Source organism: Vipera berus, assembly GCF_964194415.1.
Source record: "Vipera berus genome assembly, chromosome: 2".
NCBI classification, from domain to species: Eukaryota; Metazoa; Chordata; class Lepidosauria; order Squamata; family Viperidae; genus Vipera; species Vipera berus.
The window spans coordinates 229,098,594-229,170,682 of NC_138203.1; the positions used below are offsets into that span (position 1 = coordinate 229,098,594).

The following is a 72,089-nucleotide window of genomic DNA, read 5'->3' on the forward strand; positions in this document are numbered from 1 at the left end:
GTCCGCAGTATTGTCTGCAACACAACACATCCTCTTCACAACCTGTTTTCCTTGTTACCTTCTAAGAGGCTCCATGGTATCCAAAGTAGAACATCCAGATTCAATTACAGTTTTGTTCCATATAGCATCAACTTGTGAACTCTCAAGTTTCCTCACTGATTAATATACATACATACATACATACATACATACACATACATATGTGTGTAGCATGTGTATGTGTGTTATTTATGGGTATAGGTAGATATATATACTGCTCAAAAAAATAAAGGGAACGCTTAAACAACACAATGTACTGTATTTAATAGTAGGATGTCTTATCTTGTGTTCCCTTTATTTTTTTGAGCAGTATACTTTCTTCTGAGAGCAGGTAACCAAATTTCATTTTTAATGTGGGCCAGTGTGCTCATAGTAAAAAAATTTGACAGTAAAGTTTATCTTGATCCAGAGTTTTATTATTCAAATCACAATTCTGTTAAATACTTCATTAATAATTTTCAGTATGTTTCTTGTAACTCTTTATCAAGGAAGGTATATTAAACTTCTTATGTAATTAAGGCTCTAAGTAAGGTGTTGATTCCCATTTTAGAAATGAATGAACTGAAAGAGAAAAATAATGACTCTAAATTCCATTTTTTGTTTTTCACGAAGTTGACATAGGACTTAAGAAACTTGCATTCCTTGTATCACAAACAAATTGGATTTGTCATTGAATGAAGAGCTTTGACTCTACTAAGCATGGAGCTCAGCAAAGTTGATAATTTTACACATTGTAAATGGAAAGAAACGTATCCTGACACCAAGGAATGAATTCAGAACATGAATCCATTATCAGTCCTAGAGTCTTTATAAAACAATTTAAAATCTTTAATCTTCTAAAAATAAAAATTTGAAGCAGTATGTTTCCATACGGTCTGGGTTTAATTATTAGGCTAGCAGACATGTCAAACGTATTGGGAGAGTTTTGCCATTGCCAGCAGTGGAGTGGCTGCGGCTTCCGCATGATGCATCTGGCCTGCAGGCCGGCAGTTTGACACCTCTGGCCTAAGGATTGAATTAGTTCTATACCTGTACTACACAGATAAGATACCAAACATTTTTTTTTGTTTAGCTAGTTTCCATCCCTTTTTTTCCTGTTAATTTCTTTTAATTTCCACTAATATAGATTTTTTTTTACTCACTGTATAACCACTAGTGTTTTCTTTTCTGTCATTGTGGTAATTTGAATTACACTATTAAAAATAATTAAATAAAATATCATTTTTAAAAATAAATCCTAATTTACACATCCTAATGCTTATTATTGCATGCTGCTTGTCAAGTTGAAATGATAAAATCTAAGGCAGTAATCATTGACCATTTGTAGCATTTCTTTCAGTTCCATTGACTGACATATCAATATCATTCCCGTACAAATCTCTAATATTCCTAGTATTTCTTTCCCTTCTTTTTCATCCTGAATCACTTCATCACTTTTAATACTATTCATTTTTGACTTTGTAATAATGCCGCTTGGGGGTGTGTGTGAAAGCCCTAATAAGCAGGCATATACATAGAACGAAGGCTACTGCTAAGCTTGTAAGCCGCCCTGAGTCTTTGGAGAAGGGCGGGATATAAATGGAATTAAAATAAATAAAATAAATAAATTTTGCCAGAGACTTTGCTCAGCCCTCTTCACCAATTTACTTCCATCAAAATAGTTTTCAATTTTCTCTGCCTCTGTTAATCCTTCCTCTTTTTAATGACAAGCTTTGCAAACAACTTTTTGTCTCTACAGACATTATTCCTAATCTTTTCCCCAGGATTTATTAGAGGAATCAACACTGGCACGTTTGTCCTCTATGCCATGTGTTCATACTGTTCTAGACTCCATAATCTAGACTCTTCCTTGTACACCTCCATCCTGTGAACTAGGTAGTATGTAAGTTGTACTGACATGACAGGGTATTGGCAACTGTGCTATGAAATATAAGAGTGCAGAGCCATTTTGCAATGGTTATTTCATGTTTAGAAACAGTTCTATGGTTTCAGCGCTATAAATTGTGGCAAGGTCACTGCATGACAGTGGTGTTCATATCTACCTTTATATCTTGCAAATAATTAGCCTCCTTTTATCAGCCTCTTAATCTGCTTCACTGAAACATGTTTTAATTTAAGCAATACGGATTGTCCCAAATTGTTAAGAACTAGAATGCTAATGTTGACTAGAGATAAGCAAAGTTTTGATCATATTGAACAAAACTGGGTTTATTTGGAATTATTTTCAACTGATCCACAATTACTGCTAAAGATGCTACATGACATAGGGAGGTTTTAATTGTTCTGTAATGACAATGAAATATTGAGCATAAAGTACACAATCATTGAAACAGACTCTCATTTTCTACCTAGCCCTGAAGAAATTCAGGGGTAGACCAAACAGAACTTCAACTTCTTTCAACATTGTGTAGAATTGCAAAGTAATTCTTAGTTTGCTTAAAGTGATCTATGAGGTATCTAGGGTAGCAGATTTGTCACCCATATTATATAAAGCATTGTAATCCAGACTTGCAGAGAACTAAGATTTTGGGAAATTCAGTCACATATTTATTAAAGAACTCAAATAACAGAATCTGCAAAAAGCCAATAGTTCCATAACCCTTTTTTTAAACAACTGAGAATCCTCTTTATTTTTCGCCATCATCAGATTTTGCATTTCTTTTTTTCGCCCAGCCTTTCAAATGAAAACGATAATTAACACCGCCTGGTATGTGGTATATCAAATAGCATACTTTATTGTTGCATTTATAAATATTTTACTTCAGAATACTGAACAGCCAGTATATTGACATTTTGCCATTAGTTTTTAACTAATTTGTATGTGGAATATAAATATAGTATTCTTTTCTAAAGCATGTTACATCATAACTTTCCTTGATGCTCATTCTGCTTCTAGTGAGAGGTTGAATTTACATGGTGTATTATTTCCTTCACTGTGGGAGTGTTGATTAGGCTCTTGCTTCATTTCACTTGATTTCTGGAAAAAATCAAGTACCTCTTGGCAGAAATATTCATCAGGAAATGCACCAGAGAAAGAAAATGCAGGACATTCCAGCTTGAATGCTTCAGGGAGCTCACTGGAATTTGCAAGAGTTTCATCAGAATTAGAGGAGATATAATTATTAATGCTAATGCCTTTGATCAAATCTTTGAAATATTGCCCAATAGAAATATGGCAGCCATTTGTATCTTGTTGTATAGGCTTTCCTTCTGTGAGTTTCTCTAACTTGCTTCTAAATATTTTATCTTCTTGAAGAAAGCGTACTGAATTGCTATGCTGTTCCAAAAAGGTTTTCATTTGATGATAAAGGTGTGTGGGGACTTGAAGGTCATTTGCTAGGAGCTGCAGCTTTTCTAGTTTTGTAGAATAATCCTTGCATAACTCGCCTTTCAGCTCAGCCATTCTGCATCTGATACCTTTGATTAGGCTATTCCCTACAGCTTCAATCATAACCTTGACACCAGTATTGGTATACGCAAGTTCATTGATCTTTATTTCAATTTCCTGCCAAAGTATAACACATAAGAGCTTAGAAACAGTCAGAAAACTATTTGGGGCAATTTAAATATTTGAAAGGGAGTTCTGAATACTTGTTCAACTCTGATAATCAAAACAAAGATTGATAAATACCTTTGATGATAAAATTACAAAGATATTGTAGCTCTGATATTGTAGATAGTTTTCTGTACAAAATCACACCTCATGAAATGCAGCACCTCAGAGGAATACCTACTTTCAACTAGGGCTTCATATATTTTGATTATGTGGAAGTCACCTCTTCTCTGCGAGCTGCATTGGCTTCCAGTTGCCCTCCGGGTGAGATTCAAGGTGCTGGTGACGACCTATAAAGCCCTAAATGGCATGGGTCCGGATTATCTTAGGGAGCACCTGCTGCCAGCATCAACTTCCCATCGTCCTGTGCACTCCCACAGGGAGGGCCTCCTCAGGGTCCTGCTGGTCAGGGAGTGCCGGCAGGCGATCCCCAGGGGGAGAGCGTTCTCGGTGGGCGCGCCTGCCCTATGGAATCAACTGCCTGTGGAACTACGGATCGCCCCCGACCTTCACACATTTTGCTGGGACCTAAAAACCTGGCTATTTGAGTTAGCCGGCCTGGACTTAGGGATTTTAAGGTTTTAAATTTTAAACTCTTGTGGGGCTATTAATTTTATTTTATTTTAATTTGTACATTGCACTGTTTTAATTTGCCCTGTAAACCGCCCTGAGTCCCTTGGGAAAAGGGCGGTATATAAATCTAAACAAACAAATAAATAAATAAATGTGACATAATTGAATGGCAATGTGACCGCCTATTCTAACATACAAAGTTGACTAATATTGGCAAAATTTTATGATACTGTTATAGTATCCTATATCAAAGACCATAATAATAAGAAAATGGTAAATTTAAGAAATATTGTTTACTATATGAACCAAGATAAAAACATATGTAGTTGAACTACTATGACTCCATTGGCAGAAGTAGAGGTGGATATACACTCATAATTTTCCCATAATCCCAAACTACAGGTAGTCCTCAACTTAAAATAGATCAGGGGTGTCAAACAGCTGGCCCACGGGCCAGACGCATCATGAGGAAACTGCGTCCACCCCATTGCCGGCAATGGGGGGAAAGTTCTGATACGTCACGTGACATCGCAAGTTTGACATGTCTGCAATAGATCATTTAGTGACCATTCGATGTTATAATGGCACTGAAAAAAAATGACTTACAACCATTTTTCACACTACAGCCATATTATAGCCTCCCCATGATCATCTGATCAAAATTCAGATGCTTGGCAACTGACTCATATTTATGACAGTTGCAGTGTCCCGGGGTCATGTGATCCCCTTTTGCAATCTTCTGACAAGCAAAGTCAATGGGGAAGCCGGATTCACTTAACATCTGTGTTACTAACTTAACAACTGCAATGGTTCACTTAACAATTGTTGCAAGAAAGCTAATAAAATGGAGTAAAATTTACTTTCAAATGTATCGCCTGGCAACAAATTTTGGGTTCAATTGCAATTGTAAGTTGAGGATTATCTGTATAAGTAAAAAGAGACTTGGCTCATCTGGGCTTTGCTCCAAAAAAAAACCCTAGAAAATTTTACACTTCTCTGCACTTAAAATATTGTCCCTTTCTTTTATAGCAGACACTGAACTGCGTTCTAATTACTTTAATATTATCCATTGCTGATAGATTGACCTTTTCATTTAATTTACACAGTTGCTAACTCAGTGTGCTTGGAGGCTCTCTACTACTTAAAAACAACAAAACTCACCAGAACAAAATTAAAAGCACATTATACCCAAGGCTATTTATGCTTCTACACTAATAAACTCCCTGAAAATGAACTCACCTAAGGTCCTGGCTCATTGCCCAAGAGGGGAAGGGAGAATCAAGTGTTTTAACACCTACAAAACAGCACTCTTGTAGGATGGTTGGGTTGGAAAAGATCTTGGAGGCCTTCTAGTCCAATCTCTTACCAGAGCAGAATCCTCAACCATTCCCAAGCCGAATGGTTGTCATTGTCACGGCTTTGGCTTTGGCTTTGGCTTTTTAGCTTTAGAAGCTTTTTTCTAGGCTCTCTGAATGCTCATCAGTTCTAGTTTCACATGGGATATTTTGAAGTCTATTCTATTGTAATGTGATGCAACTAATTTTCTCAAAGGTTGTTTCAATGCCCACAGTGCATTGACATGGCTTTAATACAGTAATACAAACAAACATATTTAAGAACTAATATAATGGAATCATACTGGTGATGGCTTCAATCTTTCATTTCTTTTCATTCCTTCCCACTTGCTGGAAGTTTAAATCCAACAACACTGACTCTGGCACCTTATGACTACCGGCCATAAGAAATCAGCAGATTTAGATGGAGAATTAAGGATTTACACCATGCCACCCCTTGCCTGTCACGGTGGCTTGTCTTTTGATTGCTACTCTCAAGTTACTTCCCTCTGCCTTTCTTCCCAAGAGCACCCACAAACACACACACACACACACACACACACAGAGCTCATAGTGTTTGATTCTCCTGCTGGCAGGATGTAATTAGCTAATTAGGTTTTACCTAACCATATAATTTTCTTCCTGTAAATGCATTTTGATCTGGTTACTATATGTAGTCCTTGACTTAATGATGGTTCGGAGTTATAACAGTGCTGAAAAAAATGACTTATAACCTGTCCTTGAAGTTACACTGTCGCACCAACCCCGTGGTCATGTAATCATGATAGGGGCACTTGGCAACTGGCTCACATTCAGGATGCTTGCAGTGTTCTGCAGTCATGTGATCAAGATTGGCAACCTTCAAAACTGGCTTCTGCAAGCAAAGTGTGTGTGGGAAACAAAATTTGTTTAACAATCATATGATTCGCTTAACAACCAAGGTAGACATGGTCATAAAATCAAGTCAGGTGATGTGATCTGAATTTTTAAATCATGAAATAAAAGCACTGAAATAAAAATTTCCATGTTACGAAATGAGGGAATCAAGTTTTTTGGACTGTACCTTCCTTGCTTGTTCAGCATATTCAGACTGTTGGAATACCCAATCTAATCCTTTGATGAAACTCTTTTTCCTCTCTGCATACACGTCAGCAATTTTTGCTACAGTATGGGATTCATGGTCTCCAAAGAGCTTGCAAATGGCACATATTGGTTTATCATCAGCTAGACATACCTGAATGAAAATTCAAGAGACATTATGTTATTACCTGGTGGCATAGCCTTAGGCTGCAATACAATATTTGCTGCTGTCGGTGTTTTTCTAATGGGCTAGATTAGGGCTGCCCTCCCTAACTTTGAAACTTCAAATGACTACTTGATGATTTCATGTTTTCAAAATCTCTTTGCTGTTTTACAGGGTCCCTTAAGGATGCATGAAAAGTTTATTTTAGTTATGGTACTATAAGAAATCTGGAGCTTCCCAAGTAGGGTAGAGCCAATCTGAAATGCAATTCCCATCCAGATCTCAACTGCTACCTTCAATAGTGAGGCATGTACCTAATTCAGCAATATCTGCAGGGCCACAAGTGTCTCACGCTTCCTTGCTATAAAGTGAAAGTATTGCTTGTCACTGGAAACATCACAAGCAGTAAAAAGAGAGATCCCAGCAGATTTGACTTCTCTAGTCATTGCTGACTACATTGAGCCAGCGCTGTCTGAAGACATTTCCATGGTCATGTGGCTAGCATGATATCATGGAGCGCTGTTACTTCCCACCAACGTGGCACCTATTTATCTACTCACATCTGCATGATCTTTCTAGGGCAAGGACAGGAGCTCACCCCATTGTGTGGAGTTCAGGTCTTGAGGCTGGACTGCTCGCTTTCCGGAGGGAGGGAGGAAGGAAGGTTTCTTATGCTCAGTGCCAGCTTTCCTCAAGGAACTTCAGTGGGAAATTGTTGGAAATTGTTCCTGCTCTCACTGATTTTTTTGCCTGCCTGTGGTCATTCTATTTCTTTGTTTAGTTAAGAAAACGTCTCCGAAAAGATAACCCAGCAGATCATGGCTTATCTAATATTCTATTAAGATTGATTAAGATGAGATATTTTCTTAGAAAGGCAGTAATCCCATGAGATGCAGAAATGCAGTAATCCCTATGAAGCGTTTTATGGAATGTGTTGAACATACCCTTTATTCATCCCTTAGAATTTTAATCAGCCTAGATAATTGAGTTTGTCAGCTGGAAAGCTGACAGCCCATGTTTGAGACCTGAGCGCTGCACAACTGGGTTTGCTCCCATTCTTTCCGCAGCTCCTGCCCATTTACCGGTAGAAGTTCGAAAGCGTGAAAATGTGAACAGATAGATACTACTTTGTTAGGAAGGTAACGGCGTTCAGTGTTTCACCACATGCTCTGCGCTGCACTGCACTGCGGTGTGGTGTCATGCTGGATGCATGACTGCTGACATATCTTCAGACAATGCTGGCTCCCTTGGCTAAGAAACAGAGATGAGTACCACCCCGTACAGTTGGACTCGACTGGTTAGGGGAAACCTTTACCTTTAGATAATTTGTGTGATTATTATTGTTAAATTTATTTGCCACCCATCTCTCATTACTGACAGAAATATGATTGGTTTTATACCAAACTCATGCTTTCTCCATGCTGTTCACATATTTGAGATAAATGGTCTTGTTCTCTGGCATGAAGATTTTCAAGCTCATACTTAAATTTTTCAAGAATATTCTCCACTAGGATATTCCTTGGCAATCCAATGAGTCCTCCTCCTCTCAAGTACACCGTCTGAAACAAAACCATTGTATAAAGATATTTTTCTTTTAGTACCTGCCTTACACTCAAATTCTTTTAGCAAACAAATCTTTCACCCTAGTTTGTCTTCTTGTGGCCATGCATGCTAAACTATGGACAGTCTTTGCCGTATGCAACTGTTCATTTATTTATTTATTTATTTATTTATTTATTTATTTATTTATTTATTTATTTATTTTAATTCCATTTATATCCCGCCCTTCTCCGAAGACTCAGGGCGGCTTACAAGCTTAGCAGTAGTGACCATTTAAAATTATGACAGTGCTGAACAAAGGGACATATGACCTGTACCTGAAGTTGCAATTGTTGCAGTGCCCCCACAATCATGAACAAAATTTGGGTGCTTGGCCATCTACCCACCCTTACATCTAAGCACAGGTATGCTGCGATGCCCCCTCCATTTTTCTCCCCCCCCATCTTGCCCCACTGTGTCCCTGCAGGCTTTGGACCTGCTTCTCCACACTATTTGGGTGTGCTTCCTGCCCTGTTTCCCTTCCTGCTGTACTGTATAGGAAGGCCGTAGGGCAGATTGGTTGGTTCTCTTCCCAAAGGTGATCTCCAAGATCACCTTCTGGAAGAGAACGGGCTAATGCGCCCTAAAGTCTCCACATAGGAAGGCCAAGTGGTGCTGTCCTAAGAGCGGGCACCATTTTGGGAGCAGCTGCAATTCTCAGATCACAAAAACTGCCCCACTTCCAAAATGGTGCCCAATTCCAGGATGGCACCATGTGGCCTCTGAGTAGGAAGTCCATGTGGCAGGCAGATTGGTTGCTTTTTCTCAAAGGCAGTCTACAGAAAAGTAAGTCTGCCGAGCCCTAAAGGGGGAAGGGAGAATGGTGTGCAAGCCAGAGAGGTAAGAAGCAGGTTCAAGGCCTGTGGTGACTCAGCAGGATGGGGAAGCGCCTCAATTAACAACTTATGAATACAGTATAGTGGGCACACTCTATTATGGTCATACGTCGAGGACTATCTGTATTAATTGTAAGAATAAGTACAGCTCATAAAAAGGCATTTCGTGATATTTTCCTAAAGATGTGCTCTCTGACTTAAATTTATACTGAATATAGTGCATTTTCTCTCCATAGGGCATAATTTTGTTTTATCCTGATTTTGTATAACTGGCTTTTGTTCTATCCAGGTTTTGTATAATTGACTTTATCACAATGGAATGTACTTTTTTAAATTTCAACATATCAAAGGGTAGCTTCATATGAGGAACTTTCTTCATTTGCACTAGGTAGGACATTGGATTTTAACTGCTGTTAGTCAATAATTCTGATTTTCCCATGGTCTGCAGCCACAGGTTTCATTTTCCACAGATAAATTACTTGGTAACTGTTTCTTGGACAAAGCACAGTTCTTGGAGTTTACTCATTCGGTAATATCAAAACAGGTTTGTTTAGAAAAGTAAAAAAAAATAGTAATAGCATTCTGAGATCCTACTTACTTTTCTGCACATAGGACAAGAGAAATGCCCATTGACATGGCTACAATTTTGGAGGATAAGAATCTTTTCCAGGCATTTTTTGCAGAAATTATGCGCACAACTAAGGACCAGCACTGGGGGAGTGAACAGTTCTAAGCACACTGGACATGAGAGCACCTGCGTCAAAGCTTCCATGTTCCTGTACTCAAACAGAAAAAGAACAACTGTAATGTTCTTTTCTAGTTACATTTAGTTACATTCTGGAATGTTACTCTATGACTCACTTCTCACAGTACCTCCATAGCAACACAAGCCAACGGTAGCACCTCAGTTTTTAAAGAAGCAAGATCTAATGAATTCTGAATTTTAAATATCCATTTTTATATCATGGAGATGTAAATTACTTTTGTATATTAAATAAATTACATAATAATAGTTACTTAACTAAAGATTTTACAATGACTTGGAGCTAGATTGTTCATCAGTGAACAGAGCCACTGAACTCAATGGGACTTATATTACTGTAATCATCATTAATTTAACTTCCTTTGTTCCATTGTAGGGATTGCTAATTTGTAATTTCCTGTTAAGGGAGCAAACAGTAAGCAGTTCAATTAAACAGTGGGTTGATGGATTAGTGCAGCTAACAGCATCCTCGATCTGCTGTCTCTGTAAGAAGGCTCCAGGTGGAAGCTTAAATTAAGAATTATAATAAAAAATTATTGGTTGTCAAAAAATATGCATGCCAAAAACAATGCTGCAATTTTGACATTTGTTGAAGTGCATATAGAAGAAAATAATTTGGCCAATTGCCAAGTATATTTTTTCATTTCAGAGAATAAATGGATAGTATCCAATGTTAGTTTTGTAATAGGGAAAAGGAGTTTTATTCACTACCAGCAGACTATTTTTGTACTTTTACACATCCAATTTTCACTGTCTCCTAAGTGGCATTTCTGAGGTTTCTGGGATTTTCTTGAAAAGATGCTTTATAGCACAAAAATAGCACCTATTTGCAACATCTTCAAGCAACTTTTTTTAAGGTTTATGAAAAGCTTATGCCTTTTAATAAAAATTGTTAATCAAAAACAATGCTAGCAGCCTCCTGATCTTTTGCCCCCTAGACTAGTGTGGCTTTCGTGCTCCGAAATTTCCAGGACTAGGTGGTAATCATCCCCAGGAATGCTTAAGGTACTGCAGAGAGGTGGGGAAAACTGGATGCTTTCCTAATTCAAGAGCAAAACACCCATTGAAGCCCAATTCAGTGCAGGTTAGAAGAAATGCAGAACCTGGCGTCTCCAGATATTGATGAACTATAATTGCCAACAATTCTAGAGAGCAGGATTAGTGTTGAAGGATGTTAGCTTATATTCAGCACCTTTCCAAATCTGCATATCACATGTATTGTTTAGAGTAGTTTTGTTTATCTCACATTTAAAGGTGATGTCTAAGATGCTTCCCAGATATGACAATTGTACATCAAAGGAACTGTGTTACTTGCGTCACAAAAACTATTTCCTTTAATTGCAGATGTATAGATTTTACTGAGTGATTACAGTAAGTACTTGAAGTATTATATAATTTCTGGTTATCCTTCTGAAAAGGGATATTGTACTTGGAAAAAGTACAAAACAAGAGCAATCAAATTGATGAGGCAATCGATGTAGCTGTTATGCAAGAAGGGACTGCAGTGTTTGAGGCTTTTTTAGTTTGGAACAAAAAGGGAAAGAGGTATTTAAAATTCATTCACATGAAATGATAACAATTCCCCCCCCACCCCGTCATAAATTAAAACTTAAGTAACCATTAAACTAAATGTGAGATTAAGGATTATGTACTTTACATAAGAGATCATTAAAACTGAATTTGCTGCGTGGAAATGGGCAACAATTTAAATGGTTTTCAAAGGGGACTACCCACATAGATGAAATGTTGGGCGATCAATGGCTTCTTAGGTTTGATGGCTACTTACACAATCATAAATGACATGTCTTAGAATTATTAAATTAACAGTGGAGAAGAGCTATTGCCGCCTTCTCCTGTTTCAGAGTATCCAGAAGACATCTTGTTATCTTCAAATAGCACAGAACTCCTGAATAGATGGATAATCGGTCTGATACATCTCTTATGTATGTCATACAACTCTTACTAGTACTACTACAACAGATGTGAATATGGCTACTATGGGTCTGAAAGAGCCTGTAATATCTCTGATTATATAAAAATGATTTTTATCTCATTTTCACTGTTAAAATCCAGTTAAATGATTTTTTTAAAAATAGTCAATGGACTGAAATTCCACATTTAGAGGTGCACAGTTATGCATCAGTGTTACTAATGGGAAGGGTTGGAAGAGACCTATTGAGAACAGAAGCAAGATTTGTGGGAAAGGCAAAGAAAAACGAAAGCTTATCTTCTACTATTTCTAGTTGCCTGCAGAGCTTCTATATTCTAGTTGGCAAAAATAATTTCATGTCCCTTTCAGATTTCTAAACTCAACAACTGTATTAATAATTGTTACTAATGACAGAAGCCAAGACTTTCTTGAAGGGATATCTACACAAAACTTTTCCCATCGTATCTTTTTCTCAGGGATCTTGCTATCAATCCTGCTTCTGACAGGATATTTTATATTAGTGCAAAATACTGGGCAAGCATTTTTAGAAAGCAAATGATCTTCTATTTTTGGAAAATCAGTCTCATGGTCTGATCCTGTATAAGTAACAAAGTGACACATTATATATTTTTGAATGTATTTAAACTCATGTAAATAGTTATCTGGATTAAGATAAAAATTGAATGAAAAGCTAAATCAAGAATGTCAATAACCATGAGAACAACTCATACTAGGACTATTATCCTAGTAAGGAAAGAAACCCTGATTTATCAACAGCCAGGAACATTTTTCACTGTAAATATTTCCTTTATTCATTTTTTTTTAAAAAATAAGCTACTATAACACAAATCTCACTTTTACAGTATTTTATTTCCAAAAATAGAAAGTTTCAACTTTCTCATAACCATTTATGAGTTGGCAGATGTCTACCTTCATATTTTAAGTTATGTTTAGATTTTTTGCTACAAATTTATTTTGGCATTAAAATCAATTCTTTTATGGCTACCAAGGAAAAGTCATATAGTTGTACGACAGTCATTTATATCAGTCAATGTTTACTTATCACAAAATAAAACATAATACCACTAATGTAAACAACGTTTAGGCTTAAGAGTTTTAATACGCAAATATTTAACTGAATAAACCAGCACATTATGGCAGTGAATTATGGCAACAATTCAGTGTGAAAAAATAGCAGGTTGAATGTAGATTTCATTGAGCCAATGGGAACAGAGCCTAACAAAGTGCTGCTGAGATCATCCCTGCTGGGGGAAAAAGTAAAGGAAAGGCAATCTAGGCTGATTCCTCATCTAACAACAGCTGCCAACACCATTGGTTAGGGACCTCTACTCTTCTGTCCCTAGCCCTCCTGCACAGATTCTTGTTGACATACGGGAGAGGAGGAATCAATGAGGATCACCTTATCCACCTTGGAACAAAGGGATTTTTCTCCTTGATCCAACTAATAACTTATCACTGAAAACTGCATAGCATTTTAATGTAATACTCAAAACCAAAATGCCACATTACAATCACAAAAATGGCAAGTTATTAAATAACAATGTATATACAAACATAAGAAAACAACCTTCAGATATTTAATAAACAATATTAACAGAAATGTAATTAATGCAAAACAAGGGATACGAAAGAAAAGTAATTTTTCAGCACTACAAAGAACTGCAGCATAGAAATGTAAACATTATAAAAGCTTTTCCGTTTCTTCACTGGCATATTGTCTTTGGTGTTCCAGTATCTGTTTGAAAACATTCTTTAAAATGCTGTAAACATCTGATCCACCTTCGGAATCATGGTTCATCTGCTGAAAACAAACAAAGTTATCTTACAAAACATAAGAAAAATCAGAGTTTTAGGCAGAGGTTTGTCCTCTGAGCTTGCTGCTTGGCTCCTGGATGTTTCATTACCCAACTACGTAACATCTTCATCAGGGTTTTGGGTGAAGTGTCTTTCTGCTTATATAAGTCTTGTGATTCAATCAGTCTTGTGATCCAACACCTCACCAGACCAACTAACCACCCAGGACCTATATAAACAAACAAGACATTTAGCCCCAAAACCCACTAAAGATGTTACCTACTTTGGTAACAAAATGTCCGGGAGCCAAGCAGCAGGCTCAGAGGACAAATCTCTGCCTAAATCTACGAATACTTTCTACAATCTCTAATATCAGGATTTATCCCAGTAGGATAATATAAAAATGTAAAGGATTCAATGAACTCAAGGACTCAATCATTCATCTCAGAGATCTTGAACTCTGGGCCATGCCCACTTCAGGGCCTTGAGCTTTTTGAACTGGGCCACGGAAGTGCCTGCCGCTTACGCAAATGAATCTGTGTGCAGATGCTTGCCCGCCATGCTCACAGAACCATTCCTCTCCTTCCCCCAATCCTCAAAGCCAAAAGGGTTGGGGAACTCTGATTTGTCTGATACTAAAACACCCAGATAATATAGTTTTTATCTATAGTGTTTCAAATACTTTACAATGGCTATCGGAGATAGACTAATAAACAGAATAATGAGAGCTTATGTAAAACATTGTTCCTGAATTGTTCAAAGTTCTAGTAAGCTACTTCTTTCTTTCAGTTATTCTATGCCAGGGGTGTCAAACTCAATTTCACTGAGGGCCGCATCAGCATTGCGGTTGCCCTCAAGGGGCCGAGTGGGTAGGGCCAGGGTGGGCGTGGCCTACTGGGTGGGCATGGCTAAAGTGCGTATGGCCTACTGGGTGGGCGTGGCCAGCTCTACATCGTTCGCATTTAGGGTGCCTATGGGGGCCTGGGCAGGAGTGGGACAGATCTGAGGGTCTCTGGCAGGAGGAGGGTCTCTGGGCCAGGGCCAAGGCAGTGGGGGCCGTTCCCTCACTGTTTCCAGGATGGCTTCGCGGGCCGCATGAAACCACTTCACGGGCCGGATCCGGCCCCCGGGCCTTGTGTTTGACATGTCTGTTCTATGCTTTATCAAAGCTAAGGTTAATGAGACATATATGCACTTTATTTATTTTTACAACCAGGGAAAATGTGTGTGTACAACAATTTTGTACATTTTTAATAAATGTATTCTGACTCTTGTCATATGTGAAAAAATAGTGAAAAAAATTAATGTTATATCAAAATAAACAATAATAATGACTAAAGTACAGATATGAATTTCCTTCCAGTGCTCTTCTTTCTTTAGATTGCATGTGTGGAAAGACAACCTGGATGTGCTAGAGTGAGATAGTATAAATTCTTTCAGCTCACTGAAACTTTGGATTCCATACAAACAACTTAGAGTAGACATGTCAAACACAAGGCCCGGGGCCGGATCCGGCCCGTGAAGTGGTTTCATGCGGCCCGTGAAGCCATCCTGGAAACAGTGAGGGAACGGCCCTCACTGCCTTGGCCCTGGCCCAGAGACCCTCTTTCTGCCAGAGACCCTCAGATCTGTCCCACTCCTGCCCAGGCCCCCATAGGCCCCCTTGATGCGAACGATGTTGAGCTGGCCACGCCCACCCAGTAGGCCATACACACTCTAGCCACGCCCACCCAGTAGGCCATGCCCACCCTGGCCACACCCACCCAGCCCCCTGAGGGCAACCGCAATGCTGATGCGGCCCTCAGTGAAATTGAGTTTGACACCCCAGACTTAGAGCCACTGAGGAAGATGAAAAATTTTATTGTATTGTTTATTTATCTGAACGTTGCTTTTATTAGTTTAAATAGTTGACGGAATGAACAAACCTAATACTCATTATTCCTCCTACTTTTCCTTCAACAACAGCCCTGTGAGGTGGATTGAGCTGAGAGAGATCATCCATATGGCTTTCATGTCTAAGGTGGGACTAGGACTCACAGTTTCCTGATTTCTAGGCCAGCACCTTAACCACTACACCAAGCTGTCTCTTCAAGCTTTTTCCCAGCCCCAGGTTTACTGACAGAAAACAGATGGCCATCTCTCTTCTCTCCAAATAATCATGTCTATAGATGTGAGAGAGATTGTAGGTACATATGAATGAAATAGAAGTGAAGTTATGTTTTGCTTGGATTTTTGAATCAATATCCAAACTGAAAATTAATCTTTCAATATCTGCACTTCTTCAGATATTGCAGGGCAGTTTGCCATGTGTATAAAAATCTGCCTATAGAAGGAAATATTTAAAATAAATATACAGAAATTTACAAAAACGCAGGGAAATTGTTTGCAAAAATAACTTTGCAAACAAAATTCAACATATTGTTAACAGACACAAACCCAATGGATAACATACCAAAAAAGGAAAAAATTAAATTGACAATCCAGAGTATTACAAAGAATGGATGTACAGGATTGTGTTGAACTGTAGTCACTGATATGTTTTGCTGAGATAAATGCAAGAGCCCAGCTGCAATGTGTCCAAAAATGTTTATCCATGCCTTGTACACGGATTACAAATGTTTCAGATATTAAGGCAATGGCCCACAACGTGGAAAACTAAAGTCATACCTCTTTTTCCTCTCCTCATAAACCAGCCCTCAGACTGAAAATGATCCAAGTTCCAATACCTCCATTACTCAAAGTTTTACATAAACTGCTAAAAGCTATAAGCTATAAGGCAAACTCCATAGAAAGCTGCATACTCGTTATTCCATGGACTTAAATAGACAAGGAACCATTTATAAATTGGTCTCAGTACAAGAAGAGAATTCAAGTTCCTGGCAAGGAATACCTGTTTGAATACTTTATTATCAGGTTTATGATTAGTACTGTAGGCTGATCAGCAGCCGCTGATGTATTTATAACAAAAGGCCACAGTCATACGCTACTTGCCTTGGTGAATGCTTTAATGGCACGATTAAGAAGCAGCCCTTCCACATCTGTTGGTATTGTCTGCAAATTCACCACACAGTTTAAGATACACAGTATGGTGTGATATTTTCCCTGAGGAAGCATAAATCAAACTATTAGGTATTATGAGAGAGCAACTCTGAAAACAAACAGGATACAATTCAAGCCAAGTTAAGCAAGAGGTAAGCCCTTTGGAGCCGACCCTTTGGATGCAGGCGGTGATTTACAGCTATCATTGGATGAAAGATGCAAGGGGAGAACTCCTAACTCCAATCACCATTTGAAACTGTGTGGGAAAAGAGTTGACAAACAGGGAAGAAAGTTTCAAGAAAAGGAATCATATCATCACCTCTTCCCCCTCATCTTGATTCACAGGGGCCCTTCCATTCACAAAAAGTTAATAAATCAGGAGAACCTAATTCTGTTCATTCAAGTACAGCTGATATTGAACTGTAACTAAGAGGAAATGTCCTTGCTTAATATTTGTTAAAATGTATGTAACTCCTTTCCACAAATATCATCAAGATAGTACAATTTAAAATCAGTAAAATAATCAAATATTACTAGCAGCTTAACAGGAGCATTTAAAGACATTTTTAACACCTTTGCTGAAGGAAGAGAAAGCAACCATTAGGACCATACAAGAAGAGGCACTCTTTTACATGTTGCTGTTATTTTGAGCCTTCTCCAAAGGACTTCTGTTGAAAATCACTGTTAAGTGGGCAATCCCTCAATGTCTAAAAATATATCTTATCACAGAAAAATCTTGCAATAAACAAAAAGTAACATTTCTTCAAAAATTACTCCAATAGTATTGCAACCTAATAAATTAGACAAGAATTGTTTCCCTCTTCCAGCCCACACCTCTTGGACAATTTTAGCTAACAAACAGTACAAACAAAATAAACATAGAATATGCAGTAATTTCTCCAATACATCCCATGCAGGTAGCCCTTTAGCAACAATACTTGGGACCAGCAGTTTGGTCATTAAATCTCTAAGTGAAATTATGCCTATGCCTATAATCTTACTTCAATTATCTTTTCCTGTGAAGGTCACAAATGTGAGGATTGGTTGTGAAATTATTTTTTAATCACCACTGTAAATTTATTTTTATTTTTTATTTTTAATTCCATTTATATCCCGCCCTTTTCCAAAGACTCAGGGCGGCTTACAAGCTTAGCAGTAGCCTTCATTCTATGTATATGCCTGCTTATTAGGGCTTTCACACACACCCCAAGCGGCATTATTACAAAGTCAGCTTATTGCCCCCAACAATCTGGGTCCTCATTTTACCTACCTCGGAAGGATGGAAGGCTGAGTCAACCTTGAGCCTGGTGGGACTCGAACCTGCACTAATTGCAGGCAGCTGGTGTTACTTAAGGAGGCAATCACTAAATGAGGACTACCTATATTCATGTCTATGTAGCTATAGTTATCCTATCTATCTATCTATCTATCTATCTATCTATCTATCTATCTATCTATGAAAGAGATTGTGATTGGCCTAAGATTGTCTAAATGGCTTCCATGCCCTCCGCCAAATCAGACTTGACTCCTGGCAATCAGATGGAAAGTCTATGAAGTTTTCTAGGCAACATTTTGTAAGTGGCAAATGTCGTGTCTTCTTCCTAGAGTTGACAAGAGGACGACAGGCCTAAAGTCATATTGCTGGCTTCTGTGCATAAAGAAGGATTTAATTTAGATTTCCCCATTCCTACTCCAAGGCCATAACCACAAGCAATCTATCATTATATATTACTAAAAGAGAAGAAGGAATTCTATCAGGAAATAAAGGTCAGAGAAAACATTAAGTCAAAGAAATAAATATAAATGCTCATTCATCATTCATAAAAATTAAGAACAAGTCTATTTTCATTTTTCTGCATAAAAATGCCTTGAAAGAGATGTCAAAACTATATTTGAAGAAATATATGATAAAGAATGATAACCAGGGGTGTCACTAATATAATGAGAAAGATAGAAGCAAATACCAGTTATCTAAAACAGAAGACCGCACTGTAGATTTATTAAAAATTTAATCAGCAGAATAAATTGCTTCCCATTCATTCTGCAACAGGACATTCAATTGCTGCTATATTTCAATTGGTTTTAAATGTTAGCAAAAGCAAGTATATATTGTACTTTTATTCAATGCAACTCACTTCTGCCCCTGAATGCCAGGCTGATAAACATACACAAACATATGCACTCATTTTTCACATACTGTAGAGAAGCAGGGAAAATATGAAAGGCACTTCATCTGGGGACGCAAAGGGGTTGCCCTGACAAAAGCAGCATCATAGCATCACGATGCAAACCTGCCCTTGTTTTACATAAGGCACAACGCTCCTCATATGTGCAAAAGAAGACCTTCCAGGTTAACAGCATAAGTCAGGATGGCACAGCTGCTGTCACGGTTCTCACAAAAGCAGCAAGAATCTGAAACTGTTGCTGACCAAGAAATGTGAACAGATACATATATTATTTACCTTTTCTAGTAGTTTGAATGCTTCTTGAAAATCTGTGTTATTTTTTGCTAACACCTCAACATCAGTTTTGGTTAGAAGAGGTTCTTTAAGTTGCTCTATCCAGGACCACATCAAATTACTGAGAATAAAAGGATCCCTCTCAGTACATATTTTATCCCAGGCCCCATTCTGAGTATTCAGCTCTTTCTAACAAAAGGAAAAAAAGCTATTTAAATACATTTTCTATTCATTGCTTTTATATTCATGATTGACAGGACTGCCTTTATTTCTTGGCAAAAACAACCACAGGAAACACTTTCTTCTATAACAGGGGTGTCTACCTGCTGGCCCCCAGGCCGGATGCATCATGCTGAAACCACGCCCCCCCCCCGGCAATGGAAAAAAAAGTCGCAATACGTCGCGGCACGTCTCATGACACCCCTGTTCTATAACATCATAACTATGTCAAAGAAGACTGTAGGGTAACGTTGACTAGTCGTTCGCCTGCCCAGACTCCGTCACTGTTCAGACATTTATATGCCTGAAAGAGGGCATTCCGAAGACGACAACCTTTTGTACGCCTAATTGTTCTCCACGTTTGTTCCAATCTTTAGAAACCCTACACTTTACAGACTTCTCTCTTCAATCTCTCGTTTACTGACACTGGCAGGAGCCTTACCTTCCTTCGGGTGATTAAGATCATAAGCCAACACCTGAAGTGTGGCTTATGTATTCCCAGTCTGTGTGCCAAGAAAATGAGACTATAGAAAGAGGCAGTTTCTGTTTTCTGTTAGAGAATCAATGGGCACAGAATGCTTAACCCTTTCTTAATGTAGAGCAAGCGTCTCAGTATCATGTAGCAAATGCTTCCCCAGCAAAGTAAATTACGCCAAGCCAAAGACAGTTTATTTTTGTTTTCTTTAGACAGCAAAAATGCAGGTGGGAGTCCTTCAAGGTGCACACTGTTAGTGTGCCCCCTCCCTGACTTTGAAAGAGCCAAGGGCATTTAAAGCCACAAGTTCTACCAAAGAACATTCCCCGCAAAATTGTGCACGCTCTAATGTAAAGTCTGTATCCTAATCTCTCCATTCTCCAGGCTTTTGAGCAAGATAATCAGGAAAGAAAGAAGGGCAATTCAAAACATTTGTTCCCATATAAATACATTGTCCCCACACACGCATTTAAGGAAAATTAATTTACACCGTATTGGTTAAAAAAGTTGAGTGGGGGAGGGAAAAGAATATTTGGTTCCTTCATATCTGTTTTAATTTTAGGCTGCACTCCCTAGTTCCTATTCAAAAGGAAAACAACATGGGCGGTTGTTTACTTCTCATCACCGAAGCTTAGGAAACCGAAGATCTCAACGGCTCCTAACCAGGGACATTCTTTCCATATTTACCTAATGCGCACAACTCTGACAGATAAAAATATTACAAAATGAAATACCTGCCACATTTCTATTTTAGACTTCATTTCTTCTGCTTCCATAAATTCATTTAGACCTGCCAGAGCTTTGGCTGCCAAAATTCTTCGTGCTTCTTGAGTTAGTTCTGATTGTACAATGATATGGGGGATTGTTTCCGAAAGATCATAGATCTCATTTTCTGCTTTAGAAGAGTCTGAATCTTCAGATGATATTTTTCTACCAAAAATATCCTTTTTCACAAAATTATAGTTCAATGCTTTTAGCTCATCTTCTTCTTCTTCCTCCTCCTCCTTTTTTTCCTTCCCATGATATGCAAGGCCTGAAGAAAAGGTATTACTACGCAGCACTCTTTTTGTATGTCTAGCTCTATGGCAGGCAGAAGAATCGTCTTCATTTTTTCCTGGATTAAATTTTCCCTGAGTTGAGAAAGTAAATGTATTACGAATTAAGACTTCTTGGTTTAGCTCAATGTGAAGAGGCTCACAGTGGTCCACCTTGCTTGGTGGGTTAGATTTATTACAGGGTGGCACTTGTACAGGCGTGGACCATAGTGTTTCTCCTTGCTCAGCGATAAATGCAGCTTTCCTTAAATCTGTTTCACTATAGCTAAGGCGCCTTTTGGAACGGCTAAGAGACAAAAAGTAATCAGAGGCCCTTGTTTTGCAAAGAGGACCAAATTCATGTTCCCTGGGATGAAGAGCATTTGATCCTGAGAGAGAGAATGGCTCTGAAGTACTACTGTCTTGTCTTGTTAACTCCTTATCAAGCTCCGTAGAAGCTAACTGAGAAACTGTCTCCTCAATTTCAGCTGACAGGTCTGGCATATCTATTAATTCTTCCTCTATCACCTGCCGGTTTTCAACCAAATCTAAGAGCAATTTGCAAACAAGATGAATAAGTTTTGGCACATGCTTGAGATGTCTGCTTTCGTATCCATGCAGCAAATGCCGCTGCCTGATCAAGTACTGGGAAAGAGTTACTGCATGTGCTTTGGGCTCACAGGTTGCAAAAACATTTCTGAGCGGGATTAAAAACTGTGAAAACTCCCTTACGCACAACAACTGTCCTCTAGTCTGAATAGAATTAGGCCTTTTTGCTCTTACAAAAAGGATTGCTTGGTCTGCAGTCATTCTTGTTGCAAAAACCAAGTAACAAGCTATTAAGACACCTGGAAAGCGAAACATAAAAATAGATTAATCTCCCAAGTTCAGGTAAAGTCTAAAATGATAAATGCAGAAAACAACACATGCATGCTCTTTACATCACAGCAGTCTGTTATCTAATGTATAAATTCCCACCAAGTGTAAGACTTAGATTACATAATCTCTACATATGTTTGTGTATGTATGTTTATACTGTAAATATTTTAAAAATTAAACATGAACATTATATAAACAAACATTACATATTGAAAGTTATACATTAAGCCAGCCGATTTTATGAATAAATTGCACACAAAATCAGAGATCACAGATGGGAAAAGCATTTCGAAGCATGGAGTTGTATTTGCTGAGAAAATAAGGTCAAAGAAGGCTATATTAAACTTTCCTACAAATATTTTCTCTGCTTTAGAAGTGGAGACCAGAAAATTCTTAAAAATAAATAACCAAACAAGTATTTCCAAATGGTAGGTATCCAGACACAGAGAGAAGGCATTCATAATTTGCATTTCTATTTAAGGGCATTAAAAAATTCCTATTCCTTCAAATAATATTTTTGAAATAACTAATTCTCTACTCCAAAGTTCTGTTTTCTTTTGAAACAATGACAACTGAAATACTGTTGAATTCTAGGATTTCTCTTAAATCTTTATAGATGCTCTCATGATTAATTATCAATTTCTTCTTTGAACACAAAAAGCAATTAGAGGCATGGGCCACTTTCCAAGAAAAATTCCATAAAATGTCAGCAAGCAAATACAGGTTTGACCTATGACTACAATTGAACCCAAAATTTCCATTGCTAAACAAGACAGTTAAGTGAGTTTTGTCCATTTTACGACCTTTCTTGCCACAGTTGTTAAATGAATCACTGCAACTGTTAAGTTATAACATGGTTGTTAAGAGAATCTGTTTCCCCATTTGTGTCAGAAGGTCACCAAAGATGACCAGATGACCCCAAGGCACTGCAACGATCATAAGCACATGCCGGTTGCCAAGCACCCAAATTTTGATCGCGTGACCATGTGTGAGTGAAAAATGGTCATAAGTCACGTTTTTCAGTGCCATCATAACTTTGAACTGTTACTAAACAAATAGTTGTAAGTCAAGGACTATCTGCATTTTATGCAGACTTTGCAATGCATAACGTACAATGCAAAAGTTCAGTACTGAATTATAGAAAAGTACATTTTAATTAAACTAGTAGTTGAGTATTTGTACCTGTTCTGCCAAGTCCCGCATGACAATGAATAGCTACTCGCCCTTCCTGTAAGGCAAAGGTCATCACTTTGACCATATCGAGGATAGTAGTGAGAGAAGCTACACCATAGTCCTTCCATCCAAAGTTATAAAAATAAACTAGAAAAAATATTTAGAATATTATAATTAGAATACCAAACAAGTGCATCCACAATGTATCCTAATGACATTCTTAAGAAATGCAGTAGAAGAGAATGAAAGCTCTTCCCACGCTGTGGGATTTTTTAATTATTATTTTAATTTTTCAATCTTACAGTCCAAATTCAGCAAGATGTTTCCTTTAGAAACTGGCTTATAAAACCTACAATAAAGGGGGAATGCATTAGTCTCTCTCTGTGTATGTGTGTACACGCACCCAGACAGTATGTAAAAATACACACTCAGTATTCTTAAATTAATTACATCCTTTTTGAAATAGTCAAACACAGCTATTTATCTGGACAGTGGAAAAATTCTTGTGAAAGAGAAGCTAATTAAGTGGATACATATGTATCTGTAACAGAGACACAAAGACACACAGACACACACAATTACTGCCAGTGGATATATGCCTATTGTCCTGTGAAGTTGTTTAATATTTTGTGAATAATTGCTAATACTGTTAAAGATATTGTCAGGTGCAACTTTCATAATTTAGCCGTCAGTTCCATGGATGCTTTAGTCATTTATGATACCCGCCCTCAGTTTTTCTACATTCTCATTAGTTGTATGTTATTTTTTGTCAATATACATTCCTCAACTTGCTGCTTTTAACCTTAGAAGTAGGTGGCAGAAACAGCCTGCAAGCAAGCACACACTTTATAATTAACCAGGAACAGCAGCAGCAGGAGCAAACTTACTTCCCGCCTCCATGAAGGCTTCAGGAAGATAGGTGAAACCACTCTCTTGTTCCAGTGGATTCCCACAGCTAGCATGTTCCCCGGGACGCTGAAGGTTAATTACTGTTTTTATGTCACATCTTAGGCAAAGAAAAAGATGATGCATTACTGAACGATGCATCCTTTCGGAGTCTTTTCCACCCGCATCCCATATTCTTTCTTACTTCAGAATAAATTGCTACAGTACAAATGATCTGATCCAATGCAGGGAAGGGGGAAAAAAAGATAAGTTTCAGTCTCATAAGAACTTTAGTAATTTGTTACCAATTTCTTTTACCTTTGGAACTGTTCAATAATATTATATTTCCCAATAAGATCCGTGGAGGGTCGAGACATAGCCAGTATGTTATCTGTTATCCTGAAGAGATGAGGGAAGAAGACATGAAAAAATAGAAATAAGTGTCTCAGCCATCTCTCATGTTTAACTGTTTTAGCAAATTAATCATAACATTTTATATGCTGTGCTTTCAAACCGTGAAATGCTTTTCACCTTTGTTTAATAAAGTGCTTACATAACAGAATGCTAATAAGATGTCAAGATATGGTGATAATAAAAACGGAGCTAACACCACTTTAGTTTTTTATCCATGGGTAAAACATTTTTTTCTTCAGTGATCATTTTAAAATGTTTATAAAGTGATCCCACACATCTTGACAATACTTTCATTATATTCAGTTGGGTTTTTAAAATTTAACATTTCAGTTCAATTACATGATCAATACATTTGAATCTGAGTTACATTTAAGTCTGAAATAAAGATATCCATAATAAAATCCATGTTTCAGCTATAAACATATTAAGTTGAATTTAGTTTGTTGTCACCAGTATAATGCAGTCAGTATGATTAATGCTTAGATGAAAACAACTGACTTTTGTTTGAATCCAACCAACAGTTTTAGCATATAAATATTTCAAGCAATAAGCTCATGGAGACACAGATATAAGTTGTCCAGCATTTCTGAAACACTTAAATCTGTGTCAAACTGCTTTCTTTCACTGAATGTATAATCTAATACTAAGCATATTTATTTGGAAAGTAGTTCAACAGAGTTATGAACTGCTTCATAAGGTATTTAAAGTAACATTTTTGGAAATGTATCATAAATGAATGCTGTATATTACCAGGAGGAATATAATCCTTTAACAGCCTGTTCTTGTTCACTCCACCGAGCTGGATTTTCATATTTGCAAGCACGGCCGCCACATGCCATGGAACACTGCATATGACCGGGAATAACATGACGAAGGCGTTCTCCAACTTTTGTATATTTTGCAGTTGGACGTCTAGATCTTCCTAGAACAGAATGGCAAGAGAAAACAAAACTTTCCAACAAAAATCAATTCTGAAAAACAGAGATAAAAAGACAAAAATATAAACAAAATCCAAAAACAAAAACAAACCCCATTTGCAAAGAAATAAGACTTTTCTTTCCTGATGTCTGTATATGTAGCATTTCCTTAATACAAGATCATCTCATTATCTAGAAACATTTAATAACAGCTGTTACCTTTGCTCTTATTATAAACAAACTCGTAAAAGCAATAAGCATAAAAGTGATACAGTACTATTTTACTAAGTAAGTGATGTGATCAACTTAAAACGCTTGGTTATAAAAGAAGATCAGAATTAATATAGAATGATAAAAATGCCAATACTTTACTTTTTCTTTCATGGAAAGCAGCATTTAGTTCTTCAGGGCTTACAGAGGAAATGGCCACCATCACCCTGTGTGTAGAAGTCGAGAGGACCTCTACAACTGAGCTCCGTCGCCTGTGAAGCACTCGGAGAAGAGGATCAGAAGAAGAATGTCTCCGGCCCTGAAAAAACTTGCTAAAAATATTCACTGCTAAGCGCCTCCTGGGTGATCCTTGCATGGTCACCCACTACTTGCGGCTATTATGAGATGCGAAAGGGTGAAGCTGAATGACAAAGCTTACTTGCTCAGTACTGAACTTATACAGAGACATGCATCTTTCTGTAAGATCTAACAGCCATTCAGAATAGGCTGCTGTCTCCATAGAAACTAACAATGAACTCACTGATGGCAGCTACCCCTTTTGGCAACTAAATTCTATATACATTGATTTTTTTTTCCAGAATGAATCATTCTACTACTGATGAGGATTAGAATTACTCAAAGCAGGTAATTCTGAAATGGACCAGGGATTCTGAAATTATTTCCTATGAACAGAAATGAATACTGGAATCTGAAGAACTGAATTTAGCATCACAAGGTATAGCCCATTCTTCAGAAGACCTTTAGAAGCTTGCATCCTTCAAGCAATCTTAAGTTAATCAAGATATAAATATAGGCAAAAGCAACTTAGATACGAATGAAAAGCAGAAACATTTATAGCTGAACAAACTTTTCTCCTCCCCAAATTGTGTCACCAGCTCATTTTTTAAGCAAAGCAATTATCATACATTTTGCTTTTAGCACCTGCGTTAAAGAGTTTACAAAGACAAGAGTAGGGTTTGAAAGACTATCCAGTCAATCATTCATATACATTTAATCAGCAGCAAGAAAAGGCAAGTTCCTCGTACAAAAGCAATATTTCTGCTGTCTTATGAGATATGTAACAGAATAAATGACTGCTGGTTGATGGAGCAGAATCAAACTAAACAAAGTAGTTCTGTCAATATCCGGAAGCACTTATTACCAAAAAGAATTCTTACCACCATGCAATAAGATATAAAACTAAAATGACTGTTTAAAATTATACACTTCATGGAATGATAGTTCTATGATTTCACTTCAGTTTCTGTCTATAATCTTTAAAAACTACTGCCATTCTTCTGAAGAAGCTGTTTTTAAACATAACTCAATTGACAAACATTACATACTAGCCAAGTTTTAAAACGTGAAACTACATTCTAGTTATTTTTAGAAATGTAGTAACACTGTCAACCAGAAATTGAGTGTGGATTTGGGTTTTTTTCTTTATCTCAAACCTGATCCATAGGTTAAACAATATGCTAGATAATGTGCTCCTGTCAGAACATCAATGTGGAGGAAACTGTTATGAACCAGAATGCATATTCCGAAATTCAGTCTTTACAAGGTCATCCATATACAACATTTCAACATTTTTAAAGTAACAAACTAGATAAGTAAGACTTTAAGTCTATCAGATATTATATCTGCCCCACCTACCAACTGCAATGAACCTACTCAGTAAGCAGATTTAATGCATTTAGGTAGAAAGTGTTAAGGGATGGAAAGTTCTTCCTTTAACTTTTATAGACAAGGATTTTAACGGTTCAGAATCTTTGTGACGTTAACTCACAAATGCCCATGTTGAACAGGCATTATGGAACCGCTGTATTAGAATCATAGAATCATTCACAATTGTAGTGGCAGAATTGGGTTGAACCCATAGGGTAAAAATCCCCTTGCGGAAGCCCTTGGATTCTGCATGCTCTATTTCTGCCTCCTGACTTAATGAAGTGGTTTGGTAGTTCTTACCTCCACTATCTATTTCTGGGTGGGTGGGCAAGTGCTTTTTTACCTGTCATCCTCCCCCCCAATCCTCACAGAAATCACATAGTTCCTATACAAGTAAATGACAAAAATGAAGTCAAAATGAAAAAAGGAGAAATAAATTCTATAGAACTGCCTTATTCATTGAAACATATGGCAAAGGAAATTAGCCTACTCCTTTAAAAGACAAATGAATCTCTCAAGGTATAAATAGAATCAAGCTTTATTTCTGAAAAAGTAAAAAGAAAATGTAACAAAATCCCTTTTGGGGTTTCAGCAGTCATTTAAATATTCAGTGGCAAAATCGATAAAAATATACTGTAGAGTTGTTCTAACTACAGACTGCACCTTAAAATGACCTTCCATAAAAAACTATAAAATACAATAGAAGACTCTGGGCAGACAAAGGATGATTTTGGTCTGCTCCTAACTTATAGGGACTCTGCTGCGAAGAGGTTCCATATTGTATGAAAACACAACTTACAGAAAACATAAATATCAGAGGCAGTAATGCTTAAAGAACAACATAAGTAGATTAGAAGATCATACTGTAACACAACACTTAACTTTTTCCTATTCCTCTAAAAAAATTACACTAGCCTTGAATCAGATTGCATTTAAACATAACAGGCAGCATTTAACAACTCTGCTTAACAACTAATTCCTACAACACTGTCAAAATACTTAGTAAAGCTGTATTACTATGATACTCTTTCCTATTACCTATCCTTATCTTCTTATGACTATAACTTTGCTGCTTGTATCCTACAATTTATAGGGGTTTTTTTGTACCCTGGTATAATTTATGTTGTTTGCTTAGCTAGTACTCTATGACTATAATAAGTGTTGCATCTTATGATTTATGATGAAGTGCTGTATTTCACGATTTATGATGAATGTATTTTCACATTGTATATGATCATGGTTATTACTATTACTTGTACGTACACTGAGAGCTTATGCACCAGAAACAAATTCCTTGTGTGTCCAACCACACTTGGCCAATAAAGAATTCTATGACAGATACCATTTGGAGTTTTTACATCAGACAACAAAATGTCTTGGATCAAATATTAATATAATGTTTGTATGGTATAAAATGAAGACATTTGTACCACAGCTAATGCTCCATGAATAAGCAGTTCACACCAAAAGCTACAGAACCTCTTAGTTCATGTTAAACAGCATCAGCTAAGTCATAAATCTTGTAGCCCTTTTGAGTCTATGACAACACCATGCAATTTTTATAGTCCATATGACTTTGTTATTAATATCACTTAGAAATTCACCACCTTCAGTCTCATTGATTTTGTTTCATTTAATAATTTGTAATGAATACAATATGACTTTTAGCAGGTAAAAATATGTTATTCATATTATGCATCAAACCTATTAATTTAAACCATAACCAAAAATAAAGGGTGTTGTTTTCATGCATACAATAACATTCCACAATGCTACCATGTGGGAGTTAGGTAATAATTTTAATGAGATGGCAATTACTGGTCATTTCCTGCAAAGAATATGAAGCATTAAACCTAAACAAGCAGAATAATTTATTAACCTTTGTGAGACAAGTTGCATTTAGATGTAACCTTCCTGGATGTCTACCAAATATGTTCATGCAATGCATCCTTTCTTTGCATAATGTTCAATTTAACATTCTTGATTATGCAAAGAAAGTATTATTGCATGAAATAAATGATAAACCTCAAATTGCTACTATATTTGGACTAGCAAAGAAACAATTTTGGTTTAAATGAATTTCAAAATCATGATTATTTTGTTAAAGTGTGAGACAAGAGAACAAGCATAAGCACAGATTATCTTTAGTTCTCCAATTTAATTTTTAGCTGTCATAAGAAAACTGTATGAACACAGAGATATTACTTTTAAAAATCTTTAATGATCTTAAAAGCTTCTGCCAAAGAGATAAATTTGGCATCAGAATTACAAATTGTAACAATGAATATTTGTTCTCCTCTTCTGTCAGTATTAACCTTTTAATACATAGAATTATTATTTCACTATTCCTTCTGACGCAGTTGCCCATTTTCCAACCTGATATCAAGGTTGAAAATATATGAATCAAAAAACAAGCTAAACAGCTAAGAAATTTATTACGGAAACTGATATTCTCACATTGCTTTTTTGTTGTTGTTGTTGTTACAAATCCACAGTAAAATGGTTTTTAAATGTCCAAGCAAGATAAACATTTGTGTCGCAATTAAGTGAAGAAAAATTTTGATTTCTCACATACCACACAAATAACGTTTTAAGACTCAGAAAACAGACTGATGAGGTTGGACAGAACATAGTGTAATTGGGAGGTAATACCAGCAGAAGTGAAAGATATGCACATGAGATATTGGCCAAAAAGTTGATTGGCATGCAAGCTATTCCTTTGTGGTCCACAATTATTTTTAATTTATTGTGGCCCTTTCACTTCTATAAGTTGTGCAGGCCTGCTCTGTTCTATATGGTATTAATACAAACAAAAACTTTCAAATTGGGTAAGAAAGTTGTAAAATTATGGCCATTTCCTACTCCATTTCCACTGTTAAGGTCGGACCATCTGCAAGAGTTGTGGACCTTCAGTTGTCCTGTGTTTTACCCAATGGAGGAAGGCATGAGGTAGTTTAACCAGTTTCATGTGAGGACACCTTAGTGAGACCTGGCTCCCTGTGTTGTTCTACATAAGCAATTTTATCCATGCAGGACAAAGCAGAGAGACAGTACTCTGGGCTTTATCTGACAGGAACACTGGCACCCTACAAAGGATGAAGCAGTTAAGTCCTGGCTTCCAATTCATCTTGCAAGGAATATTTTTCTTCAGGAAGAAGAAAAATGGGAATTATGATTTGCAATACCTTCCTTCATAGAAAACTGAATTATGAAGGTAAAAAAAATGACAGGAGTTGTATTACCTAAGCTGTTATATGGCCTAGAAATAATAATTTCACTGTAGATGAGTAGATTTTAGTGGGATATTGTTATTGGTACTTTGTATGTAGTTATGTTAAAGGGGAGTAAAAGCACATTATGAATTTGGTTAATTGTATATTATGCATAATTTTTATTTAGAATATGATTATTATAACTATAATCCTGTATTTAGCTCTGGGAAGGGGGGGAAGTGGGCGGGTTTGGGGTGGGGGGGATTTGGGGATATATTGTAAAATTTTGTTTTTGTAAAACTCTTTAATAAAAAAATAATAATAATAATTTCACTGTAGACTTTTATCTTCCTCCCCTGAGTCCTTGAACAAAGGTGAAAGGTTGTAGCAATTTTTTGCAGGGAGCCTGGGATTAATAGTGACAATTTATTCATAAAATCTGTTCATTTTTTGATTTGGTTCTTTACCTGGATCCTATTTTAACTGATGGAACTATAGAATCAACTTAAAACAAGCTGGTTCAGTTCTGCATTCAGAGTTTAGGTAAATTCAATACCCCATCCCTATTATTATCCACCACTGGTCCTATCTGCTAAATGTCATATACTAAAAAAGTAATTACCTGTATTCATGGTTGTGCTGCTTGTTATCAGAGAAGTATAAGGTGCCTCATTTTGCAGTAAGACTCCAGCAGCCATTGCAGTACCTGTAGAAACAAAAATTTAATAATAGGCATGTTTTTCTAGGTATGTGCACGTGTGTCCAGCCCTACAGATCAGATTCAACTGATCTGGATTTTCAGTCAAATATATTCAAGCAGCCTGTAAGTATTTTAACTGCTGACATGCCTTTTCTTTACATTTTAATTCTTAAAAATATTACATTACCTATATTACTAAAAAATGTAAAAACCTTGACTGACCAATGGGATGTCAGAAATATAAATGATAAACAAGATTAACAAATAAAATAAAATTAACATAGAAATGTCGCATGTCTGCAGAATTAAAAAAAATGAATGTAATAGATCCAATTGAAGGAAGTCTCATCTTGTGGAATGGTTTTGATGGACATGTATATGCCAGGATACGAAGGCTCTGGTTTAATTATGAATGAAAGAATAAAATTAAAGTTTGAAAACATGAAAGAAAGAATCATGTAATAGTGGATTACTGACCATTTATAGTCAGCAAATGGTGATAATGTAAGAACTAAAGATGAGTTTTAGACTAAATGGTAATGCTTTGATAAATCTAATTCAGAGGAAACAATTATTCTGCTAGAAGATATGAACGCAGTACTAAAAAAAATATATGTGTTAAAAGAAGGAAAAGAAAAAGTGCAGAATGAATGGATACTGAATGAATAGGAAGTGAATATAAAAATGGGTTTCCGGGAGAAGACTAGGGAAATGAAAACCTCTCTGCAAAAGTGGACAGCAGCAGAGAATTAAGAACAAGTCAGCAGGCCAGCTCTTTGGAATCTCTCAGGACAAGGAGAGGGCGGGAAATCATCCACACATGTTCTGGATGCAAATCATAATCATCTGACTATGGTTTCTGCAACCATTCTTAAGTTCAAGCCAATTGTCAAGAACCCAAATGGCGACCACATGATCATGGGTGTGCTAGGGCAGCTGGAACTTCCCGAATTGGTTGTAACCGTCACTTGTTCAGCACTGTCGTAACTTTGAAGGTTCACTGAACAAGCAGCATTAACCAATGACTAGCTGTCCTTCTAAGCTATTACAAACTTCCAAAATATATCAAGACAATATTTGGTACTGAAAGGCTGCTGCAGTTCAATAACACTGCATATGCTCTATTTGGTGGAGGTAGTCCTCATTTAGCGACCAAATTGGGACTACGTTGTTAAGCAAAGAGATTGCTAAGTAAAACCGTGCTTATTTTGCTTCAGTTTTCCTTTATTTTACAGGGTGAAAAGGTTGTAAATGTGAGCACTAGTTATATAGTTACTTTTTATCACTGTCATACTAGTAGTTGCTAAACAAGGACTATTTGTAATTTTCAAGTTTGAGCTCTACTTTCTTAAACAAAAGACCAAGCATGGGACAAAATGTTCTAGTAGACATTATTAAAATTACAAAGTAATGGGATAATCTAGATGGCCTTAAATTAGTAATATTTCTAGTTGAAGAGGGTTACATTTGATGATACAAAGTAGTTAGGGTGGTATCTCACTCAGTGGCCAGCTGTGCAGGTGGTATCTCATGCACACAGCTGATCAGGATTTTCTGGTTTAGTGTAAGGTTTCTTATTTTTTCTAAAATATTTAGGAGTTACATGATATTTTTTACTTTCTTATGTTGGTGGGGATCCCACTCATAATATTTGGCGAGGGTGTTCAAGAGCTGCATGCATTCTTAACAATGATAACCATGCCATTCATAATTTAGTCAGTTTCCTACTTTCAGTGGAATACTGAACTGTATACAAATCCAATTCCCACATAATTTTCCAGAGCACAGAGAAGACCTTTATGATTACAGAATGGGAAAAATGTTACATTTGTATATTAATGAAATACCCTGATTCTTAGGATTTTTTCTTTTTCATTTTTAAAAACATTTCTTTTCCTGAACAGAGGAAGAAGACAATTGTTTAAACTGTACTGTAAATTATAAACAATACTCATTAGGAACATGTTCATGTCAACAATTGGTTTTTTTTTCAATTGTTTTTTACTCAAGAGATGTTGCATGTTATTTCAGGTTATGTTCCTAATTCTCCTGCAGAGATAATATGCCATATGCCTTTGGATCATTAGCTGCTGGCTAATCAGATCAATTATATTTATCTAGGCAACATGCACCTCAGATTAGAAACTATACTGAATCAAGGAGAAGCTTGCGTGACTTTTCCAAACACTATCTTGTTTACACAACTTAAGTAATGTTTCATCCCTCTTTGTTTGTATAACAGTTCTTGCCTTTTTCCATCAAGGCTGTCACCCTGATTCTCTACCAAAATGATCTGTACTCTTAGAAGCATGGCTGAAATGGAAATTTTTCCTCCCCTTATAGTGATTAATGTCATTTCCTAAGAAGTTCATGTCTGAAAAATACTAATTGGAAGGATCCAAGTCAACTGAGTTTTTTTGTCACGATCTGAGACTACTGTACTTGAGTTTTATGGTCAATACCAGCTACGAGATATCTATAGGGGGAGACAGCTGTCTTGTTTCTCTTCATCCTTTTAAAGGGGAAGAGAAATTTCTTGTTGTGAATCATCATTTCCTTCTAGAACCTCTTACAAAATGGGCCTTTACGGTCAGGATAGTGTATCTGGTTCTGTTCTTTCTTGCCAGGTCTTCTCCAGAATATAATTCTCAGCAACAGGTGTTCAGCTCCAGAGCTGCTAGTTCATAATTTTATTCTCTGTTACTTAAAGGATGAATGGAAGTTCTCAGTAAGATAATCTATTTGAGATAGAAATGCCTCTAACATGCAGATTAAGTTCAGGAATAATTGCATTTTCACCTAATTTCAAGAAACAGAATATTTAACACTGTTTGGAATCAACATTGTGGATAAAAATAAACATGACAAGAATGAATCCAGAAAGGCTGCTTCTGTTTAAGTTTTGTAAGTCAGTGGAAGACTTGTCTTTTAGAGGAGGGTCTGACATACTCTAGAAGGAATCATGACCATCTAAAAGAGCTGATTTTGAGCTGAAAGATCCAGGTTTATTGCTCAATGTTCAAGTAGCGGCAGTAAGAAGGATATTTCCAACTATACTACACAGTTCCAATATATAGCACTATTTAGAGCACAATACTAGCTACATTACACTAGACATAGCACTAAGCATAAATAATGTGCAAAGACTTCAGATAACTTTAAAAATACAGAAAAGCTGCTCAAGCATGCATAAAATTGTATTATTCCATTATTCCAATACAGTCCTCAACTTATGACACTTTCGATTAGAGTTGCAGTTGCCCACAGTCACGTGACCGCAGTTTATGATGGTTTACTTTTGGTTTCCAACAAAAACTGGCCCATAAAAAACGATGTGTTTGCTTAAACACCAAGTTGTTCCACTATGAGATTGTAAAATTGGGTCTGATCACCTGGTGACCCACTTTATGACTGTCATGACTTATGATCATAATTGCCATGCTCAATTATGGTTATAATTTGAGAACTTACCAGTATTTCCTTTTCTTTCTTTCTTTCTTTCTTTCTTTCTTTCTTTCTTTTTTTTTTGGCTACATTCAAGATGCTGGCTCAACTTTCAATGCTTTAAATGTTAAGGTCTGCCAATCTGAAAGATCACCTATTTTGTCTTAAATATGATCATTAAGGCCAGCATTAAGGTGGTGAGGTTCCCATTCACGGAACCCCACCACCTCTCAGCCACGCAGAGATGATCTTTTTCTTGTATCGCTTCTCAGTATGAAACTTCCTTCAGAGACTGAGTGCTACTGTCAAAATTTTAGAAAGGAATTACTATATATATATATATATATATATATATATATATATATATATATATATATATATATATATATATATATATATATATATATATATATATATATATATATATATATATATATATATATTGCTCAAAAAAATAAAGGGAACACAAGACAAGACATCCTACTATTAAATACAGTACATTGTGTTGTTTAAGTGTTCCCTTTATTTTTTGATACACACACACAGAGAGAGACAGACAGACAGACAGACAGACAGACTTTTATATTGTAGCAGAATATTGTCCACTGTTTCAACACAACTAATTGTTTCAATGGATAGTTAGGACTGCAGGAAACCAAACTGTAACCAGCCTACCTTCCATCGAGGACCTATATACAGCATGAGCCAAAAGAGGGCTGAGAAAGTATCTATAGACCCCTCACATTCTGGACATAAACTGTTTCAACTCCTCCCCTCAGGGTGCTGCTATAGGATATTGCACGCCAGAACAACTAGACACAATAGCAATAGCACTTAGATTTATATACCATTTCACAGTGCTTTACAGTCCTCTCTAAGCGGTTTACACAGTAAGCTTTTTGCCTCCAACAATCTGGGTCCTCTTCTTACCGACCTCAGAAGGATGGAAGGCTGAGTCAATCTTGAGCCTGTGAGAACCAAACTGTTGAGTCAGCAGAAGTACCCTGCAGTACTGCATTCTAACCACTGTGCCACCGCGGCTCACAAACACAGGTTTTTCCCTCATGCCATCACTCTGCTGAACAACTAATTTCCACAGTATTGTGTTATGTCTAAGGATATTTACCCATATAGTATGGCTGTATTACTATTGTCCTTCTCATCTTTTCTACTACCTTCTCCTATTGGTATCTTATAATTATATTACCTTATTTGTATGTACACTGATTATATTACCTTGTTGTTTATGCACCAGAGACAAATTCCTTGTGTGTCCAATCACATATGGCCAATAAAGTATTCTAAAGTATTCTAACTAACTGTTTCAACAGTGTTTTACAGCTTTAATATCTTTTTAATAGTTTTTGTTTTACATACATTTTAACTTCTGTTGTATATTGCTTTGACTATATATTGATGGGTAGGCAGCACAGCAAAACCTTGGTTTGACAGACTTAACATTTAATAGACTCTGGTACTCTGGAGCAGATTTCTGGTGGATATCTCACCAAAGTAATGGAAAACTCTCACGTAGCCAAAGTAGTTCATGCAGTTAAATTTAAGCTAATTTTAAGGCATAAATGGTGATATATGATGACACCATAAATATGAGATAATTCTCTGTAATGATGTACTTTAATAGGCAGTTGGAAGTAATCAACATCGCCAGTAGCCCATTAAATCAAGATTTCACCAGATATAAATAATATTTATTACGGTATATATTTATTATTAAAATATTTTTAATAAATAATAAACATAGTATTATGAAAAACACAGGAATATTAATTTACTTCACGAAAAGATATATAATTTAATCCCAATATCTATTCTATAGGCTTCCTCTTCTTCTGTATTATAAGAATCATAATACAAGTATATAAAATTATTTGCATTAGAATAATATAGTCTGCTATCCATCTATTGTAATATTCAGCAGATATTTCACTATGTTTCTGTCTTTAGCAAGACTGAATATTGGGATATATTTGGTGGTAGAATTTGTTTGCAATAACTGTTTGCTTTTTTCTCAAAAAAATCTATGCTGTTAGGATTATGGACATCACTATAGCATCCATGGTCATAGCAAACACTCTTTTCCAACAACCCAAGAGACGGCTCTACACATGGACATCACCAGACGGTCAACACAGAAATCAGATTGACTATATGCTCTGCAGCCAAAGATGGAGAAGCTCTATACAGTCAGTAAAAACAAGACCAGGAGCTGACTGTGGCTCAGACCATGAGCTTCTCCTTGCAAAGTTTAAGCTTAAACTGAAGAAAGTAGGGAAAAGCACTAGGCCACTCAGGTATGAATTAAATCATATCCCTGTTGAATATACAGTAGAGGTGACAAATAGATTTAAGGAATTAGATCTGATAGACAGAGTGCCTGAAGAACTATGGACAGAGGTTCACGACATTGTACAACAGGTAGCAACCAAAACCATCCCAAAGAAAAAGAAATGCAAGAAAGCAAAATGGCTGTCTGAGGAAGCTTTGCAAATAGCTAAGGAAAGGAGGGAAGCGAAAGGCAAGGGAGAAAAACATACATTTTTATTTATTTATTTTATTTTAATTCCATTTATATCCCGCCCTTCTCCGAAGACTCAGGGCGGCTTACAAGCTTAGCAGTAGCCTTCATTCTATGTATATGCTTGCTTATTAGGGCTTTCACACACACCCCAAGCGGCATTATTACAAAGTCAGCTTAATTGCCCCCAACAATCTGGGTCCTCATTTTACCTACCTCGGAAGGATGGAAGGCTGAGTCAACATATGCCCAACTGAATGCAGAATTCCAGAGAATAGCTAGAAGAGATAAGAATGCCTTCTTAAATGAACAGTGCAAAGAAATAGAAGAAAACAATAGAATAGGGAGGACCAGAGATCTTTTCAAGAAAATTGGACAGATGAAGGGAACGTTTAATGCAAAAATGGGCATGATAAAGGACCAAAATGGCAGGGACCTAACAGAGGCAGAAGAGATTAAGAAGAGGTGGCAAAATTACACAGAAGAACTATACAAGAATGAGCTTAATGTCCCTGATAATCACAATGAGGTGGTCACTGACCTCGAGCCAGACATCCTAGAATGTGAAGTGAAGTGGGCCTTAGAAAAGCTGAGCAACAACAAAGCTAGTGGAGGTGACAGTATTCCAGCTGAGCTATTCAAAATCTTAAAAGACAGTGCAGTAAAAGTGCTACACTCAATTTGCCAGCAAATTTGGAAAACTCAACAGTGGCCACAGGATTGGAAAAGATCAGTTTACATTCCAATTCCAAAGAAAGGCAGTGCCAAAGAATGTTCAAACTATCGCACCATTGCACTCATTTCTCATGCTAGTAAAGTCATGCTTAAAATCCTACAAGCTAGACTTCAGCAGTATGTGGATCGAGAACTACCAGAAGTACAGGCAGGATTTCGAAGAGGCAGAGGAACTAGAGATCAAATTGCCAACATACGCTGGATCATGGAGAAAGCTAGGGAGTTCCAGAAAAACACCTACTTCTGCTTCATTGACTATGCTAAAGCCTTTGATTGTGTGGATCATAACAAACTGTGGCAAGTTCTTAAAGAGATGGGAGTACCAGACCATCTTATTTGTCTCTTGAGAAACCTATATGCGGGTCAAGAAGCAACAGTGAGAACTGGACATGGAACCACTGATTGGTTCAAAATTGGGAAAGGAGTCCGGCAAGGCTGTATACTGTCGCCCTGCCTATTTAACTTATATGCAGAGCACATCATGAGAAAGGCAGGGCTAGATGAATCAAAAGTTGGAATTAAGATTGCCGGAAGAAATATCAACAACCTAAGATACGCAGATGATACCACTCTAATGGCAGAAAGTGAAGAAGAACTAAAGAGCCTCTTGTTGCGGGTGAAGAAGGAGAGTGCAAAAGTTGGGTTGAAACTTAACATTAAGAAAACCAAGATCATGGCATCTGGCCCTCTCAATTCCTGGCAAATAGATGGGGAAGAAATGGAGGTAGTGACAGATTTTATTTTCCTGGGCTCCAAGATCACTGCAGATGGGGACTGTAGCCAAGAAATTAAAAGACGCTTGCTCCTGGGGAGGAAAGCCATGGCAAATCTAGACAGCACACTAAAAAGCAGAGACATCACCCTGTCAACAAAAGTGCGTATAGTCAAGGCTATGGTCTTCCCAGTTGCAATGTATGGCAGTGAAAGTTGGACCATAAGAAAGGCTGAGCGCCAAAGAATTGAGGCCTTTGAACTATGGTGCTGGAGAAGACTCCTGCGAGTCCCTTGGACTGCAAGGCAATCAAACCGGTCAGTCCTAGAGGAGATCAATCCTGACTGCTCTTTAGAAGGCCAGATCCTGAAGCTAAAACTCAAATACTTTGGCCACGTAATGAGAAGGAAGGATTCACTGGAGAAGAGCCTAATGCTGGGAAAGATTGAGGGCAATAGAAGAAGGGGACGACAGAGAAAGGTGGCTGGATGGAGTCACTGAAGCAGTAGGCGTGAGCTTAAATGGACTCCAGAAGATGGTAGAGGACAGGAAGGCCTGGAGGAATGTTGTCCATAGGGTCGCGATGGGTCGGACACGACTTCGCAGCTAACAACAACAATAGCATCCAGCATTATATTCCTTGCACTACTCTTTCACTGGTTATTTTGATTTTTCTAAACACTGGGTTTGGTTTTATTGAGCAGACCATCATTAACAGATTTAACATAACTTGTTAAGTAAATTTACAGTTCTCAAATAATATTTAGGAAGTTGCAGAAAAAAACCAATAAATTCTTGCAGAACCTAAATCATCAATAATTTTAATCTCAGTTCTTTGTTAAATGTATTTCCTTTTTTATCCTCTATTTAAGAATCATCAGTTCTATTCCTTTTAACAAAGTTAATTACAAAGATAAAACATAGTTCAGAATGTTTCAGTAGCTGTTTATGAATTGCTCCAGTTATAAACAATTGACAGGTTTTTTTTTTTTTAAAAAAATCAAGATAACACTAGGTCCACTATTTATTTTATTTTTATTTTAATTCCATTTATATCCCGCCCTTCTCCGAAGACTCAGGGCGGCTTACAAGCTTAGCAGTAGCCTTCATTCTATGTATATGCCTGCTTATTAGGGCTTTCACACACACCCCAAGCGGCATTATTACAAAGTCAGCTTAATTGCCCCCAACAATCTGGGTCCTCATTTTACCTACCTCGGAAGGATGGAAGGCTGAGTCAACCTTGAGCCTGGTGGGATGCGAACCTGCACTAATTGCTATGAATCAGAATTAGGATTACATATCCTAATTCAACAGAATTTAATGTAAAAATCTAGTCCTCTGATTAAATGTTCAACTGAGAGAGAGTATTCAAAAACGTAAAGTTTTTGAAAAACTTTACCTTTGTTTCACCACATTCAACATGGGGACTCTGGGAATTGTTTAAAAGATGTTCATGGATCACATACAATATATACGCCACATTCTCTTCATTCCTCTCCTAGACTTAGAATATTGCAGGATATAACTTCCTGTGCAACTACCTTTCACTCCCATCGTTTATGAATGAACCTTTATTGTCAAAGTACAACCATGTATACATTGAGATTGGCTGAGCCTCCCTTCGTGCCCCCCCACAACTCACAGTGACAACAAACCCACCATCTTGTTACACCATGTGAGCTAATTGCACAACACACCAGCCTCGCAAGTCAATCATACATAAAGTTATTTCCCGTTCAAGAGCCTGACAGCCCATGGATAGAAGCTGTTCTTCAGCCTGTTGGTACGGCTGGCTGTATTCCTGTATCTCCTACCTGATGGTCAATCAAGGTCAATCAGGGCAAGTGACCAAATAGTAACAACAAAAAACAAGCTACAGAAAATTCTGGGAGTCAACCCTCCTGCCTCATTATAATATGTGGCCCTTGGCAAATACCCATTGATATCTATACCTGATACTGAACCTGCCATGGACCATGTGGAAAGATCCCATACTTTTTAGACTGGCTTAGTCCAGATCGCAAAAACAAAGGTATAATCAAGAAAGTTTTAGTGCAGACCAATGCAAGGCTGAAGCTAAAGCTTCTATTAAGGATCAATTATATTACTTCACTAGCATAAGGAAAGAGTCAGATTTTTATATATGATAAAAATCCAAAATAATATAAGAAAGAAAAAAAGGATTTTGAAATTAACATGGTTATTAAGAGCTTACATACTACTTATAGAAGAGGATTACATTATATTTTATTATGGTGTCAAGCTTATATAAAACCTTATGGTTTTATACTGAAGCTTGACATGTGGCTCAAATTAAAAAAGTAGTTACATATAATCTTATAATTCAAAACAGGACATAAGGAATGTTTCAGTGTAGGAAAAAATTACCTTACTGCTTTAACAATATATATTTAAACAGTATGTTGGTTTTGAATCTTTCTCTCTGTCTTACTTTCTGCATGCACCCACAAAATGGATAATTTTGAAATTACAAAGGAATTACAGAGGTAGTTCTGTGACAGTTTTTTTCTCTCTTCAAATTGTGCATGCCACCTAATGTCAAGACTTGAATTTTAAGGGAACAAAGAGAAAAGGAACGTGATTCAGTTACATACTGAATATAAGTAATAACCAACGGCGTGGAATAAAAACAGTGAATAATCAATGGGGTTGTCGTGAATGTTTGTTAATGGTAATGAGGGATAATTAACAATAGTCAATTAGCGAGGAAATATTAGCCATTCCGAAATGCTTTGGTTTTGCTATTTGAATTCTCAACACATTTTTTTCATCCATGGTAAAACTCAACTTTAGGCAATTGCTTGTGCTTTTTCCTACCGAAATCAAGTTAAAATCTGCTACTGAACTGAATTAGCTGCCATCTATATTAACTTTATAACAGGAATAATATCTCTGTACTTAGGAATCCTCACAACTTTGTTCCCAACTTGATTTTGTGAAGGGATTTGGGGGGGGGGAGCGTTAAGCGATTAATACATATTTAAATGGAATAAAGCTTTCAAAGTATAAAAATGTTACATAAAGAGTAATATACTGCTAGTATACCATATTAACTGAATCAATAATACAGCAAAAATTATTCCACAATCTTATCTGAGTCCATCAAGGAATGAAAGCACAAGCAACTTCAACTCCCCAGCCAAAGACAAGCAATGGAATTACTGGAGTTCACAGTCATACAATTATTGAAAAAAAAGGGAAGAAAATGCAAGATTTTACTATATTGCTCTGTGTGTGTGTGTGTGTGTGTGTGTATGTATTATTGTGTATTTTTATATTGTTGCTTGTTTTATATCGTGAGCCAGTCAGTTGCTTTGAAGTTGGCAAGCATCTGAATCTAATAATATACCTTAAATAATTTTTTTAAAAAATTCTTTTTGGGTAGAAGACTTTATGTTGCTCTGGGAAGATTCTCTATGGATGGGCCTTTTCGGGATATATAGCATTCAAGTATCTGACATAATCACTTGAAAAGCAGCATAGTTGAAACAAATACATACTACTTCCAAAGACATTCATTTCATAATATCTCATAAATCCTCAAGTTGTGAACAATAGAAAAAACAGGTGCTGATACAGCTACAATAGTAGCATCTCATATATAGCAAGTGGGAAGTTACAACATGTAAAGTACTCCAATTAGTTGTTGAAGTGAATTTAGAATCTTCACTACTCAACGCTGCACCAAAGGTCATTGAATAATGGTACAAGTGGCATTTGAATTTGAAGTGCTGTCTTTCTCTTGGCAATAGTCATTACTTCAAACCTGAGACAACCGTATTCTAGGCAGAAATTCTGATACAAAGAATTAGTGTTAAAGTCTTTATACTATGAAGGTTGGCATATATAAATTACGTATCTTTGAAAAAATAAAAATTCCAGACTTGGCACAATCTTTCTTCTGAGATGCCAGATAAACCCAGAACAATATTTTAAAATAACAGATAAGTGAAAAGTATTCCAACATCCAAGAAAATCTCTTTTCTTATTTACAGGCATTCTCTGTCAAAATAATAGATTTTACTTAATCATTAACATTAACACAGTTATCATTGTTTACAATATATCGAATACATACAAAAGGTATAAAGTTATATTATTCAGCATTTGGAAATGCTTTACATTTAAAAGTAAAAATATTTATTAGCAATAAATAATCAACTGCCAGAACGCCATCATACAGAGTCCAGCATGAAAATGTTCGGAAATTTTACAGTAAGCTGAACAAGTTTTCAGCAAAAAAAATGAACACCCAAAATCATAATGGAAGATTAACAAATTGTACACCACAATTGCTTCAAAAATAAAAATATTTTTTTTCAAGTTTATTAGAATCACCAGTTTGTATATGGATTCTATAACTACACCTACATTTTTCAACAAATTGGCTGCAATTCTTTCATACCTGCCCTTTTCATAAATATTAATTTTATACAGAATTTTACACCCTAACCCTAACCTTACTTCAAATGAATTTTAACAAGCAATTCCCAATAATTTCACGTTTCCTCACTTACCTGTAATCCAGGAAAAAGAACTGGTAATGGTGGACTCTTCCATTACTTTCAGTTCTGCTTAATCACAAGAACTAAACCATGGTAGAGGATCTGCTTGGACCATAAGGTTACTAAAGGAGCACCGCAGTTTTTGCTGTGCTTAATTGGATTTATAAAAGGTAATCTTGGAAGAGTCATTAACAGCTTAGTTTTTTGTGCTGTGCTGCATAGTAAGTGCTAAATACAATACTACTAATATATATCTAGATTGGAGCTGCATTCAATTTTATTTTCTGTTCTCCTGTTTCTTATCATTTTTATTGTGTTGGTTATTATTTTGTATTTATTTTCTTCATTATAAATTACCTAGAAAATGTCAAGTTATGGGATAAAATAAAAATATAGCTAATGGATAAAAGATAGTAACCCAAGGTTCTAATATCAACATCACTTTTAAAGAAAAATCATAATGCAATATTTTTACTATTTTGAAATCCAGTTGATTTTAAAATGTCATTTTAATAAGCTAATATTAATAATACTAATATATAATAAACATATCTTTATGAAAAAATATATTTTTATTGCTTTAAAAAACAGAAAACCAAAGGAAATTAAACACAAAGATAACTATAATGCAAATACATACAAAACTATGCATAAAAATTGCTTTAAAACTGAAAAAATACAAAAGGAGAAAATAAAAGTATAATTTATCATAGCCATTAGTTACAATCCTATATATACTTATCTAATGTAAATATTATTCAAGTACATATATATTTCTAATATATTTATAAAAATATCATTCATTTTTAACCTATTATATTTATGAATGTGTATCTAGATCCAGACTTACAGTTCAATCCACTTTTTCTATTCAGTTCAATGGACTGAATGTAAATGCATAAGACTGCAAGCTAGGTTACTTTAATTCAGGTACTACTGAAATATGTTATAATATGATTATTAATGTCATGTTGTGACTATATGATATCTGTCATTCTATTAATTTCAGTGGAATTAAGTTCATAAAATTTAGTGTGATTTCTACCCTTTATATGTAAAGTTAATTCAATTTACTTTTGCAATATTAACATTCTTTCCAAAAATGTTCATTACTTAGGAAGAAAAAACAAATGTCCTCCAAATCTTTAACAACTCTTATCTGCTGTAGACTACATGGCCAAAATACTCTTCTCTCGTAATGAGTCTGACAAAATATAGTCTAAACTACTTAATCTACTTAAAGTAAATGTAGTAATTGAAGAGAATAAAAGGGATAAAATAAATGCAGCTGCCAAAACCTGATACAGTAAATAATTTTGGACACTGTATTAGAACTAAAAACAACAACAGTAAACAGCATTTAGAGCAGTTTATAAAATGAAATGAAATTACTTTTTAGCAACAAATTTACTTTTCTAGTGATTGTTCTTTTTACGTTACTGACAATGTATGAGTCACTGTATTCATTATGATCTAATTTCATTAGAGTATGATAATTTAAATTCACACAATTTTAGAGAAAAGTATCTATTCTATTTATGCAAACATTAAGTTTCTAGACTGAGGCAGCTACTATATGTATGATGCCTAAATCTGCAATCTAATTAAGTCCAAAAATATTGTATCAGCTAATGATTTGTCTCTGATTACTAGGCAAAGATACTGAGTTTCTAACAAAGGTACAGTGTTGACTCATTGGAGTGAGCTCATTTAAATGTACAAAAAAACCCTTCTTTTTCTAAAACTATATTTAAAAAAAAACAGAAAAAGCACAAAATCTTGCCTCTGATCAAAAAGTATTAAATGTGGTCTTTGGCCACTAAAAGCTTTCCTACCCTTGGCTTTATGTTAACTGTTTATGTCTTTATGTATTTTAATGTAGTTTGTTAGTAATACTTGCAGTTTTAAACTTTGACCTTCACTCCAGAACCAGATCTGGCGACAACATACAGTTGACTGAGAAAATGAGAATAGCCTTGCTGATCTTAGTCCCATCTAGCTAGTATTCCATTTGCCATTTCAGATTAGACAACGGCAGACCTAGGTAGTGCTCAGTGGGACTGTATGGAAATACTAGAGTAGAATACCGTATATACTTGAGTATAAGCCGAATTTTTCAGCCCACTTTTTGGGCTGAAAAATTCCACTTCGGCTTATACTCCAGTCAACAAAAAAAACTTACCGAGGACTTGTGCGCGGCCGAGGCTTTGGTGCTTCCGGGATCGCCCGCACCTCTCCCAAGCCACCGCCGTCCGAGACCTGCCGAAGTTTGGGGAGGTTTGGGGAGGTGCGCGCGCACCTCCCCAAACTCCGCGCCTTGCCTGCCTGCTTCTTTCCGCAGCGGAAAGAAGCAGGCAGGCAGGGCGCGGAGGAACGGAGACTTGCCGACGTTTGGGGAGGTTTGGGCGCCTCCCCAAACCTCGGCAGGTCTCCGTTCCTCCGCGCAGACCTGCCGACGTTTGGGGAGGTTTGGGCGCCTCCCCAAACCTCCCCAAACCTCGGCAGGTCTCCGTTCCTCCTGCCGACCTTTGGGGAGGTTTGGGCGCCTCCCCAAACCTCCCCAAACCTCGGCAGGTCTCCGTTCCTCCTGCCGACCTTTGGGGAGGTTTGGGCGCCTCCCCAAACCTCCCCAAACCTCGGCAGGTCTCCGTTCCTCCTGCCGACCTTTGGGGAGGTTTGGGCGCCTCCCCAAACCTCGGCAGGTCTCCGTTCCTCCTGCCGACCTTTGGGGAGGTTTGGGCGCCTCCCCAAACCTCCCCAAACCTCGGCAGGTCTCCGTTCCTCCTGCCGACCTTTGGGGAGGTTTGGGCGCCTCCCCAAACCTCGGCAGGTCTCCGTTCCTCCGCGCAGACCTGCCGACCTTTGGGGAGGTTTGGGCGCCTCCCCAAACGTCCCCAAACCTCGGCAGGTCTCCGTTCCTGTTTGGGGAGGTTTGGGCGCCTCCCCAAACCTCCCCAAACCTCGGCAGGTCTCCGTTCCTCCGCGCAGACCTGCCGACGTTTGGGGAGGTTTGGGCGCCTCCCCAAACCTCCCCAAACCTCGGCAGGTCTCCGTTCCTGTTTGGGGAGGTTTGGGCGCCTCCCCAAACCTCGGCAGGTCTCCGTTCCTCCGCGCAGACCTGCCGACCTTTGGGGAGGTTTGGGCGCCTCCCCAAACGTCCCCAAACCTCGGCAGGTCTCCGTTCCTGTTTGGGGAGGTTTGGGCGCCTCCCCAAACCTCCCCAAACCTCGGCAGGTCTCCGTTCCTCCGCGCAGACCTGCCGACCTTTGGGGAGGTTTGGGCGCCTCCCCAAACGTCCCCAAACCTCGGCAGGTCTCCGTTCCTGTTTGGGGAGGTTTGGGCGCCTCCCCAAACCTCCCCAAACCTCGGCAGGTCTCCGTTCCTCCGCGCAGACCTGCCGACCTTTGGGGAGGTTTGGGCGCCTCCCCAAACCTCGGCAGGTCTCCGTTCCTGTTTGGGGAGGTTTGGGCGCCTCCCCAAACCTCGGCAGGTCTCCGTTCCTCCGCGCAGACCTGCCGACCTTTGGGGAGGTTTGGGCGCCTCCCCAAACGTCCCCAAACCTCGGCAGGTCTCCGTTCCTGTTTGGGGAGGTTTGGGCGCCTCCCCAAACCTCCCCAAACCTCGGCAGGTCTCCGTTCCTCCGCGCAGACCTGCCGACCTTTGGGGAGGTTTGGGCGCCTCCCCAAACGTCCCCAAACCTCGGCAGGTCTCCGTTCCTGTTTGGGGAGGTTTGGGCGCCTCCCCAAACCTCCCCAAACCTCGGCAGGTCTCCGTTCCTCCGCGCAGACCTGCCGACCTTTGGGGAGGTTTGGGCGCCTCCCCAAACGTCCCCAAACCTCGGCAGGTCTCCGTTCCTGTTTGGGGAGGTTTGGGCACCTCCCCAAACCTCCCCAAACCTCGGCAGGTCTCCGTTCCTCCGCGCAGACCTGCTGACGTTTGGGGAGGTTTGGGCGCCTCCCCAAACCTCCCCAAACCTCGGCAGGTCTCCGTTCTTCCTGCCAACCTTTGGGGAGGTTTGGGCGCCTCCCCAAACCTCCCCAAACGTCGGCAGGTCTGCGCGGAGGAACGGAGACCTGCCGAGGTTTGGGGAGGTTTGGGGAGGCGCCCAAACCTCCCCAAACAGGAACGGAGACCTGCCGAGGTTTGGGGAGGTTTGGGGAGGCGCCCAAACCTCCCCAAAGGTCGGCAGGAGGAACGGAGACCTGCCGAGGTTTGGGGAGGTTTGGGGAGGTTTGGGGAGGCGCCCAAACCTCCCCAAAGGTCGGCAGGAGGAACGGAGACCTGCCGAGGTTTGGGGAGGTTTGGGGAGGCGCCCAAACCTCCCCAAAGGTCGGCAGGTCTGCGCGGAGGAACGGAGACCTGCAGAGGTTTGGGGAGGTTTGGGGAGGCGCCCAAACCTCCCCAAAGGTCGGCAGGAGGAACGGAGACCTGCCGAGGTTTGGGGAGGTTTGGGGAGGCGCCCAAACCTCCCCAAAGGTCGGCAGGAGGAACGGAGACCTGCCGAGGTTTGGGGAGGCGCCCAAACCTCCCCAAAGGTCGGCAGGTCTGCGCGGAGGAACGGAGACCTGCCGAGGTTTGGGGAGGTTTGGGGAGGCGCCCAAACCTCCCCAAAGGTCGGCAGGAGGAACGGAGACCTGCCGAGGTTTGGGGAGGCGCCCAAACCTCCCCAAAGGTCGGCAGGAGGAACGGAGACCTGCCGAGGTTTGGGGAGGTTTGGGGAGGCGCCCAAACCTCCCCAAAGGTCGGCAGGAGGAACGGAGACCTGCCGAGGTTTGGGGAGGCGCCCAAACCTCCCCAAAGGTCGGCAGGAGGAACGGAGACCTGCCGAGGTTTGGGGAGGTTTGGGGAGGCGCCCAAACCTCCCCAAAGGTCGGCAGGAGGAACGGAGACCTGCCGACGAGCCGCGGCCACACAGGGTATTCCTGTGTATTCAGGCTTGCAAAATGGCGGATCGAGCCTCTGCTGGCGGCAGAGGCTTGCAGAACGGCGGATCGGCTTATACTCGAGTCAATAACTTTTTCCAGTTTTTGGGGGTGAAATTGGGGGTCTCGGCTTATACTCGAGTCGGCTTATACTCAAGTATATACGGTAATTAACAAGTTAAAAGGTAGTAGTAATAGTAGTACAGTAATGTTAAACCACTTCAATATTGTTGCCAAGGAAACAGTATGATTGGGTCTCTATATTTTTCAGGAACTAAGCTTGAATTGAGGGATTAATCTTTTTTACCTCTTCAATAGATATTTTTTGCATAAAAACTATACAAATGCAATAGTCAGTTCTATTCACAGATACTCTATGTATTGGGAAAGAAAGAGGTACAATCTTATCTTCATTTAAAATAAATTTTCATTTTCTGTTCATTCAGTTTCAATTCATCCAGTTTCATTTCAATTTTCTATTCATTCTCAAGTAGACTGAATGTGTATCAATATCTCAAATCACTGCATGATCTGCAGCAGAAGCCAACTTGTATCTCATTACCTCTCAGAGAGGGAATACCATTCACACAAGGCAAAATTGATTACTAATAATTAGTACATTACTTGATGTACACTAAAAATGGGCTTTAATTACTATTCCAATATCCAAGCACTGTATCTTTTTTTTTTGCTGTATGAATAGCCATGTTTCAAAAATATCATAAGCCATCAGTGGAGGTTCTCAAGAAAAGATTGTACAACCAGTTGTCAGGGATGGGATAAGGGCCTAGGAGGGCAAGGGCAGATGTCCTCATTCCATCCCTGACAAATTAGAAGGCCTCCAAGGTTGCTTCTAGTCCTATGATTCTATTATTCAGGAAAGAAAGAGAAAGAAAGAAAGAAAGAAAGAAAGAAAGAAAGAAAGAAAGAAAGAAAGAAAGAAAGAAAGAAAGAAAGAAAGAAAGAAAGAAAGAAAGAAAGAGAAAAAAAGAAAGAAAGAAAGAGAAAGAAAGAGAAAGAAAGAAAGAAAGAGAGAAAGAAAGAAAGAGAGAAAGAAAGAAAGAAAGAAAGAAAGAAAGAAAGAAAGAAAGAAAGAAAGAAAGAAAGAAAGAAAGAAAGAAAGAAAGAAAGAAAGAAAGAAAGAAAGAACCACAGGTACCTTTTATGGGGAAAATACCCATGAATTTATTTCCCATCAGACATAGGTCATTTCAAAAATTAGTCGTATGAGGTGCTGCTCTTGAAGACAGTCCAGGTACAAAACACAGTGACAATCCAGGTATTCTTTAGTTAACTATGGTGATTGGGGCCAGAATTTCCATTGCAAAGCAATATGGTTGCAAAGCGAGATATCACATGGCTGCATTGCTTAGCAACAATACCAGTAGCTCCCGTTGCTGTTGTTAAGCAAGAAGCATGGGTTGTTATGTGAGAATGTTCTCCCAACTCTTGTTCTTCCAACAACAAAAGTCAATGGAAAAGCTAGCAGGAAGTTGCAAGTCCCAGATGGTTCATAAATGGGCAGGTAAGTGGCTGCTGGTTAAGAGCGGATGCACATACTGTAAGATGGCTGGCATGGCTTGAGTGGCTGCTCCCAGTACATTACCACATGACTATGGGACAATGCAATTGTCATAAATGCAAGCCGGTTACAAAGTGCCGGGATAACAATCACATGACTACAGGAATGCTGGGGCAGTCATTATTTCAAGGACCAATTGTAAGTACCACTCATTGAACACCATTGTAATTTAACCAGTTGCTGAAAAAGTGGTTGTTACCTGTAATACTAACTAGAACTGGGTATTTAAGACACAAATATAACAAAGTGCTTCAGAACAGGCAGGTGTACAAACATACTATCTGTCTGCAGTTCCCTAAAGCAGCTGCATCTGTTCACAGGATCATGTGGTCATCCACAGCAGGGCAATATCAGAAAAAAATGAACTTGCTTTAAAAGGGGGCAGACTGAAGTTGTATGCATGACTTCTGTGTATTCTGAAGCAGTTTTCTTCTTTTGAATCAGAAGTATTAAACAGACTTGGTATTAACTGAAAATGCCCAGCATATGGTGCTATTACGGTGCTATTTTTACTGATTTCTGATATGTTTCTACCATCAGTTGAAAGTGCTACTTTTAACTAAAAACCCTAATGGGACTATAATTTCTGCAGTGTTATTACATACATTTGGCAAATGACTGCTCAAAGTGAGCATGTTACCCTCTTAACAAATGTAATGTCATTCATAGAAAGTTTTTGATCAGCTCTTAATTTTCTGAACTCTGAGAAGGATTTTTTTAATTTTATTTAGTCTTCCTCCCTCTGCCTCCCTGCACCTTACTATACTTATTATAGGTATATTTGTTTTAGATTTTTGGAGATTAAGCCTTGCACTATTGTTCTTTACTTCTGCAGATTACATTTTTCTGCTTTTAATGCTGAAATTGTTTTAATCATTCTTAATGTGCATAACCCTGAAACTTATGGTAACTGAAAAGGAAGATGTTCATATATAATTTTGCCTGAATAATCAATATGTTTTGTATTAACCATATGAGAACAAAATAGTAATTTTTAAATAACACAGGCTAGATAACAACATGGGATAGTTAACTACATAGAGAAATAAGCTGCAATTTGGGACATTTTGTTTATAATGCACTTCTGAATTACGTTATGCATAATAGAAAGGCAAAATACTTAAATACTGCCTCATTTGTTTATATATTATCTTGTTATCTAATTGTCTAACACATACACTTACCACAAGAGAATTACTGTTGAGAAAAATAAGATGAAAATATTGCTGCAAAAGCAATTGTAAGTGCTTGGTTTAATTGAACATACTATCCTGAGACTAATTACCCCATAGGTTTGGCACCCAGTTTTTATAGGCAACAATGCAAGGCCGCTAAAACAAGTGTTCTTTCTAATAAACTAAGCATCAAGGCACAGCATAAAAGAAAAAATATTTTTCTGTCAGCATGCTATCTACTCTATCACTTTTTATTGTTTGTTAATGCAGAAAATTGTTAATATGTGCAAAATAACATTAAAAATGAGGGATTCAAGAGCAGTTTTTACAAATATAGCATACACACACACTGTAATTTGAATCAGTTTTAATAAACTCCAAAAAGTTGGTAATATAAATACCATCCAAAATTCACCAAACCACATGAATGAAAATATTTTTGTATAAAATAGATGGTGTACTTAAGTGCAAACTAAGGATGAAACATTTTACTATGAATTAATGACAAACCACATCATCGAAGAAATATACTATCTTAAGACATGTGTAATTCCTTGAACTTTACAATATTTTAATACTGCTTAATTCCACCAACGGGATTATGCAACTTCAAAATGAATTAGACTAATAGCGACATTTGCACTCAGGGTTTTTTTAATGAGATGCAGCATTTGACTGCATCCCACACAAGGAAGTAAATTACCCAAAGTAAAATTTATTATTAAAAAAAAAAGGATCAGTCATTTTAGGCAGTAAAAATCTTGGGAATAGTTTCATTACTATGGATTTTCCTATATGATCAGATTTACTCAGCCACTAAATTAAAGGGAGAAATCAAATTTTATATTGACGGGTTGTCATGAAAAAAATCTGGAAAAAAGCTTAGTGGACATTCTGGTCAGTTCAGGCCTCTTAAGATTTTAAAAAAGATTTTAATATATAAATGAAATTATCAAGAAATAAGATGTGATTGATTCATTCATTCAGCACCATTGTTTTTAACTTACCACAATGGGAATATAAAATGGATTTTTAATTGTCTCACATAAAAAGTCAGTAATGGGACTTTAGCATACTTAATGTTGGAAGAATAAATACCAAAGTTATGGTATTTCTGCGAGCGGAAACAAAATATTACTGGCTGGCATCAGCCAAAAGGAAATTGTAAAAAAAATCGCTGTAAACCACTGAATGCTTTAGTACCCTGACCACGGACTTCTAACACTTGTTCAAATCAAGCTATGTGCTATCAGGGGTATCTTTATTTTTTTGTTTGTGTGTGTGTGTGTGTGTGTAAATAATTTACAATATTTATAAACTGAAAACAGTAGAGCTTGGTTTGGATTATTGTTAGCCTAAATACAAATGTAAAAAACAGTCTAGGAAGCTCCCCAGTCTTCCACTCCCTCACACCCGTTTGCTTCTATTTGGAGTCGCAAGAACGGACTCCCCACAGAAGACAATATAGGATGCTCAAGCCCGAAAAGTGTTGAGAAGATGAGAGCTTAAGATCACAGGACAGACTATCCTTACTTGCAAAAAAATAATGAGGAGGACCAAATCGAGAGTTACGAAGGCAAGGCCTGCTCTGGGAATATTGGGGGCGGGAGGGGGGGAGGAGAAAGGCCACAGAGCCCGGGCAAATCCCAGCCCCGAGGGGCTAAGCCGCGGGTGGAAGCCAGCCTCGAACCGCTGCGAGGAGCAGGAGAAGACGAGGCGCCGCCGCCGAGGAACACCGTCACGCGACCCCGAACGCACCGGCGGCGACAGCGAACCCACCTGATCAGGGCTGGCGGCCGGAGTGCCCCATGCGGCGCTCCGACACCTCCTCCCGGCGCCGGGCCCGGCCGGCATTGGAGAAGGCCCGCGGGAGAGGAGGGGAGGAGATGGGCGAGCGCGGCGAGGAAAAAGCACCGGCGGCCGGGGAAGGGAAGGGGCTGCTAGCGCGCCTGCGTGGCGCGGGAGGCCGACTTTGTGGGCCTGGTTGTTTGGCGGGAAATTCGAAAACTTTTACTGGGATGCTTTTCGAACGCCCAGGACTGTGTTATGCTGCGCAAAAGACACAGCTGTTGCCCTTTCCATGTTGGGTGTGGACAGAATGCTCCTCTGTATTCAAGTGGGTGGGAGCACAAAGGGAGGCTCAGCTAATCTCAATGTACACATAGTTGTACTTTGACAATAAAGGTTCATTTCATTTCTTTGCAGTGAAAAAAAATCCCTTTTGAAGACCAGGAATTAAAATCTAAATATTTGCCCTCTCTCACCTGTGCTGTCCCTTTTGGCCTTTTTGCATGATTCCCAGCAACCAGCCCCTCTGAAGAACACCAGCTGGTAGGACTTTGGGGAAGGGGAATGCCTTAGAGTCAGTGCCAGACTCCTGGCAGCTACCTGGACAAATCCCTGAAGTTATCTTGGCAAGTTTTCAGAAGTAGTTTGCCATTACCTGCTTCCTAGGGTGAGAGAATAGCTGGCCTAGGTCACCATAGGCAACTTTTGAAACCAGTCTCCTGGTTTCTAGCTTGATGCCTTAATCACTGCACTAAACTGGCTGTCTTAAGAGGACTGCCAGGTATCATCACTACCAGAAGATATAGTTCCATACATTGCTATTTTACTAGTTACTTCTTCCTAGCAGATCATAAATGTACCACAGCAACATTTTTTTGTTTTGCCATGTCTCAGTAATGGTGCCTCCATTTCATTCCCAGTCCATGAAGGAGATAAATTCATTGCTATTCCAACATCACCCAAAGATATAAATCCTGTTAGGCTTTGACACCCATTGCTATGGGAGGAAATCTAATGATTTCAAACAGTACAATAACAGAAGCAAGATGGGGACAGATATGGGGAGACTCAATCCCATGTCAGATAGTTTTCTATCAACTTAAAGAAGGGGTCAAGTTCAACTCCAGATGAACTTGATCAAATACAGTGGTCACCAAATGAGAAGAGAAAAGATCATGACGTTGGGAAAGATTGAAAGCAAAAGGAGAATGGAACGATAGAGGATGAGCTGGTTAGATAGTGTCATCTGAACATAAATGGGGCAAACTCTGGGAGAGTAGAGGATATAGCTGGCATGCTATGGTGGGGTCATGAAGAGTCAGGCACAATTTAGCAACTGAACAATTCAACTCAGCAGAGTGGAAAGAGTGGTGAGAACAGTGTTTCTCAACCTTGACTGACCTGAAGATGTGTGGACTTGCCAGCATGCCACATGGAAATTAAAATTCACACACTGAGAAACAGTGGGCTATAGAGATTTGCATGGCAGAGATGGTAATCTTTTCACACAGATTAAATCACGGTAAACCTCAATGAATGATGTATATTTACTTTTGAGTATTGAGTGCAGGTAAGAGCTTCAGTCTCATTTGAACTTCCTAAAAACATATTGTTGAAGACTGAGAAACAGTTTGCTCTAGCAAAGGGATGTTAAACTGCCGGCCCGTGTGCCAGTTTCATCATACCGAAGCCGCACCCACCCTATTGCCAGCAATGCAAAAAGAGTCGTGCTATGTTGCGACAAGTCATGTGATGTGGCGAGTTTGACACCCGTGCTCTAGCACATCTGATTAAGAACGTTAGCAAGCTGCATTTGTATTCCACAAGAAAATAAGCTGAGTACAGCCAAAGCCAGAAAAGGAACAGCTCACTGTTCACTTGTCCACAGATCATAGGAATGAGGCAAAAAAGCTTTCTTCCCACCATAGTCAGAAGCAACAATCTACCGGAGGTTGGATGCATTCTTTCCACACAAATAAAAATGACAACAAAGGAAAGGCCTCTGAAAATTACATTCAGTCCACCACCTCTTTATGACACTTGGTGTTTCTCTTCATGGTTTATAAGCCCAAGATCAAAATTTTGGGCTGTTTTAAGTTGCCTTGGAAAATAGTTGAATAAAAATGGAAGTTAAAATATTTAACAATGAATTTCTTACATTTTCTGCAAGTTCTTTGTATTGAAAAAATCACTATTTTAGACCACAAAGAAAAGCATTCAATATTTTCAACAGACCAAAGCGGGAAAAACATTTTCCCCACTTTTCCATTCCAGCAAGCCTTATTTGTGTTCATGATACACAAACAATCAGAACAAAAGAGTGGGTGCATGGTCACACTGAATTATATTAGTCTTTCTGGATTTCTGAATTCAAAAGAAAATGTTGTAGGAATTCTGAATTACTCCTTTGTTGCAGTGCAATGCTAATCTGCAGAACACATAAGAACAGTGCTTTATTGTATCACTTACAAGTGTTTCTGAATACCAACAATTCATGGTCTAGCACATATACTAACAAAATATATAGTATTTTAATAAGATCTAAGCATGGGTGATAAGAAAAGGTGCATTTTACTAGGGCCTGGAAAATCTATGTTGGGAAAGGGGACCCAAATGACAGACCATTTGTAAAGAGGAAAATCTTTGACTAGAGTGTGCTTGATAATACCTATATTAACCAATTTTACATAATATTAAGTATTGTTGTTGTTGTTGTTAGTTGCGAAGTCGTGTCCGACCCATCGTGACCCCATGGACAACGTTCCTCCAGGCCTTGCTGTCCTCTACCATCTTCTGGAGTCCATTTAGGCTCACGCCTACTGCTTCAGTGACTCCATCCAACCACCTCATTCTCTGTCATCCCGTTCTTCTCTTGCCCTCAATCTTTTCCAGCATTAGGCTCTTCTCCAGTAAGTCCTTCCTTCTCATTAGGTGGCCAGAGTATTTGAGTTTCAACTTCAGGATCTGGCCTTCTAAAGAGCAGTCAGGGTTGATCTCCTCTAGGACTGACCGGTTTGATCGCCTTGCAGTCCAAGGGACTCGCAGGAGTCTTCTCCAGCACCACAGTTCAACCTTTCTTATGGTCCAACTTTCACAGCCATACATTGCAGCTGGGAAGACCACAGCCTTGACTATACGCACTTTTGATGACAGGGTGATGTCTCTGCTTTTTAGTGTGCTGTCTAGATTTGCCATGGCTTTCCTCCCCAGGAGCAAGCGTCTTTTAATTTCTTGGCTGCAGTCCCTGTCTGCGATGATCTTGGAGCCCAGGAAAATAAAATCTGTCACTCCCTCCATTTCTTCCCCATCTATTTGCCAGGAATTGAGAGGGCCGGATGCTATGATCTTGGTTTTCTTAATGTTAAGTTTCAAACCAACTTTTGCACTCTCCTTCTTCATCCGCAACAAGAGGTTCTTTAGTTCTTCTTCACTTTCTGCCATTAGAGTGGTATCATCTGCATATCTTAGGTTGTTGATATTTCTTCCGGCAATCTTAATTCCAATTTTTGATTTATCTAGCCCTGCCTTTCTCATAATGTGCTCTGCATGTAAGTTAAACAGGCAGGGCAACAGTATACAGCCTTGCCAGACTTCTTTCCCAATTTTGAACCAAACAGTGGTTCCGTGTCCAGTTCTCACTGTTGCTTCTTGACCCGCATATAGGTTTCTCAAGAGACAAATAAGATGGTCTGGTATTCCCATCTCTTTAAGAACTTGCCACAGTTTGTTGTGATCCACACAATCAAATGCTTTAGCATAGTCAATGAAGCAGAAGTAGATGTTTTTCTGAACTCCCTAGCTTTCTCCATGATCCAGTGTATGTTAGCAATTTGATCTCTAGTTCCTCTGCCTCTTCGAAATCCTGCCTGTACTTCTGGTAATTCTCGATCCACATATTTCTGGAGTCTAGCTTGTAGGATTTTAAGCCTAAACTTTGCAATGAGAAGCTCATGGTCTGAGCCACAGTCAGCTCCTGCTCTTGTTTTTACTGACTGTACAGAGCTTCTCCATCTTTGGCTGCAGAGCACATAGTCAATCTGATTTCTGTGTTGACCATCTGGTGATGTCCATGTATAGAGCCGTCTCTTGGGTTGTTGGAAAAGAGTGTTTGCTATGCCCATCATATTCTCTTGACAAAATTCTATCAGCCTGTGCCCTGCTTCATTTTTTACTCCAAGGCCAAACTTGCCTGTTATTCCGGTTATCTTTTGGCTTCCTACTTTAGCATTCCAATCCCCCATGATGATAAGGACATCATTTTTTGGTGTTAGTTCTATAAGGTGCTGTAGGGCTTCATAGAACCAGTCAATTTCATCCTCTTCAGCACTGGTGGTTCGGGCATAGACTTGGACTACTGTGATATTGAATGGTTTGCCTTGGATTCGAACTGAGATCATTCTGTCATTTGGGGGATTGTATCCCAATATTGCTTTTCCTACTCTTTTATTGACTATGAAGGCTACTCCATTTCTTCGGAGGGATTCTTGCCTGCAGTAGTATACCTGATGGTCATCTGAATTAAATTCACCCATTCCTGTCCATTTTAGTTCGCTGATTACTAACATGTCGATGTTCAGTCTTGTCATCTCTTGTTTGACCACGTCCAGCTTTCCTTGATTCATGGATCTGACATTCCAGGTTCCTGTGGAGAAAAAATCTTTACAGCATTGGACTTTCCTTTCACCACCAGATACATCCAAAGCTGAGTGTCCTTTCGGTTTTGGTCCAGTCACTTCATTCTTTCTGGTGCCACTAGTACTAGCCCTCTGCTCTTCCCCAGTAGCATACTGGATGCCTTCCGACCTGAGGGGCTCATCTTCCAGCGTCATATCTTTTTGCCTTTTGGTACTGTCCATGGGGTTTTCATGGCAAAGATACTGGAGTGGGTTGCCATTTCCTTCTCCAGTGGATCACGTTTTGTCAGAACTCTCTGCTATGACCTGTCCATCTTGGGTGGCCCTGCACGGCATTGCTCATAGCTTCATTGAATTATGCAAGCCCCTTCGCCACAACAAGGCAGTAATCCATGAAGGGGAACATTAAGTATAGGACAGGTAAATTATAATATATATTATGCAGAGATAATATATAATTTTGTATAATTATAATAAAAATAGGAGGAAGAAGTATTAGATATGTTCACTACCTTGAGTTATTTATAAAAATAGTAAAAAAAAGGCTGAATAATTGTTTTTTAAAAAAAATTAAACTGCCTGGTTATCTTTTATTGCTGTTATTGTGATGATTGATGTTGTTGTTGATGATGATGATGATGATATCCATTCAGTTGTATCCTACTTTTGGCGGTTCTATGGGCCAGGTCTCTCCTCATCTGATCTTGTATTACTTTGAGGTTTTTTAAGTTCTAACTTGTGTCAGCTTTGAGTGTCTAGCCACTGTGTTCTTTCACATGGTGTTTGTTGTTACATAATTTAAGAGCTTCAAATCCCAGAGATTTTCTATTATGGGTGTCAAATTAACATTATAAACAGAATCATTAATCCAGGAGATTAAATAAATGAGAATAAATGTTGTAGGTAGGATTTACAGGTACAAAGATACAGATGATAAGAATCTACTTCATACACACCACACAGTTAAGTCAGACTATAAATAGAGAGCAGGCAGAGATTTCTGAAAAAGAATCTTTGTGAAATGAATTTTTGTAAAAGAAAAAATTAAAAAGCTGCAAATCAATTCACACTTATCTTTTCCCCACAGCTAAATTACACTGAAGCTCTGCAGATTTTTTTTAGACATTGCCTGTATTAGTAACTGAACGTTTCAGCACTCTAGCATTCATTAAATGCTGCAAGCATTCTCTTGTGGGACCAGAACAATTTAAGTCATCTAGCTATTTTAACTGGATTCACAATTCATGAAGTGTGTGATTTCGGCTACTCTTGCCTTATAAATTTTGACTTAGCATTTTATCTAATATTTGTAACTACATTTATATATTAGATTTTTTTAAATTATCAGAAGAGTAGTAAGATAAATGCATTTATTAGGGCTAATCAAATAGTTACAAAATAATTGATAAATTTTATAAAAAAGTTCCATAAAGATAAACACCAGCAAAAATATTCTAGCAAAAGGTCCAATGTGCACTGCTTAAAATTTAAAACATAATTTAAATTTAAAACATAAAATAATCTAAGCTGAGAATTAAAACACTTCAGCTATTGGTAAAATGTAGAACTATTGAAATGGTCTTTTGGGGCCGATATCAATACTTGGTGATTATGTATAGTTCTCTTAGCAACAATGGATGTTTGCCATTGCCGTCTTCCATGATGCTTTTTCAACTTCACAATTAATCTACAATTTGAGGATTTCCCCATCGTTTCCCCTAAGTGTAAGGGCTCAGGCTAGTGAGGCAAAACTAGAGAGAAAAGCACTACCTAAACAAACTTGCATCGCTAGGCCAACAGGAGACCCTATCTACTGACTCACATCATCAGAAAGAAAAAGCCTATGGTTTAAACTCTATATCTTGAATATATGTAAAGCTCTGGTTCCTTTGTGCTGCAAATAGGCAATTAATTCTTGTGTTTAAGGTTTCATTCTACAATTAAGATCATAATCTAGCCGAATTATTTTCTGAGAGTTTTGGGCCAAATCTGAATAAAAGGTTAAGAGCCTGGAGAACTCTGATTTACTGCAGGGACCTGGTGTGAAGCCTGACACCAAGTACTAAGAAAATCCTTTTTGAGATCAGGGGAGCTTGCCTGGGCACCTGCTGTGATAGAAGCTGTGAGCTGCTGAATATAAATTCTCCTTAAGGGTACAATTTGCCCTGCAGGCTCCAAGGAATTATCTAAAACTGAATGACTGTTCAGAAACCCTAGTTTGAGTGACTCAGGAAATGCTATGGATTATGGATTGTGAGATAACCAAAAAGAGTGGATTGGTGGTTCCAAACCATTATTTCTCAATTCCAAAACTGATCTTGCCTTAAGACAATGATTTCTTTTTCAAAAAATAGGAAAAGAAATATCTGAGTTTATCACTTACTTAGTCCCCAAGTTAAAGGTAAAGAATGAGAAGAATGTAAACCCTTATGGAAAGAGTAATCTATATAAACTCTAGTCATTTGAGTAGTGTTCTCCTGGGTGTAGGATAATAGAAAACTTTTGATTGCAAGCATGCCGAAGATTAAACTATGGCAGCCATTTTATGAATGTGACTCATATCATAATCCCAATGCTGTAACTGTTCATCAGATTGGAGAACTTGGTTTCTTCCAAGCAGGAAAAAAGGATTTTTGCTGCTATTTGGTCAAACTCCAATACTATTTATTAGGAAAGGAACTAGGGTCCGTATTATCATTTGTCTTCCTGGCTACTTCAGGTAATTTGTACCCAGGTGACTATTCCCAGTCAGACCAGTTACTAAGCATCCAAAAAGTGATCACATGAGGGGGACAGCTGTCAGAACTTCAAATCCAGGTTATAAATATCTATTTTGAGTCCTCCAGGTGACAGGTTGTTAAATGAGAGCTATCAGTCTCTCTTTGCAGAACTATAAACTATAAAAAGAAAGTCACATGTTTCATCTTTCCTTCTTTCAATTGTGCCTATTATGGAAAGTTGTTTTAACTTTGCTCTTTGGCTAATGGAACGCAGTCTTCCCAGAGGCAGCTTTGTTTCTTGCCCTGTTTACACAGAACACATTACACAATTGCTGTCTTGATTGTGACAATGGGACAAAGAGGAGGCTTGTCAGCAGATACAGCACTTGATCTCTTCTTTGCTGAGAGCTCTCTCTCTCTCTCTCTCTCTCTCTCTCTCTCTCTCTCTCTCTCTCTCTCTGTGCGCGCTATTATTAAGTATTCTTTTGGAAGAGTGAAAAATGTGTATATTATTCTAAAAAGTAAGAAAGTAGAGGAAATAAAGGAAATAACTTTGGGACAGTGTTTCTCAACATTATAAACCTTAAGACGTGTGGACTTCAACTCCCAGCATTCCTCAGAACAGCAATATTCTAAAAGCAACCTGTGCCGAGGATTTCTATATAATGCTGTGTATATTTATTACTTGATTCTTTTACCTTATGCCTTTTTATGCGTAATTCAAGGTGGTGAAAATACCTAATATTCCTGCTTGCTCTTTTCCTCACAACAACCCTGTGAGGTGGGTTGGGTTGAAAAATTGGCCCAAAGCCAGTCAGCTGCCTTTCATGCCAAAGGAAGGCCTAGAATCACTGCCCCCTAGTGTAGTTGCTAGGCCACACCTTAACCACTACACCACACTGGATCTCATAATTTAATCAACATGTGGGAATTAATTGGCATGTTAATATTTAAATGGAAACAGTTTTTGGAATAAATTGCCAGATGTGTAAGCAAGCTTTATAACCTATAAATGTATAAGTAGCTTTTTATGTCGGTTTAGCCTGGTGATTTAAGGTGCTGGCCTACAAACCAGGAGAATGTGAGTTCTAGTCCGACCTTAGGCATAAAAGCCTCTGAGTGACTTTGGGCCTGTCACTCTCTGTCAGCCCAACTCACAGACTGTTGTGGGGGAAATAGGAGGAAGGAGTATTACGTATGTTTGCCCCCTTGAGGTATTTATAAAAATAATAAAGGTAGGATATAAATAAAGCTCTAAAACAGCCTTCTAGATGTGTTGCCATTGCAACTTCTGGAATTTTCAGCCAACAAGGGCAAAGGTTATATTGCCTAGTAATTCTGGGAAGTAAAGTGCACTCCAATACATTTGGGAGGTGCCAGCTTGGAGGGGGCTGTTTTTGAACTGATTGAGTTAAACACATTGAGTTTAGATATTCATCTGCAAACACAGGGAATGAAAAACCGCTGCTTATATCTAAAAACAATTCATTTGTCCTAATTTTCTCCATCAAAGGTAAATGCCAAACAATCTACCAGTGTGAGACTCAAGCTGCTACATTTAATTTCTATTTCATGTTGCAAGGCAACACGGTCAACTGTTAATTATGTTTTCACTCAACAGCTTTACAGACGTGGGTAGCTGCATGAAGCCATTGTCTCTATATAACTTACTTGTACATTCACTTAAATGTCATTCCAAATCATTTTAAACAAAGAAAATACAGAGGTGTGTTATAAATACAGTGAAACTCTCATGTTCTACATTTTAATAATCTGAACCTTCTAAGTAGCTTCTTCTTGTAGCTCTTACCATACCAGTGTACTCATTCTAAATTCATATTTCCCTGAACTTCTATTTGAATGTTCTGAATGTCCTTTGAAACAAAGCAATTATAGTCACCCTTTAATTTATTAATATGTATATGACATTTCCCTAAACAGTTCATAACATTGCTGAATACCTGCAACAAATACTCTAGACTTCACCATTCTTCCAGAACCTTAGAAAAATATACCAGCATCTATTGTCAGTAAGTAATTTCTCCATGGAGAAGAGATTAGGTTTGAAAACAACATCTGCTGAATATTCCTCCTAAAGTGATACAAAAATGACAATAATGGTTCCCTGTTTTGTTTCAGCCATTTACAACTATCTCAAGTAAAGCTCTCTCAGATTCAATTAGCTAGCATGCTTACCTTTCAACTGCATTTTATAGGGAAATGATTTGGGGTTAACCAATTTTAGAACTTTTTTTACTTCTACGATAAATTTTACTTATTGTTTGGACTTCCTTCTGAGGCTAGGTTTTCTATGCAACGTGACAGCTAATTAAATTAATATATAATTAACTGGGTACTTATAAATACAGTATGATTAGTTGGATAACTTCCCTGTATGTGTCAGTTTAAGGCATGTATCTCCCAGCTGATGGGACATAAGCAACAAAAGATAATCTTTAGGTTAGAGAGCCTAGGTTGCACATAATAGCATGATGATACTTCAGATGAAACTGAGCTTCAGTTTCATTTACAGTGTACTGCTAAATGCATGCAGAATTGTCTAGTGCCATCCTTATCAATAGTAGGTAATGCTACATGTCGCCTGAGTGAAAGTGAAGCTGGAAACATAACCTATATCTTCTCTAGTTTACTGAAAAGTCTTATGTGATCAAAGCCAAAATTAAAGCGGAAGTAATCATCTTTACACATGTCATCAAAATTTGGCCCCTTAGTGTGTGTTTACAATGGTTACAGTGTCCTCAGGTCATGTGATTGCCATTTATGATCTTTCCAGCCAGCTTCTGACAAGCAAAGTCAGTAAACCATTTAGAGAGGGCTGTAAAGCAGTTTGAAGCAGTATACAAGTCTAGGTGCTATTGCTATTTCTATTGCTATTGTAGAAAGAGTTTGAATGTACTGTAATGTTTCATCATTTCCATAGTATAGGTAGAGAAATACCACTTGATTTATATTGCCTTGCTATTCTGTTAGACTCTATAGCCCTCTCCTGGTCACAGTTTTTATTTTTCTGATGTAACTTGAAATACACATGTATCAAATAACATAGATATTTCTATGTAACCTGCCCTTGTTTTTTTCTGAAATAATGAAGAGCAGTCATGCTGTCAGAAACCATAAAAAGCTTTATTGTACTTGCAAAAGCAATGTAACTAGAAACAAAATACATTGGGCCTTTTCTTTTATGCATAAAAGCATCCCATCATGTGCAATGTAAACATAGAGTTCTATGATAAATACCCTTTTATCTCTTGGTAATATTTCTGAGCAGCATATCCCCTGTACTTTATATTTAGTAATTGCTGTAAATAAGCTATGCTCTTTTCATTTAATTCAGATAATATTAAAAGGCAGGAAGATTATAAAATGTCATGCTTGCGAATAAACTTTTTATCCTTAATGTCAATGCTGCAAACATTGACATATTTTTGCACTGACAATGTAAGAGGCAGCCTTTTGCTTTAACTGTTTGCCTTTGAATCACTAAAGCGTGGGAGGAATTCAACCCAGATGTTTTGAGAAGATAAGAGCGTGCTTCAGAAGGGAAGTGAAACTTCGTGTGTTAAACTAATTGGTGAATGTGATTTATGATGTGTAATTAAGAGAGGGAGATTCTGTATGATATGATGTGTTAAGGGGAGGAGAATTCAGATTCTGGCATCCCATCCATGAGTGCTGATACTCCGTTCTCATTATTATAGACTTTTTTGCAATAAACAATCATGCATTGTTCTTTGATCTGTCTCATTAATCGAACCATGACATCATGCCAGAATCTCCTTTCTTTCAAACATCCTGGGGAGTCCTGCCTGCCACTGTCTCTACAGTAGTAAGGGAGAGAAGCTGGCAAAGATTCAGGGAAGAATCTTCATCATGGGAAGAAGAAGCCTGGCTGCTGATGAAACCTCAGAGGAGGGAGTAATAGACGGCTTGCTGTGGGAAGATGAGTTTGGGCAGATCTCCAACCCTCAGCAGCTAAGTGACCCTATCTGATCGTCAGGCTGGAACCACTCCAGTGGAGACTACAGATGCCTTGAGACTGCACTGCCAGAGTCTTCAAAAGCAGAATGGTGGAGAGCTACCAGACCATCTGCCACTGAGAATTTGGGTGAGTGGAAAATCCTGTCTGCAGACCAGACAGCCTGCCAGCCCCAGGAGTCCCCTGCCAGGTCCTCCAGACCCACGGAGACAGAGGACCCCAGCCTGGGGCCTCTACAGCAATGGGAGGTTGGGGAACCCCCACAAGTGAAAGGCCAACAACCTCTGAGCTTGCCACAGCTAATAGAGGCCTTGCAACAGCTGGGGGTGGTACAGAAGCCTGGAGATCAGAAGCTGGTGGGATGACAACACCAGCAAGGGTGGCAGCAGCAGGGCCCGAACATGCAATCCTTGAACATACAGCAGGACCAGTGGGGCCAGCAGCAGTGGGGGCCCCAGCAATCAATGATGGCCCCACCCTTCAGAGCAACCTTTGATGGGGACCCAGAGAAACTGATTTTTTTCCTAAACCAAGTATGCTGTCATTTGAATCGCTGGGCCTATCTCTATCCGGATGCAGATGCTATGGTCGATGTGATTGCATCCAGCCTAGAGGGAGAAGCATCTAAATGGTTAAACAATTTATATAATGAGCAAGCCCCTGAATTGGAGGACCCCCACCTCTTCCTCCTAGGGCTGAGAGAGAGATTTGAGGACCCATCCATTGCCCTCAAAGCAGAAGAACAAATCCATAAGATAAAACAAGCTGGCCGGCCTGCCCTGAGTATGTGCGGGAGTTTCGCAAAATAGCTGGTCGGATAGGGAGAGCAATCCATAATTCATTATTTCAGGGAAGGGTTGGATGACCACCTTTCTCAGGCCTGCATATACCGAGCAGTACCTGACCAGTTGCAAGAATGGTATCAGGCAGCAGTAAGATTAAATGTTCAGCTCGCCTGCTATAAGAAGCCTCTCCTACCTGAAGCCGAGCCGAGGTCAGAACAACCCGAATGGCAATTACCCCCATGAAAATCTCCAGCTACTGTGATGGCTGAAAAACCAAGGCCACCTATAGGCCCGGCAATTAAGTGTTTCCGGTGCAGACAGCAGGGTCATCAAGCAGCAAAATGCCCAGTCCCCTACCCCCAACAGCAGAACAGACCAGGACCAGCAGTGAGAAAGAAACCTGCACAGCAGCTAATGGGAGAGAAATCCAACCAGATGACACAGGAACCTGTTGCCCAGGTCACATCCCCCACACGGGAGGATGCCAAAACTCAGGCTGGATCCACCCCCGTTCTACCCTCTTTCAACAATGATGACAAAGGAGAGAATGACCCGATAGTGAGCCGACACATCCCACCTTTTTTACTACCTGCCAAGCTCATAATCCCTAAATTGGGTATGCAGGTAGATTTAAAGGTGCTAGTTGATTCTGGTTGCTCAAAATGCATCATTAACTTGCCATTTGCCACGAAACTGGGCATACAAGCAAAACTGCTCTCTAAACCTCTGAGGTTTGAGCAAGCCGATGGCTCCTTGATGGGAGGGAATTTAGTCATGCAATTAATGGAGCCCCTATGCTTAGAAAGAGGTGAGCACTGGGAATTTATTCACTTCCTGGTGGCCCCAAAAATGACTGGGACTGTGATCTTAGGATTAGCCTGGTTGGACAAATTGAAGCCATTTATCTGCTGGGAGAAAGGAATGAGAACTGTGAGACTACCTATAGGGCCCAATCCCCCCCATTGATTCAACAGATGTTACAGAGAATTTTAGCCCACCCAATGAGCGAGCGCACATGGCTGCCTCATGGCCACCAGGCGAGCCACTCATCCCCAGTGATTACTGGTACCTAGTGGAGGCATTTAGAGAGAAAGAATGCAATACCTTGCCTCCTCACCGGCCCAATGATTGTTCCATTGAACTGTTGCCAGGGGCCAAACTTCCACGACCAAGCATGTACGCTATGTCCCCCCTTGAAATGGAGGAGATGCTGTGATATGTGGATAAAAACCTAGCGAGGGGATTCATTGAACGGGCCAAGTCTACTGTGGGAGCCCCTGTGTTGTTCAAAGAAAAAAAAGATGGGTCTCTTCATCTCTGTGTGGACTATAAAGGTCTTAACACCATGAGTGTGGAAAATAAATACCTTCTCCCCCTCCTGAAAGACTTACTAACCCACCTGGTGAAGGAGAATGTCTTCACTAAGTTAGACCTGAGAGAAGCATATTACCGGGTGAGAATAAAGGAGGGGGATGAGTGGAAAACAGCCTTCAACTGCCCCTTGGGAAGCTACCAATTCAAAGTCATGCCATTTGGATTGCAGGGGGCCCCAGCCATATTTATGCAGTTGATTAATGAGGTCCTACACAATCATTTATACAAATGGGTTCTGGTGTATTTTGATGACATTCTGATATACAGTACAAATATGACTGACCACATAAGACTGGTCAGAGAAGTGTTAAAAAAACTATTGAATGCCAAACTTTATGTCAAATTGTCTAAATGTGAATTTCACCAAAACAGATTAGATTATCTTGGCTATAGAATTTCTGATGAGGGCATCTAAATGGGCCCAGCCAAAGTGGAAGCTATAATTGAATGGCAGCCCCCAAAGACTCGCAAACAGCTCCAGAGCTTCCTAGGGTTTGCCAACTTCTACCATAAATTCATTCCCTCTTTTGCCGAGATTGTTCTATCCCTTACAGAACTACTCAAAACGGGCAAGGAAGGGGGAAAACGCAACCTGGCCAACCACTAGCATGGACTATGAGTTGTCAGAAAGCTTTTGAGAATTTAAAAAGACTATTTGCAGCTGAACCAGTTCTAAAGCACCCCTGCCCAGGGGAGCCCTTCGTAATTCAAGCAGACGCCAGCGACGTGGTAGTTGGAGCTGTGTTACTGCAAAAGAATAAAAGTGGGGTCCTGCAACCTTGTGCCTACACCTCTAAGAAATTCACTGAAGGCGAAAGGAGATGGACAGTCTGGGAGAAAGAGGCCTTCACAATTAGGTGGGGGCTATTAAACTGACAACACTATATAGAAGGGAGCAAGGTGCCTTTTAAAGTATGGACAGATCACAAAAAATTAGAGGCACTAAAATCTCCCCGCAAATTGTCCCCAAAGGAAGTGCGATGGGCATAGTACCTTACCCGTTTTAACTTTACTTTAAAGTACATACCGAGAAGAAAAAACTTCCTAGCTGATGCAATTGCCACAGTACAAAAGTGAATGTGAAGCGGTGTACGAGGCAATTATCCCCAGTTCACAGCCCCAGTGCACAACTCACGCCTTGCAGAACCCCTAATCCTGATGACCCAGGAGTGAAAAAGATAAAACGAGAGCTTCTTACTGATCAATGGTTCAAAGATAATCAAACCTCCCTAACATGCAGGGATGGTTTGGCATACATGGGCAAAAAATTGTATCTACCTGAAACCCTCTGTCTCAATGCTCTCAGACACAGCCATGATGTAAAACAGGCTGGACACTTCAGAGATTTAAAAACTCTACACCTCATCCACCAGCAATTTTGGTGGCCGGGGCTAAAACAAGATGTGGGAAACTATGTCAAGAGTTGTACCGTATGTACCACCATGAAAAGAATTCCAGGGAACCCCTGGGCTACTGCAGTTGGTAGTAGACCCTTCTCAACCATGGGAAGAAATAGCTATGGACTTTATTGTAGAACTACCCAACAGTAGAGGAAATACTGTCATCTGGACTGTGATAGATCTGTTTTTCGAAGCAGGCTCACTTTATTGCCTGCAAAGGACTCCCATCTGCACAATGACTGACTAAATTGTTCCTGAAACTTATCTACTGACTGCATGGCACCCCTAAGCGAATAATTTCAGATAGAGGAGTGCAGTTCACAGCGAAATTTTGGAGGAATTTCCTTAAATTAATTGGATCATCTCAAGGCTTATCATCTGCTTTTCATCCAGCTACCAATGGGGCTGCAGAATCCGCTAACAAAATGGTGGAGCAATACCTCAGATGCTATGTTTCCTACCAACAGACAAACTGGACTGATCTCCTCCCTTTCACCGAGGTGGCCTACAATAATTCTGTTCACAGCAGCACTAGCTATGTGCCTTTCAGAGTAGCCACAGGAAAAGAGTTCAGCCCTATTCCTGACTATCCTCAGGTGCCCTCTGCTTCCCAGACACTTGATCAATGGGTGACGGGGTGGAAAGAGGTTTGGAGAAACATGAAAATGGCGTTAAAACAGACTTCTGAGACTTATAAAAAAACAAGCTTATAAAAAGAGGGCTCCCCAAAGAACATTCCAAGTGGGGGGAAAGGTTTATCTGTCAACTAAATATTTACATCTCAAATTACTCAGCAAGAAATTGGGACCTGAATTCTTGGGGCCTTTCCCCATTGTGAAAATCATCAACCCAGTCACAGTAAAATTGAAACTCCCCAGACTTTTGGGGAAAATTCACCCGGTGTTTCATTGTAGCTTACTGAAACCTTTTCAAGCCTCCACTTTAAGACCTCCCCCTAAGAAAGCACCTGGACCTCTCATAGTAGGGGGTCAGACCCATTATGAAGTGAAACGTATTCTTGACTCTAGACTCTTTAAGGGAAAATTGCAGTACCTAGTACAATGGAAGGGATACCCATTGTCTGAAGCCATTTGGGTGAAATCTAGCGATGTGAAAGCTGACAGACATATCAAAACATTTTATGAGAAACACCTCAACAAACCAAAAGCCAGCTCCTAACTTGTGTTTGTTTACATTATAGGATCTGTTCTTTTGTAAGGGGAGCAGGATGTCAATGCAGCAAACATTGACATGTTTTTGCACTGATAATATAAGAGACAGCCTGATATTCTAATTGCTTCATTGGGGGGGGGGAGGAAATCTACCTGGATGTTGTGAGAAGATTAGAAAAGCCCGCTTACAGAATGGGAAGTGAAACCTCATATGTAAAACTAATTGGATAATGTGATTTATGGTGTGTAGATAAGGACGGGGATTGTGTGTGTGTTATGATGACATGTTTTTGCACTGACAATATAAGAGGCAGCCTTTTGCTTTAACTGTTTGGCTTTGAATCACTAAAGCGCTGGAGGAATTCAACCCAGATGTTTTGAGAAGATAAGAGCGTGCTTCAGAAGGGAAGTGAAACTTCATGTGTTAAACTAATTGGTGAATGTGATTTATGATGTGTAATTAAGAGAGGGAGATTCTGTATGATATGATGTGTTAAGGGGAGGAGAATTCAGATTCTGGCATCCCATCCATGAGTGCCGATGCTCCATTCTCATTATTATAGACTTTTTTTTGGAATAAACAATCATGCATTGTTCTTTGATCTGTCTCATTAATCGGAACCATGACACTTAAAAGATGCATGTACATAGTAAGTATGAATTTAGTTTCATATATAACGATCCATATAATTAAATTACATTAACTGAAATTGGCAGGGATGGTCTCATTGGATACAAAAAAAGCCTTTGATATGATACAGTAGAAATTTTGGGAATACATTTTAGCCAAATATGGATACCATTCTCTTTTTATCAATTGAATTAAAATGTTGTATTCTAATCCTTCTGCCAAGTTTGTTAGAAATGAAATCAGTTTTTCTAATGTGTCCCCTAGAACGTATGACAAAGCTGTTGTGCATAAAAATTGAAGTAGTGATATAAATGAATATCTCTGCTTATGTTTAATTTGGTATTGGAACTTTTGGCCTAGAGGCCCTAGATCAGACATGTCAAACTCGTGATGTCACATGACGTCGCGCAACGTATCGGGACGATTATGCCATTGCCGGCAATGGGGTGGGTGCGGCTTCCACGTGATGCATCTGGCCCATGGGCTGGCAGTTTGACACCCCTGCCCTAGATCATTAGGCAACCAAAGAATATTCTGGATATAAAGGCAGGTAGAATCAAACACCAATATTTGTTCTATGATAATATCTTAATGCCTTGGTGATGATTATGAAAGCTCTGTATCAAAATTATTATAGAACAGAATACTCTATTAATTGGATAAGTCTCATATAATTCCTATAGGCTGTAGTTTAGCTATAGAAATTTGTAACACTTGGAGCCTGGGCCTTATTTGTTCAGATTCCTTGTGGTTTTGTTGGAATGGGGTTGTTGTTATTTTAGTTTTTGAGCCTTTGAGTCAGCCTTAACTGCCTGGACTAATCCCTGCTGCTTCCTCGGTAATAATCTTCCAAGTGGTTTGCCATTTCTTCCTTCCCAGGGCTGAAAAAAAAAAAAAACTTTGGTTGGCTGAACCAAAGTCACCCAACTGCCTTCCATGCCTGAGACAGGACTAAAACTCATAGTTTCTGGGTTTCTAGCTTGGTGCCTTTAATTGTTATACCAACCTGGCTCTCTGTTTTAGATTAATAGCCACATAAACAGATGGTTAGACATTCTAATTAATTTGGGGAAAGATATTTACTTCAGGTTCAGGGACGCGGTGGCTCAGTGGGTTAGGACACTGAGCTTGTCGATCTGAAGGTCGGCAGTTCGGCGGGTCGAATCCCGAGTGCCGCATAACAGAGTGAGCGCCTGTTACTCGTCCCAGCTTCTGCCAACCTAGCAGTTCGAAAGCACGTAAAAATGCAAGTAGAAAAATAGGGACCACTACGGTGGGAAGGTAACAGCGTTCCGTGTGCCTTTGGTGTCTAGTCATGCCGGCCACATGACCACGGAGACGTCCTCGGACAAGCGCTGGCTCTTTGGCTTTGAAACGGAGATGAGCACCGGCCCCTAGAGTTGGAAACGACTAGCACGCATGTGCGGGGGAACCTTTACCTTTACCTTTTTATTTACTTCAGGACTGAAACATATATTTAGAGGTATTTCCATGCAAATACCTTACAGATATTTTAGTCAATTAAGATTAAACAATTAAACAATATTCAGTTTAGGAGCACCATGTGAAATTGAGGGGGAGGGGCTTAATTCTCCTGACTTTGAGCTTTACCGCTGGATATATCTTCAGATTCTCTATGGCAGGGGTGTCAAACTCAATTTCATTGAGGGCCACATCAGCATTGTGGTTGCCCTTGGGGGGGACAGGGTGGGCGTGGACAGGGTGGGCGTGGCCTACTGGGTGGGTGTGGCTAGAGTGTGTATGGCCTACTGGGTGGGTGTGGCTAGAGTGTGTATGGCCTACTGGGTAGGCTTGGCCAGCTCTACATAGTTCGCATCAAGGGTGCCTATGGGGGCCTGGGCAGGAGTGGGACAGATCTGAGAGTCTCTGGCAGAAGGAGGGTCTCTGGGCCAGGGCCAAGGCAGTGGGGGCCGTTCCCTCACTGTTTCCAGGATGGCTTCAGGGGCCACATGAAACCACTTCGCGGGCCGGATCTGGCCCCTGGGCCTTGTGTTTGACATGTCTGCTCTATGGAATTTAAGTGATCAAATCCAAAAGCTCCTATTTGAGTTAGAAAATGTTTATGTGACACCTCTCCCAATACCATTCCTTTGAGACAGTCCAGACAAGTAACCAAAACTATTAATATTAACATTAACTTTATTGTAAGGTATAGTAACTGAATCTTGCAGGTCTGAAAGCGCTTCTTCCCTCAGCTGGCTTTACTTTCCAGAACCCAGGTGAGGTCCCTTCTGAGATGCTTTCCCTTCTCCCAGTCCTTCAGTGGGCTGAGCTATTCCTTATCAGGCCATTGCCTGGGCTGTGGCTCCCCCTCCTGCTGCCCCCAAGGTTATTCTCATATCCCATTACACCCATTGATATGATGTCAATATGCTGTTTCCATTTTTATTCAAATACTGTCATTATTAATGACTGCAAGAGATGCTTTGAAATGCTGGAGCTGAACTATAATTTTGATTTTTATTTATATGATGTTTTTATACTTCAGGTTAACTCCAATTAAAAATTGAAGGAGAGGGGTTGGAAATTGTAGGTTAGTATAATCTTAATGCAATAAATCAGCTTATTGAAAATTATTGTTTTTTAATTATACGTTATTGCAAGAGGAATGTGCATTGCCTAAAATTGCAGATTAGCAATATATTCAGTTTTAACATCTCCTGATTTCAGAGTTTGGTCCAGGTACATTAGCAGCATATAAAATTCCCAAACTACAATCATTCTGGAAATGTGTTTTGAACAATTCCAGATAAACATTATTTTGTACAGATAATTAAAAAGTACTGTTAAGGTGACTATAACTTATCGGCAAGAATATTCAGGTTACATATAAAATTGAGAATCTTTGGCATAATTCTGTATTCTGTTTTAAAGTTTTAAAACATTATTTTAATCTTACTGAGGTAAAATTCCTGCTGCTTCCAAAAGGTGTCTCTGCACCATTCCCTTGGGGTATCACTTAT

General features: G+C 38.8%; 2 protein-coding genes across 2 annotated transcripts; both read right to left on the reverse strand.

Moving 5' to 3' along the window:
- Positions 1-2,920: 2,920 nt before the first annotated feature.
- Positions 2,921-9,949, reverse strand: LOC308662919 (tripartite motif-containing protein 54-like; the record flags this gene model as incomplete). The annotated part of the gene is made up of 4 exons (XM_081319063.1): positions 2,921-3,544; positions 6,563-6,733; positions 8,143-8,301; positions 9,776-9,949. 4 exons carry the CDS (start codon positions 9,947-9,949, stop codon positions 2,921-2,923), a joined length of 1,128 nt encoding a protein of 375 aa, XP_081175189.1.
- A 2,879-nt stretch (positions 9,950-12,828) lies between these two features.
- PTPDC1 (protein tyrosine phosphatase domain containing 1) lies at positions 12,829-25,765 on the reverse strand (the record flags this gene model as incomplete). The annotated part of the gene is made up of 9 exons (XM_081316331.1): positions 12,829-13,689; positions 16,677-16,787; positions 19,187-19,372; positions 20,612-21,759; positions 22,973-23,110; positions 23,851-23,969; positions 24,167-24,247; positions 25,013-25,184; positions 25,552-25,765. The coding sequence occupies 9 exons, from the start codon at positions 25,763-25,765 to the stop codon at positions 13,573-13,575; spliced, it is 2,286 nt and encodes a 761-aa protein (XP_081172457.1). The 3' UTR covers positions 12,829-13,572.
- Positions 25,766-72,089: the final 46,324 nt, after the last annotated feature.